This window comes from Amia ocellicauda, chromosome 5, assembly GCF_036373705.1.
Source record: "Amia ocellicauda isolate fAmiCal2 chromosome 5, fAmiCal2.hap1, whole genome shotgun sequence".
Taxonomy (NCBI): Eukaryota; Metazoa; Chordata; class Actinopteri; order Amiiformes; family Amiidae; genus Amia; species Amia ocellicauda.
In genome coordinates, this window is record NC_089854.1 from 34,485,012 (window position 1) to 34,539,087 (window position 54,076).

Below are 54,076 nucleotides of genomic sequence, written 5' to 3' on the forward strand. Positions count from 1 at the left end.
TATTATTAATTATTATTATTATGCATTTATTCTAATAATTTAAATTAATTAATTTATTTCTGTTTACTTATAAATATTATCTCTATCTCTATGTCTTTCAGTTCTTTGTGAAGAGGGTTGGGTAGAGGGTATATATAATATAAATAAGACTTTATTAAGGTCCAACTGGAGTGTAAATCAAAAGCGGAACCTTTGTTTTAAACCGTGTTGTCGTAGGGAAGGAATGGGCAGCTGACAGCACAGATGCGATTAGTGTGCACATGAAGTTTATCCCGTGGTTTCTAGTATTAGGTTATATATGGATTTTAACATTATTACATTTCTAAATCCAGATTCATTTTATTAGAAATTATGTATTATTATTATTTATTATTATTTATTATTCTGTGGACTCAGACTAGATCAACTGCATTAACGACTGCATCACCGTTGTCCATTCAAGCTGAGTCTATGTGCTGTAGCCTGTGCGAATATAAATGCATTCATTAATTTGTATCTAATGTTGGACACAAAATATATGGATTTGTTTCTTCTTCCTCGTATTAAAAAGTCAAATGTTATATGGATTAAAGTACCCATACATGTTCTGAGACAAACTATTTTAAGTGAGTCTGCATACGATAACGTGTCAGGACCTCTGTGTGAACTAATGCACTTCCGAAGTCCAAAGGTGAAGTTTTGAAACAAGATTAATGTTGGCTTTCTGTTTTGTTACGAAATTGGGAGAAAAAAAAATCCCCCCCCCCCCCCAACTTACAAAGACCTTCAGTCATTGTCTTAGTCAAAGGACGTTTTAATAGGAAGCACACAGATATAAGGTCGTGTTTTTGCGTGTCCAGCTGGACTCTGAGGACAGGATGAACACTTGCCGGAGAGGACCTGTCCTGAGGCCGTTCAAATTACTCCTGACCAGCAAGTATGGCTGCAAGTCCCATTGTTATGGCAAGTATTAAAACTATATATTTTCACTATGATCTTATGAATATTGGGGGGTACATTGTCCATTTTAAGACACATTGCCGTTAAGACAGAATGAAAGCAGTGGAAATATATATCTATATAAATGAGACTAGCACTTGTATAACACTTGGCGTATAAAAACTTAGTTTTGGTTTCACTTCTATTTAATTGTTGATATCACGTAAGCGTGACGTAAACACTGGAACTGTTTGTATGGGGCTTTTTTTATTGAATGCTTTTTGCAATATTATTGTCCTCAATATGTACAAATACCTGCTACGTGTAATAACCTACCATAATGAAACTGTACATTAAATGTTTTTATTTTATTTCTCCCACAATTTTCATCATCATCATCATCATCATCATCATAATTATAATAAAAGGCCTACTATTAGTGTTAAGAAGAGACAATGACCACTACATGTAGTCATACATTTAAAGTAATGTTATAAACACAGAAATAACACAATGATATCAAGTTCACAAGTCCATTTGACCCATCACGCTCACTAGAGAGTGATTTATCACATCCAGACTATTTTTGAATGATACTAAGGAGCCAACAGGATGGGGAAGCTTGTCACAATTCTCTTTGAGAAGAAATGTGTCCCCTTTTTATGTCCCAGGGACCCTGTATGATGTTGAACATGCTTGAACATACTTCTCATGATTTTAATTGTATGAAAAAGTCCACATGTAATGTTCTTTGTTCCCGGCTAAAAATATTAATTCCCTTAATCTGATTATGACATTCCTTCCTGATGTGGAATTTTCCTGCTTTGCTCTCCTCTGAACAGCCTAGAACAGAGATGGAATGACTGATGTAGAATCAGGAAATAATTACGAGAAAAACATTTACTGTTTGTCTGTAGTTACAAGTTTTGGATTTTTTGATTCTTTACAGTACTATGCAAAGGTTTTATGCTGGTGTGAAAAAATGCTGTTAAGTAACAATGCTTTCAAAAATAGACATGTTAATAGATTATATTTATTAATTACCAAAATGCAAAGTGAGTGAATAGAAGAAACTAAATCAAATCCATATTTGGTGTGACCACCCTTTGCCTTCAAAACAGCATCAATTCTTCTAGGTGCACTTGCACAGTTTTTGAAGGAACTCGGCAGGTAGGTTGGCCCAAACATCTTGGAGAACTAACCACAGTTGCTTCTCTCTTTTCATGTAATCACAGACAGACTCGATGATGTTGAGATCAGGGCTCTGTGGGGGCCATACCATCACTTCCAGGACTCCTTGTTCTTCTTTATGCTGAAGATAGTTCTTAATGACTGTCGCTGTATGTTTGGGGTCGTTGTCATGCTGCAGAATAATTTGGGGCCAATCAGATGCCTCCCTGTATCTGCCTGTACTTCTCAGCATTGAGGAGACTGTTCTCCGGACAGTAGATGGGTGTACCAGGGTCCCACTGTTTTCTGCCAATTCTGAGCTGATGGCACTGCTGCACATCTTCCGATTGCGAAGGGAAGTAAGCATGATGTGTCTTTCATCTGCTGCAGTTAGTTTCCTTGGCCGACCACTGTGTCTATGTTCCTCAATGTTGTCCGTTTCTTTGTGCTTCTTCAAAAGAGCTTGGACAGCACATCTGGAAACCCCTGTCTGCCTTGACATTTCTGCCTGGGAGAGACCTTGCTGATGCAGTAGAACTACCTTGTGTCTTGTTGCTGTGCTCAGTCTTGCTCAGTCAGTCTTTTGACAGTAAACTGTCTTCAGCAACCTCACCTTGTTAGCTGAGTTTGGCTGTTCTTCACCCAGTTTTATTCCTCCTGCACAGCTGTTTCTGTTTCAGTTAATGATTGTGTTTCAACCTACATTTTGAATTGATGATCATTAGCACCTGTTTGGTTGTTTAATCATACATCTGACTATATGCCTACAAAATCCTTGTCTTTGTGCAAGTGTACCTAGAAGAATTGATGCTGTTTTGAAGGCAAAGGGTGGTCACACCAAATATGGATTTGATTTAGATTCTTCTGTTCACTCACTTTGCATTTAGTTAATTAATAAATATAATCTCTTAACATGTCTGTTTTTGAAAGCATTCTTACTTTACAGCATTGTTTCACACCTACCTAAAACTTTTGCACAGCACTGTACATGTGTCGATGATGGGTGTCCTTCAGCTGGCAGGTTTTCTCTATTGGTGACCTGTCCAAAAGTTGTCTGTAATTCCATTTCACTACTATGGCTAGAACTGCACCCCCTTCTGTTCATTTAAATTTGCATAAAGTGTGTTTGCCCATTTAATTTATGTAATAATGTAATTTAATATAATTTGTCTATCAGTTTAAAATCTTTGAGAGTAAGCTAAACAACATCTCACAAACCTAAGTCTGTGATGTCCATTGTCAAAGCCGGTCTAGTTTTCTGAATTGTATTTGACCTTTTAAATTTGATTCTGGGTACTTCCTGGATAGCATGCCTCACAGAGCAGCACTAACACATGACACTCACACGACCACATCCTAGCAGTGAAATGGCCTTACCTTTGAATTCATTAACGTTTAAGACATCTAGGTTCTTTTGGTGGTTTTGTTATGTTTCCAGTTTTGTCTAATGCATTGACCGTTTAATTTACAATGCATCAGATTGTTTTGTTTTTAATTCGTTTTTTAATGTTTAGTTTCGACACTTGTTTATTCTGATTCTGATTTATAACTAGTTAAGCAATGATGATTGATTGTTTTTTTTAAAGATCCCTGCAATCAGGAAATAATATTACTGCAAGTGTCAAATTAATGTGTATTATCAGTAGCAATTGTCTATGTGTATATCACAGTCCTTTAAGTTTGTTTGTTTGTTCAAGGTAAAGCAGTGTTTATTTACATTCACATTTATTGCTCTCATTATCTCATTGCATTGTATTGGTTTTCTAATTCTTATTGTGCATGTTGTTAATGCTACTTAGAGTTGTTGTTATACACCTGAGGGTAGATAGGTTTTTTCCAGTCTGGAACAGGAATTACTTGAAAAACAAAACAAAAATGCGTTGTTAATTTTCGCCAGATTTATAGGGTTGTTTGTGAAGAAGAATAGGGCAACAATAATCTGAATATGTAGCTTACTGGTTGATATGATTAATTGGACCTATACACCTCTCTCATGTTGTAAGAGGTTGAATGGTTGAATTATCATAAATAATGGTTACATTTGCAATGGACAGGTGCGTGGAGGTTTAGCAGCTGGGCCTCACAAACTGCTAATAATGTTTATTACAGGAGTTATTGATACAGAGAAATTCTCCTTCTTTGTCTGTATCTCATTAATTGTTCACCTATTGTTCAGACAACGTTTGTATAGTGGAACAATAACTTGTAGGTTTTCTGTTTGCTTAATATCTTGGCAACTGCGTTTCTGAAACAGAGAAGAGGTGTGCAATTTAAGCAACCTAAACAGGTTTCTGAAAATCTGTTTTAGGAGCATCAACTACTGGGGCATGTCTTTAACTGCTAAATCTGATCTTGAAGGAAACAGTTTTGAAGGCTACAATACTGATTTGACAAGGAAGGTAAAAACACATAATGCTGGTGCTTGAGAGATTAGTTACATAGTATTTGTGATTATATATACCCATATAGTTCTCAGATTCTTCCATTCTTTCCACTATCGGCTTTAATTTATCTCTGACATTTTATTAGGGTAAACATAATCCAGTCATCCAGAACAGATGATAATCTCTTGGATTAAGGAAGTAAAAGTAGAAAAATACAGATGACAGTACTTTATTAAATCTCTATTTGCAGGGCATCCACAAATACAAAAATGAAAACATAGGTGATTATTAAGGAAAAGTAGGTAGTTCAAAGCTATGGATGTCCAAGATCAAGCTCCTCATAAAGATATTTAATCATGTGCACTTATCAGTAAAAAGGAACCAGGAAACCTCTGCTGAATAAATTAGATAGACTAGAGAACAACAATAATGATTGACAAATGAACCTATAACTAGGGTAAAGATCATTCAATGTGTGTCTGTGTGTGTTTCTCTCTCTCTCTCTCTCATATATCATCTTCAAACGATATTGATCCACTGCCTTCCACTTGATTAAATCTTTAGCTTCCCTTTTCCATGTCATGCCTGCAGAGTTTATTATTTAATCTTCTCAACTTTTATGTGATCGTCTTCTCTGTCTTTTTTTCATCTGTAGGTATCCTTTCAGTAGCTTCCTTTTGTTAATCTTTGATTTGTTCTAGTAATGTGTCGAGCCCATTGCCATTTTAACATTCCATCGATGTCAGATGTTTGTTCTCAGATACAGTCATATATTCTTGTTATTCCAAGCATACATCGTTCCATGCTTCTTTGTGTCACCCACAATTTCTGTAACATTTTTGCATTTAATGACCATGCTTCACAGCCATAAGTGAGCACTGGTAGTATGAATTGAATACATTTCTCTTCAGGCAAATTGGTAGATTTACATTCAACTGTTTCTTCCAAATTTACTCTATCCTATTTTCACTCTTCTTTTGATTTCTTCCATAATATCTCCCTCTGCAATGATTTATTGTAATAAAGATGGAATCTGAGAGTTCTTGAAGCTGCAGGTCTACAGGTGTTTTTTCATATTTATGTTATTTATGTTTCCTCAATATTTTGATTTCTTAGAGCCCTGATGACTGCATTCTGCATTAGAATACATTCTCATAGCCAGCAAAGCCCGGGCACAGAGGAAGCTCATGTTCTCTGCATCTTTCCAATAGTTTTCTGACAAATTGTAGGCCTACGATCCATTGTGTTAGATTCACTATTGAATACTGCTTGTTCTCTTGGTTGGGTGAAGTCCTTGTTCTCTTGAAAGCAATGTGTTCATATCTTTGTAAATACTTTATATAAGATGGGAAGTAGACGAATAGTTAATAGTTAATAGGCCTATAGTTCTTCGGATCGTCTTTGTCTCCTTTCTTGTGAAGGAGAATGACAGTTACATTGTTCTATTTATCCAGTATCACTCAAGTGTACTTTGTTTCAATAACATAACCTGTTTGTGTTCTAACTTACAAAAACCATCACTAGAATGTGGTGTACTTTACCTCTTTAGATTTACAGTTATATACATTTATAAGAAAATCACAATTGAAATGATTATGAAAAATACTGCCTAACGAATAGATTTTATAATTTAGTTTTTAGACAGAGGATTGTGCTTATATAATCTGAGCTGTTATTAAATCTGTTTTTGATCTGTGCTGCCTTATATACACCTTTAACAACCCAAAATATTTTATTTATTGTATTATAAAGAGTAGGCCTAATTCCAGAGCTGTACAGCATTGATAGATTATATATAAAAATATTTTCCAGTTCTTCAGTATAGAAATATGGTAAGCCTAAATATGAGTAAAAACAAATGTGAAATGTATAAGTAAAACAAAGGGTAAATAGTAAGAGTGATATCTTTGATGTGTAAAATCCACCTTCATGCCATCATAATCAGGGTTAGTGTTTTTTTTTTTTGTGGTGGTCATTTGATCAAGGGCATTCACATACTGCTAATGGGTACAATATCATGATTACAGAGATAAGATACATTTGCTCAATTATTCATATTGTTATTAGTGAAAGCTAAATGATTCTTGCATCTGCTCTAGAGGTTACTATACAGTGAGGGAAAAAAGTATTTGATCCCCTGCTGATTTTGTACGTTTGCCCACAGACAAAGAAATGATCAGTCTATAATTTTAATGGTAGGTGTATTTTAACAGTGAGAGACAGAATAACAACAAAAAAATCCAGAAAAACGCATTTCAAAAAAGTTATAAATTGATTTACATGTTAATGAGGGAAATAAGTATTTGACCCCTTCGACTTAGTACTCGGTGGCAAAACCCTTGTTGGCAATCACAGAGGTCAGACGTTTCATGTAGTTTGGCCACCAGGTCTGCACACATCTCAGGAGGGATTTTGTCCCACTCCGCTTTGCAGATCCTCTCCAAGTCATTAAGGTTTCGAGGCTGACGTTTGGCAACTCGAACCTTCAGCTCCCTCCACAGATTTTCTATGGGATTAAGGTCTGGAGACTGGCTAGGCCACTCCAGGACCTTAATGTGCTTCTTCTTGAGCCACTCCTTTGTTGCCTTGGCTGTGTGTTTTGGCTCATTGTCATGCTGGAATACCCATCCACGACCCATTTTCAATGCCCTGGCTGAGGAAAGGAGGTTCTCACCCAAGACTTGATGGTACATGGCCCCATCCATCGTCCCTTTGATGCGGTGCAGTTGTCCTGTCCCCTTAGCAGAAAAACACCCCCAAAGCATAATGTTTCCACCTCCATGTTTGACGGTGGGGATGGTGTTCTTGGGGTCATTCCTCCTCCTCCAAACACGGCGAGTTGAGTTGATGCCAAAGAGCTCGAATTTGGTCTCATCTGACCACAACACTTTCACCCAGTTCTCCTCTGAATCATTCAGATGTTCATTGGCAAACTTCAGACGGGCCTGTACATGTGCTTTCTTGAGCAGGGGGACCTTACGGGCGCTACAGGATTTCAGTCCTTCACGGCGTAGTGTGTTACCAATTGTTTTCTTGGTGACTATGGTCCCAGTTGCCTTGAGATCATTAACAAGATCCTCCCATGTAGTTCTGGGCTGATTCCTCACCGTTCTCATGATCATTGAAACTCCACGAGGTGAGATCTTGCATGGAGCCCCAGACCAAGGGAGATTGACAGTTATTTTGTGTTTCTTCCATTTGCGACTAATCGCACCAACTGTTGTCACATTTTCACGAAGCTGCTTGGCCGATGGTCTTGTAGCCCATTCCAGCCTTGTGTAGGTCTACAATCTTGTCCCTGACATCCTTGGACAGCTCTTTGGTCTTGGCCATGGTGGAGAGTTTGGAATCTGATTGATTGATTGCTTCTGTGGACAGGTGTCTTTTATACAGGTAACGAGCTGAGATTAGGAGCACTCCCTTTAAGAGAGTGCTCCTAATCTCAGCTCGTTACCTGTATAAAAGACACCTGGGAGACAGAAATCTTGCTTATTGATAGGGGATCAAATACTTATTTCCCTCATTAACATGCAAATCAATTTATAACTTTTTTGAAATGCGTTTTTCTGGATTGTTTTGTTGTTATTCTGTCTCTCACTGTTAAAATACACCTACCATTAAAATTATAGACTGATCATTTCTTTGTCTGTGGGCAAACGTACAAAATCAGCAGGGGATCAAATACTTTTTTCCCTCACTGTATATATAGGTATATAGGAATCCATGATGCTATTTTGTGTTTTTCTCTTTCTCTGCTACAGGTACTAGGTGTTTGGGCTCTTCTGCTGTGTCTCGGCCTCAGGTCTGTATAGTGGGCAGTGGACCTGCAGGTTTCTATACTGCACAGCACCTGCTTAAGGTCAGTGTTGGCTCTGTGATATATCCTTTGACAGGCATATCCTTTTGCCAAGAACATAATCTTAGTTGCTGTTTTATTTTGTATTATGCCTTTACAGAATGTCTCACCCAGCTGACTATTGATACAAAAATATATTGTCATATTGTCCAGGGTCAGAATCTCTTGAGGTGGGTTCTAAACTCCTGAAGGCAGCTGCAGACACAGCTTTGTATTGACAAAGAGGGCTGTTTGAGTGGAGATGCAATGCCTACACACTGAAGTCATGCACTCTTAACATTTGCATTTGGATGCTAAACAGGAACTAGCAGTCAGACATTTATGTTGATTTTTTTTTTTTTTTTTTTTTTTTTATTGGTTTATGTTTTATGCATTATATTTTTTTGCAGTATCTGGGGGGTTTAATAACATCAAACAAATACATTTCTAGCAGATTCTTCAGTTTCCTGTTTCCTTCAGTAAGATAGCTCAGGGTTTGCATGTTTTGGTTGTCCCAGCTTATCTCCCTTTAACACGAACATTTGCTTATTCTTGCACAAGTGTGAAATACCCACAAACCCACAGAACACCTATGTTTCGGTTGCATCACGGGACCTCACTCATCATAACTGCATTGTTATTTTATTCAAGTTTATTAGAATTGACATTTCCAGAACAGAAAGCCTTTGAAGCCCACTCTACACTCTGCATGAGAACTGAAGTGTATCTGCAGTTTTGATTGCAGTCATATCAGTGGATCAGAATGTGCAGAAGGATTTGAAAAGCATGTATTATTTGTAACTCTTTTCACGGTGTGTTATGATCTTGGTTACCATATTGGTCAGAAATATAAAAGGCAATTGCGAAGAATAAACATCAGATTAGGGAAGGGAAACTCAATGCTTCAGAATGTTTGCAGTAAGATTGCCCTAAAAGTCAAACATATACATACATTTTATTGGCATTACGTTGGCATTTGTTGTTGGTTTTTGTTTATTATATATGTTTTTTCCCTACATTTATTTTGTTAAATACAACCTCATTTTGAATGGCCTGTTTTTTCAAACACTGAACCTCAGAGGTCAGAGGTGTCGTTGAACAGCTCTGCAGTTTTTCTTTTGAATTGTCCCAGCTGCAGACCTGGGTTCAGTTAAAGTTGTGTAATGTATGTAATAGAACAATTACAGTCCAGTTACACTATTGTCATGCTTTAGGATTCAAAACTCAATACACATATGATCCTCTACATGCAAATCTTGCTTACTGTCAATTAAAAAAATACTTAATTACTACTACAAATAGAATTGTAATGCACAAAATTGGTATTAAACAGATGCAAAAAAAAGAAAGTGAATGTGTTACATTTTAATATGTGAATTACTATTTCAGCATAATGAATAAGTATCCTTTTGCATGAGAAAAATACCTGTGCAAACCTGTGAATACCTGAACAGACCTTGAAGAGCTGGCTAGTTAATGAACCATCGAGGCCAGCCCTAAATTAAAGTCATCGATACATACTGATAATCATTTGTTTAGTAGTTAAATAGTTTGATTTTAATGGATAATAAATTTAGCACACAGAAAATACTAACGGGGATGATGTCTCTCTTCTGAATATTGTAGAATCACCCAAGCCTTCAAGTGGATATCTACGAGAAGCTGCCTGTGCCGTTTGGTCTTGTTCGGTTTGGAGTAGCACCCGATCACCCTGAAGTGAAGGTCAGTCTGCCCGTTCCTGGTCTGAGCTGCCATTTGCGAGATCTACAGATTATACGGTACTGGCCAAGTGCTGGAAAGCAAACAGATGATGTCCAGGATCGGGGGGGGGGAGTTCTTCTTTGCTCTACTCCCTGGATATCTAATATCCTCATTTGCTTGCATAGATAACTAGCCTCTTTAAATATATGACACTGCTGAACACACTCTCCCAGAAGGCAGTTCAATGTGTCCTTCTTTTACTAGGAAAGCTGTGTAACTGGGAAGTGTGTGTTTTGCCTGATCCATTGACTTAAATTGAGTGTTTTAATTGAGTATGGATGTATGGTGTGTTTTTCTCTTAAAAACAACTAACAACAACAACAAAAATCCCCAGCTTCTTTTAAACTTGATTATTTTCTTTTTATAGAATTTTAAAGATTCCCTTTATTGAAAAAATTGAAACACTATTGGATGTAGTGTGATATCTTATTTCCTGCTTCTCAGTTTGGACTCATTCAACACTGTAACACTAAACATGTAAGAAGTTACATAGAGTCAAGATTACATATTGTGGAATGTTATAGTGGAAAACTCACTTTTTTTGCTAAAATTGTAAAACAATAATGCACTAAATTATGCATTAAGTTCTAAGATGTGGGATTTGGCAAGGTTTGACCTACGTTGTCACAAGGTAAACGTGACCCTTCACAACCACTCCATCATAGCAGACAGGACAAGGCTTTGTAAACAAGCCCACCCCAGATGCTGATGCAAGGCTACTAAAGGACCTTCTTTTGAAGGACAGTGGGGTGTGTTAAACCATGTCTGGTTCTCTATTAAGGTACAGAGATCTGATGATTAATCACACTTTATCAATTATTGTGCAGTGGTGTAATTCTTTATGTAAAAAGAAAGAATGTTGAGAGCAAGTGTTTAAAAAAAAAAACAAGTTGAATAACAAGATTTGTTGTTGTCAATTCTTTCTTTCTCTAGGAGTATTGCACACAGATTAGTTATTTTGCTGGTGCATTGCTATGTATTATATCATAAAGTTGTATATGTTTCATAAAGTGCATAGCCTTGGACTGAGTCCCCAGAATGCACATAGTAGTTAATGAATGTCTATTCACTGTGCCCTTTAGCAATGCAATTGCTATCATGATTATACTTATTATGATGATTATTATTATTATAATTATTATTATATTTCACACTGAATAAATATGTATGTAAAGATGTATACTAAAGTAATAAAAACACGATTAAAAAACATCTGCCTTGCATTTCACATCTGTTATTTTAGAAAACGGTATGTATGCAGATAACTTGCCCCCTCCAATACATTGACAAAGATTACATTTTAATAAAATGAGTTAAACAGGATAAAGCAAATATGTCTCAGAATGTTGAGTTCATTGTGAGGAAAAAAACTGATGACAAAATGTCCTTTATTGATTTATGTTCTCCCTCATCATCAATCGTTAAGGCCAGATTGTGATCAGATTTGCACGAGATCGTGTGTAACATCAATTGTGATCTTGCATTGCAGAACGTGATCAACACTTTCACACAGACTGCCCACCAGGAACGGTGCAGTTTCTATGGGAACGTCAGCGTGGGCTGTGATGTCACCGTGGAGGAGCTGCAGCGAGCCTATCACGCTGTCGTACTGGTGAATAGCCCTTGTCATATTGCTTTTTACAATCGACAATCATGAGGTCATGTTTAGGAAAAGGTTTTTAGGAATAGTCAGTGGAACAGATAGTGATGAAATGCACAACAAATATTTAAGCAAAACTGACATTTTGGGGGGCTCTGAGGTGAACAGTTCCTAAATACTGTTGAGAGAACTAGTCCATGATGTACATAACCGGAAGGTTTTTAGATGGTGCAGATTATAGGGGATAGAACCAGTCTGGATGTCTTCTGAGTTTAAGGTGCAAGGAGAATAAAGCATCTGTAGTTATGATTGTACTGCCAATTGTCTATCAAAGTCCTCCGAAACCCCCTTGAAAGTGGTAAAGATAAGCTCTTTATTGCTGTATGGATATGAATTATGGAATACATGGCTCACACTGACTGGTGAACTTTTTTGATAGTTATTAGGATAAATTAATGTGAAGAGCATTTTTTAATTATATTAACATTTAATAATCCAATAAATTGACTGGATAAAGAGCAGGGAGTGAGGTGGCATTGCCAAATGTTTGATGATCCTTGGACTGACTTGCAGGAATGAGTGGAGGAAAAACAGTTATTGAGAAAAATCTGTCAAGTCCCTTGTAGTGGGGAAGGAGCTGCAATGTAGTCGCTGGCGCAACAAGGGCCAGAAAAACTGGGCCGGAGAGAGCCAGGGCCAGAGCAGCAGTGGCCAACACACAGTACCCAGTGTCCCTAATGTGTGACAGTGTGTTTCAGGGACTTGCAGAGGAGGGGGTCAGGGGTCCTGCCCCTTTTGTCTGCAGAGCCCTAATTGGCTTCTCCGCCCCCACCCCCATACAAGTGCCATGATTCCGACTGTGCCCATTCAGGAGCCCACTGATTTGTCCACTTTTTCTGGTTTTGAGCCACCGCCCCCAGAGTATGTCTGCACGTTACTGGTGTGTTTCTCTGCAGAGCTATGGAGCAGAAGGAAATAGGAGATTGGGTATCCCTGGAGAAGACTTGAGTGGGGTGTACTCTGCTAAGGATTTTGTAGGCTGGTATAATGGGCTGCCCAGCAATAAAAAGGTGGGTTTGGTTTGGAGAGTAATTCCTTGTTAATCCCTAATGGATAGATCTAGTCAGTTTTGACCTACCTGCTAATCTTAATTTACTAAACTGAATCTGATGTGCATATTAAATAAATGAAAATCATGTAAAAAATATATATATTATGTGAAAAATGCTAATTTTCCTATATTGAAACACACTACAGTCCCATGCTACAGGTTCTATACTAAAATCTTGTCTTGGATCATTTCCATAGGATGGAGGTATTGTAAAGCTAATGGTGATTTTGCTTCTCAGAGTAAAAGAACAGCCTCTTCATTGTTTAATTGTGTAATTTGGCAACTTGGAAGGCAGTCATGAAAACCCCCATCCCACCTGTTTGTGGATCTTTGTCTTAAAAGTTGAAGCCGGACCTGAGCAGTGAGACGGCTGTTATTTTGGGACAGGGAAACGTAGCTTTGGATGTGGCCAGAATATTGCTTTCTCCCTTGGACCTCCTCAAGGTAAGTCTATTGTGTGCTTTTTGTTGTTTTATCTGTCCGTTGTTATGGAAGTTTGTTTTCCCATCCGTTTCATAGTAACTGTAATCATTCTGCATTGTATGTAAACGTTAAACTGCTGATACAATAGGTTGGATCATGTTTCTTCACTTGAAATTGCAGGGTTTGCTTGTATTAAGATACAAGGTTTGTCATATAGCCCACTGTGATTGATTCCCCAAGAGGGGCTGAGTGAGCTTAAAGTCACATGGGTTTCATTGGCTTGTCACACAACAGAAACTTCTATATGTTACTGGGCACATATGAGTTTGTAGTGTTTTCAGTAAGAGTGGTATTAGTCCTTCCCACAATGCTACAACTCTGCTGTTAAATGATCGATAGTATTTGTACCAAAGGTAAACTGTGATATCTGACCCCTGTGGAGACTATACTGCAATTAATTAATTGGTGTGTTTTTTATTGTATTTTATATCCAAATATAACATTAGTCATTTTCCCAGTAAACCTCTATCAATTTATATGCAGTAGTCAAAGTTTTACCCTTCAAGTTGGCATTGACTTTGATTTCCAAGTTTCCAGAAACTGTGATAAGAGGAGATGGACTGGATTATTAATGGACACCAAATGAGCAAGATGGGTCAAATGGCCTCCTCTCGTTTGTAAACTTTATTATGTTCTTATGTTCTTGGAACTGGGTAGCAGTAATATCCATGAAGTACAGGTGACAAAGCACTAAAAAGGAAGGGAAATAAATATGAAATAGCAGAAAAGTTTTTATTTTGTTTTGTTTTAAAATAAAGGGCTGGTTTACCTTAAGTTAGTGAGTCAAGTCAGCTTTGCTTAAAACAGTATTGTGCATTATGCTGGCACAGAGGTAAGCTGTTACTCATCTGGTTCAACCAACTAGTGAATCTGGTACATGGTTTCACACCAGCATGAATTTCAGAAAAAAATGCCCTATGTTTAAAGGCTATGCTCAATATTTCCATCAAGCACACACTTACACCAACATAGCACAAGGTCTCCTCTGTAAAACAACAAACATTTAATTTCCTCTTAGCATTATTTCCAGTCATGTTGCAAATGTATTGTTGCTTAGAATGTACAAAATTAGCAACATCTTGGTGTTGCCAGCCTTATGTTTGCACTGTAGAGCCTTGAGTTCGAAAAGAAGCAGATGTCTTGACTCCACACATTTTGGAGGGTCCAGCAAGTAAGCCAATTACATATCTAAAAATATTTGGTTTAAAAAGACAATTACTGTAAAACAGGAAAAGAAGCGGGTGCTTTACTGTGGAAAGTGATATTTCCTTGTTATTCACATTTTCCTGTGGTTGGAAACTGACTTTATAAACATAGTTCAATACGATCCTTTTATCTCAATTTTGATTTGATAAGAAAAGTGTTATTATAATATTCCTACAAGGTACATCTTGATAAGTTTGTTCATGCTGAACATACTGTAAACCCAGAGGTCAAAGTACTCACATCATCTCATAAGACTTTTTTTTCACCATTACTTTTAATTGGTCTTATAGGATAGAGTTTATAGATGATTTACTGTAATTTGTTATCCTTATTTTCTTTCTTTAGTTTTATACCTTTAGCGTATATAATAAATAACATGCATCAGATATGTTTTGTTGTTGCTCTTTGCTGGAAGAATTTATATGGGGAATGTGTTTTGTGTGGAAAGCACAGGTAAAACAAAATAAATAAAGATGTCCTTCAATAGGTTGTATTTCTGCTTCACTGGCTAATTTAGACTACAAGCGCCAAATGGAATGGAACTGTACAACAAATAAATAAAGGAATTAAGATTAATGATTTCAAGAGAACCAGGGGACCTAAATGGCAATTCAGTTTAAAATAGGAAATGCTTCTTTACACAGAGTTGTGGTAGTCTGGGTCAAAAGTTTCCAGCCATGTTGCTGAAATTGTTACTTGGGGTTCATTTGAAAATAGACTGTGATTTTAATGGCCTCTTTTGTTTGTATATTTGTATGTGTTTTCACCTTCTGAAATAAGTCCTGGTTATAGTACTGCAGGGGTTACTGAAATGAAGATTTCCCTTAAGTGGAATATTGAATAAGACGTATTAGTAACCCTTATGGAAACTAAATATATGCAGAATATATTTTTCAAAATATGTTATTGGATTTTTTTTTTTTTTTTAATATCTGTAACAATATATTCCTTGAAAATATATTACAATATCTTATACTGCAATATATTAAAAAATATGTAAATTATTGCATATTTTTCAAAATATATGAATATATTATAACAACATCAATATATATTTTAACATATATGTAACAATATATTGTCCTATCTTCCTGGAACATACAGTATATAATATACAATATATACGACTACAATATATTTAAAATGTATAAATGATTGCTGGGTTTGTATATTGACATGTGATATATGAAAATATATCAAATTTAAAATTAATGTTCAAATTAGCTTTAGCCAGAGTGCTCTTAAAAAAAAAAAAAAAACATTACATTTACAATACAAAAGAGTAATACAATAAAACATAATATCAACAGGGATGTAAAAATACAATCACAGAATTAAATAATATATATAAATATATGAGAAATATATTATCAAAACATCAAAATATAGTTTAATATATATTACAATATATTGTAATTTTTCTGGAAAATGTTACAGTAATACAGTAATATACTTTAAAATATATCAATTGCAGTTTTTGTATATTGATATATTTTGTGAAATACATTTAATACATTTTTAAAACATAAAATATTAAATTACATCATATTTTATATGTATATATTTTAAACTTATAAATGTATTGTAAACACTTTAAATATAAAACATACACACTGATTGTCTTTTTACCCACTTCAGCTCCAGATGTTCAATACAATAAACTTGGCAGACTGCGCTACAGGGTCAGCTGCGCAGCATTGTGATGGATCTGGCTGCCGCAGATGTGCCTTCATTGCCGACTGTTCAGCACTGTTTTCTGAAACTTTCCCTGTCACAACACTGTATAGCTTTGGCTAAAAACTATATAAACCAGGTTTAAACGTAGTTAAAGATACAACAAGCAATAATAATATAAACCTATGTATAGACATGTAAAAGGTGAATGGATTGCCACAATAGAAGACTTCTAGACACGCACAGTCCTGTGGAAACTCTAATTGACATGTGATTGTATAAAAACGGCACATGATCGCTCTCTGCCCCGAGGCCATTAACACTGACATCACACAGTGTCCAGATGAAGGGCTGTGTCCTCCGTTTCCATCAGCGGGTAACAAAGCTCGTTGATTTTTCCGTTTAGTCTTCTTGATGTCCCTTGTTTAGTGCCCAGACATTTCTTTGGTTGCTTCTATGAAAATAAAATAGTAAAGAGAGAATTAAATTATGAACAGAGACTAAGCTCATAGGGTTCACAGTGACCAATAAAAATAATGTATGTGATATTTACACAAATTAAGTATTGACATTTGCACCAGTCAAATCAAAACGTTGCTTTTTACCTGGATTTGTTTCACAGAAGAATCACTAGGGAGGAAAAAAATAAAAGGCTAATGTTTGATAGACATGGTTACTTTATCAGAAGATATGTGTTATTGACCGATATTTGATCACCTCTACGTGAATAACTGTAAGCGCAAAACAGTCCCGAGTTGCATACACATGGAAAGTGCTGGATTGCATTTCTCACACCTGTTTGACGTCTTGCTCTGGTTTCAGTGGAAGCTCTAGTCCCAATCGCCATTGGTTTAAACTCAACAAAGCAAACACTTGCGCTGGCGTCTCAATCCCAAAAACACACGTCAGCAACAAGTCTTTTAATCCTTTTTACATTTTACATCACAACTGACATCAAGCAAAAAGGAAAAAATCCTGTTATTTGTTGTCCTACTCTCCATCTTCTAAGCGTGACTCATTTAATCCTTCTCTACGCCTCCGTCTTCAAGTGACATGCCCCGCCCCCTCTCTCTCCTCCAATCATCTCAATCAGTATCAAGTGTTTCAAAGTTGACTGGAAGCAGAGCAAATCACGTCAACTCGGAGCCTGTACAGCTCAAACTCATTATAGATAGATAGAGAGATGTATAGATGGGTAGATAGACAGGGGTCATATATTAGGAATATGTAATATTTTAATAATGTAAAAATGTGATTAGATTAAAAATATATACTGTTATATATACAGGTGAGACTGAAGTTTTGGCATCCTTAATTTAAGCAATATTCACTAATTTAGTTTTAAATGTATTGCATTATTTCAAATGGATTGAGGCTAGACAGTAGAGCAGTAGTGGAGATTCCAGTTGACTGGACTGAGTTAAGACAGATACAGGTCTGTAGAGTTGCAGAAATTGGCCACCTCTGTCTAAAGCCCAAGCCCAGCTGAGCCCAGTCTAACCAGCTACCATCCACTTGGGACCCATCTGGGTGTGCTGGCTGGGTAGTTACATATGAAATATTTTGAGTTATGATACTTGTCCAGACAATTGCTAGTAGACAATACATACCTGCAACACCTGAGTTTGAGACTCAGGCATTTCACTACAATGCAATGTTAAATATGTATTATTGAAATTGGAAATAATATATTTGGTGAAATATATTTTGTAAAAATTACAAATACATTTGGTGAAATATATGAATGTAAATATATTCTTACATGTATTTTAGATATGATTTAGGAAAATGTATTTTGAACTGAATATATTTTACATAATATCGAATTATATTTCCACATATTTTTATAATATATTGCAATATATTTCCTTTCCGTATGGGAAACCATTTTGTAAACCTGTTTTAGGTTATTTTGTTGTTTTGGACAAGGAATTAGTATTTTCTTTCTCATGACAGTGTTATGGAATTTGATTGTGAAACCTGCTCCTGGGTGTTCTTTAAGTGTTCTTTAAGTGTGTGAATGAGCATAAATTGGCAGTTGACAGTTAACCAATGACATGCATTAAAACTAATTTCACTGGAATGTTATATACCCGAAATTACTCAATCAAAGTGGGCCAAGAACAGTATAGTGTTCCCAGACCTTCTTGGAAAGCCTGGAAAATAACTGCATTTACAGCCTTGGAAAGAAAATAATATATATTTTAGACAGACAACTCCATGTAAGTGGATTTCTATGCTCTAGCTGCATCTGGTTGAATTTGTTGTGAGCTGATAGGTGTTTCTAAATACGTTTTTTGGTTTGCATGTGATTCGTAATATGTTGTGTCTGCAACATAATTATGAAAAAAAATTCCTTTGAGAGATTTTTTTATTTTTTATGATGACTGTACAGCTGGTGCTGAGATTTAATCTGTACCTCAATAGCTTCCATGTGGAGCAACTAGCATAGGATGTTGTTTATTGGACACATTGTGCAATACTAGTTTCTACAATGCTGTACTCTGCAAGTATAAACAAGCTGTAACTGCGCACATGAGAAACGCACTTGGGATTAATTTCAAGTTTTATATAAGCCTTCTGGTTCAGCTACATTTATAGACTGATAGCTCAATGCCAATATGGAGATGATGTATTTTGTGGGGGATTCCTGTGCAGATTCCTAGACAAATTGTGGAGGCGTATTGAAAGCATTCCTTCCTGCTTAGACTCCTGCCCTCGGTCCCTGCTGTGGATTCTCTTTTATAAAAAGGATTTTAGCAGTACTTAAATTGTATGTCCCTGTACTGTGTAGCATGAAAATGAAATAAGTTGGGAACCAAAATAAAATGCAAAAATCTGTAATAATATACATATAATATACAGGGTGCTTATTAAGTTAGATGGCCTATTAAATCTGAACTGCACTTTGGAACAATTCAGTTTGGAACAAACAAGAATTGGGACATAGGGCACATGCTATTATAATCATATTGTTATCTTGAACACTGATTAGATCCATGCAGCTGTGTAGCATGCCCTTCCTCACACACAAGCCATCATCAGTATTAGTCACACTGCGTTGGTGTGTATTGTCGATATGTTCCCCATTCTCCCATTTACATGTGATATGAAGGTAGTGCTTCACAGTGCAGTCTTAATGCTAGACATCTGAATAGGCCACAGTTTTGGACATTACCTTGCACATATTAGTAGGTGCTAAAAGAAAAAAAAGAAATGTAGTAATTACCCTGAGAGGAAGACTGTAAATCTTTTGCTGATTGTTTTTGTGCTCGGCTTAACCAGTACAATACTTTGACCTCTTGACCCAGAGAGCTGACAGCAAGCTAAGGTTATTGTGCCCATTTTTCTATCCAATTTGCTGTTATCACTCTGTGATTCCCTTATGATGTCAGATCTTCAGATTTGGATTTACAACAAACATTGACTTGAGTTTTACAGCTTGTCCTTTCTGTTTCATATGTTAATTAAGCAGCACCCTTGCCTTCTGTCAAGGATTATGACTTAAGTTATGTCGTGCAGTCTTTCTCAAAGTTTTCATGTATAATATAATATGAAGGAGCTTTGCATAGTTGTCAGCATCCCCAAATTATTTACAAATATTTCATTGTTCTCCAAAAAATGGCATTCTGGACAGCAGTTTGAAATGTAAACATGCACCTGTCATTTCAGGGGATATGAAAACTTGATCTCCCTAAAAGAATTAGGACCTGCATGACTTTGTGCCTATTAACAGTGATTTGGATGGTGAAAATTAGAATTAATATTTTTTCCACATTTCCTTCATATTGAGTAATAGTAATATATTTCCTGAAGTGCTGTACTATTAGAATATAGACTTAATATTCCTGTGGTATTTCAAGATTGCAGGCATTTTCAATGTTTAGGGACAATACTCCATTAACTGCCCCTGTGATTTGTGTGCAGAAAACGGACATTACAGAGGAGTCCCTGGAAGCCATTGCAGCCAGCCAGGTCCGCAGAGTGCTGATTGTGGGTAGAAGAGGACCCCTGCAAGTAGCCTGCACCATCAAGGTGAGTAATATATAGAATCTGTAACTATGGGTAACTTTTCACCTTTAACAGTTTCTGAGGAACAAACCCTTTTCTACATTCAGGTGTGCTAATTTGCAGAATTTACTGGTGATGTCATAATAACAGATTTTAAATTCTAGATGCACAGGTAACGGTTATATTAGTAAAATTTCAATGATTCGTTTTTTAAATTATTATTATTATTATTTTTATTTCTTGGCAGACGCCCTTATCCAGGGCGACTTACAACATAAGTGCAAAAATACAGTAAGTACAAGGCATCAATCATTACAAATTCAGTTTAACTAAAACATTGCAATTAAAAATAATACATTTTACAAATTTCAATTTTACAAGTACAGTAAGTGAGGTCCTACATCCTGGACGGTAAAAGCTAAGTGCTGTCAAGATGTAGGTCACAGTCAAGGGCTGCGGGAAAGGGAGCAAGGAGGAAAACAATCAATAACGCAAGAAGCATAATAAAACTGTGAAGTGCTACCTAGCAGGGATAAAAGGACTAATATTACAAGTACTGTTGGAAAAGCGCCAGAATGAGGTCAAGGACTCTGCTGTTTTGACTTCGGTTGGCAGGTCGTTCCACCACTTAGGGGCCAGGGATGAGAAGGAGCGGCTCTGGAGGAAGGAGAGTGGAGAGGAGGCAGAGTTAGCCTTCTGGCACTGGAGGAGCGCAGTGGTCTGGAGGGGATGTATGGAGAGACGAGTGACTGAAGGTAGCTTGGTGCAGTGTGGTCGAGACAGTGGTAGGTGAGGGTCAGTGTCTTGAACTGAATGCGTGCTGCTATCGGGAGCCAGTGGAGGGAGCGGAGCAGTGGAGTAGCGTGTGCGAATCATGGCAGAGAGAATACCAGACGAGCCGTGTAGTTCTGGATGAGCTGGAGCGGCGGGTAGTAATTGCAGGCAGGCCAGCCAGGAGGGAGTTGCAGTAGTCCAGGCAGGAGAGGACCAGTGACTGGACGAGCAGCTGAGTCGAGTAGTCGGTGAGGAAGGGATGGATCCGGCGTATGTTGCTCAGGAAGAATCTACAGGTGCGTGACAGTGTGGTGATGTGCTGGGTGTAGGAGAGTGCAGGATCGAGGATCCTAGATTTTTAGCGGAAGAAGAAGGACAGAGTGTGGTGGATTCCAAGGGGATCGAAATGGAGAGGTCAGCAGAAGGTGAGGAAGAGTGGGGGAAAAACAGGAGATCTGATTAGGAGAGGTTGAGCTTGAGGTGGTGCGAGTGCATCCAGGTGGAAATAGCAGACAAGCAGGAAGAGATGCGAGAAGGGATGAGAGTGTCAGAAGATGGAAAAGACAGGAAGATCTGGGCATCATCAGCGTAGAAGTGGTAGGAGAAGCCATGGGAAGCGATGAGGGGGCCCAGGGAGCGAGTGTAGAGAAAGAACAGGAGCGGGGCAAGGACGGAGCCTTGGGGAACGCCTGTGAGGAGAGGTTGGGGGGTGGATGAGGAGCCTCGCCATGTCACTTGGTAGGTTCGGTCACTGAGGTAGGAAGAGAACCAGGTGAGAGCAGTCCCAGAGATTCCAAGGTCAGCGAGGCAGGAGAGGAGGATGGAGTGATCGACGGTGTCAAATGCTCCGGAGAGGTCAAGGAGGATGAGGACTGAGGAGAGGGAGGCTGCCCGAGCACAGCTGAGGGAGTCAGTGACTGCCAGGAGAGCCATCTTATAGCGCTTTTCCACCGACAAAGAGCCGGTGCTGGAGCCGGAGACGCTGCTCAGCCTGGGAACCAGCTGATCTTTTTGGGAACCGGCCCGCTTTTCCCCCGGTTTTGGAACCGAACGCTGACGTCACTGGATGTGGGCGTTCCCAAGCGCGGAGTAGAAGAGAAACACAGCAGTAATAATCAGCACCGAGGCGACTGCGTCTTTACACCCTATTATACATCACAATCAAACTCCTTGTAAAAAGCAAAACAAAAAACGCGAGATCACATGTAGACAAGCAGAAAAGAAAATACAACTATACAAATATGCTAAGATAATGTAGCCTTTTATTTGTATTGATTTTTATTGATGCATTAAGGGATTTACACCGATTTGCTATTTCAAACACTTTTACTGTATTGAATAAAATAAATGCATTCGTCACCGCTCACACAGTTCATTATGAATATACTTTGTATGAGTGGATACATTTTCATTCATTTTGTGGCGTATTTTTACTTTTATTCTTGTTTAAAACACAATGACTATAGGCTAGCCTATTGATTATGGATGCAGCTGATTTGGGGGTATTTGCGGCTCAGTCGTGGGCAGATCAGTAACCTGTCGGATGATCTCAGGTGATGTTAATGGTTTGATGGGAAATTCTTGATGAAGTCTGGGATGATGGCCCCAAATCACTGTTGCATTGTCCCTGTTGCCAGACACGCAGCAATGCTCTTATGTTTGGAAAGTCGCCCTGGATAAGGGCGTCTGCTAACAAATACACAATAATAATAATAATAATAATAATAATAATAATAATAATAATAATAATAATCCATTGTCAGCACTGATGGTGTGTGAGCACAAAGTGCATCACTGTAACAGATCTTACTGTGTATTTGATCTCTTACTGTAGAATATGTATGTTTTGTGGTATTCGCCCTGTGCTAAGAAAATTAATTTATTCATGAAGTATTAATCATGCGCAAACCAACCCGGGACACATGAGGGGCACTGGATTCGGCGTCACACCGGACCAGATAATGACCAGTTCATTACCAAACAACATTTCTGTTCAATCAATATCGTCGCATTAACTCTCATCATCATAATATCGCTGTAACACGTCTTTCCTGTCACGGAAGCTGCGCTCAGTCGTCTCTCATTGCTGCCATTTGCCAACAACTAACTAGTTATTGACCTGGTGAGACCATATTGTTACTGTAGTGTCTCTGTCTGACAGACCGCTGTTCGCTGCTGATTTCGCTAATTTCTAATAAAAACTCTCCTCACTGCTCGCGTCTCTGCTGGCATTTTAAACATGGCGGCTGAACTCCGGCAAATCACTTTTTGTGGAGATGACTTTACCCTGCCCTGCCTTAGGTTCCAGACCAGCAAGCTTTTGGTGCCAGAAAAAGCGTTGTACATGTTGTAGGTTTGTGACGTAGGAGGAGAGCAGAAACATCAGCATCTGAGAGAGGCGAGAATGAAGAAAAGGAAGCTTGATCGGTGGGAGGTTTGGGTGTGATGGGAGATGAGGGTGGAGTATTGAAGAGCCTGCGGATGTCTGCAATCTTGGAGGAGAAGGAGGTGAAATCATCAGCAGTGAGAGATGAGGGAGGGAGGAGAAGGTGGAGAAGAGTTTGCGGGGGTTGTTGACAGTGGATTCAAAAAGAGCTTGGAAGTAAGACTTCTTGGCTGAGGTGAGAGAGGAGGAGAATGTGGACAGTAGGGAGCGGCAGACTTCGAGGGCAGCTGGGAGTTTTTGGTCCTTTTCCACTTCTGTTTGGCGGCACTCAGACTAGTTCAGGTTGCGCGGAGAACAGCAGAGAACTTATCTGGGGCGACTTTTCAGTTGGCTTGCCCGAGAGTCCAGTGGCAACGACACAAACACACCGGCTAATTTAAGCTGTATTAGACAATAAACTCACAAGGCTGGTCAGGATGGCCCTCCCTCCCACGCAGGACTGCTAATAGCACAATTACTGGCCACTTAATATCTGAATACAGACAAAGACAGTGCCAGATACATGCAGTTACTTTGAACAATAGCTCGTAGTAATGTTAAACAAATGCTAAATAATCACAGCCTACAGTGTAACGCTTCTGATTGCAGACAGGGCGTGTCGAGTGCGCTGGGTTACTGGCTAAATTCACTAACAAACTAACAAACAGTCGCTGCTTTTCCGACAATACAGGTGCAAGATATACAATTCATAGCTAAACAACAAACCACGTACACAAATCAATGTAACCTAACTAAACGAGGAAACGCGAGAGAAAGCGATACTTAGCTGCGGCGACTGATTGACTTCTCATCTGGCTTGCCCGAGAGTCCAGTGGCATATTTAACCAGGTTTTATGAAAAAGATAAACAGTTTATATCCACATTTGATGCTCTATTTTGCAAACACAGAAATGTAGATCAAAGGCCCCTCATTAATGTGCTCAAATAACAACTCCATGACCAAATCTAAACGTTTACCCACTAGCTATTGAATATGATAATATGCCATAAATAATCAGAACAAAGTAAAACATTAACAATTTTACTGTATTCATCCTAATAGACACACAATGTGCTCAGACAACCCTTTGAATGTGCTTCTATTAAGTATGAAATCCCCCAAAAATTCCCCTCATCATTTTGGCACAATTATGTATATTTTGTCGTTTTAACATTGTCACAATATTCGTCCGTTCTCGGAAACCTTCCGAGTTATACCGATCATGAAAAGACAACACGTGCGTGTTCATTCATCTTTGACCTTTGAATATCTATCAATGGCAACCACATTTCAGTTTATTTTGAGGATATCACGTTTACAAAAACAGCCTGGGAAAACCTTTTTTCCTAGTCCATGTAGTGTGCTGATATATGTAGTTCATGCATGGATAGTCCTGATACAGTGGGTGACATAGTCAGTGATATAAGTATTCCTGTTTATTTCATGTATTACTTTAAATACAAGTTTAATTAAAACTTAATTCAGCAGATAGGCTACATTGTGTTTATTCAGTACTTGAATCTGTTCACATTACACATTACATGAGCAACAATAAACTTTGGTCATGCACTCAGAAAATAGAAAATCACAAAGAAAAATTCAAACAAAATTGGATATTGCGGGGAGAAAAAAATGAAAATATCTGAAATAGGGGGTGCGCTTCTATTGGGGGCCCGACTATAATTTTTGCCCTCAACCCTACCCCTGGGGCAGCATTGTAGTCCCGCCTCCGAGCTCTAGATACTGACAAGTCATTGGTCCCTCACTCTGCATTTGTCATTGGTCTGTCTGCCTTGTTTGAAAGCTGTTTTCCCGGTCATTCCCAGGCTCTGTTATTTAACAGAGTTTCCCTTTGTATCACTTTCTATTGTCATTCTGTTTTTTTTATTTTATTATTATTATTATTATTATTATTATTATTATTATTATTATTACTGATAAAGCACATTTTACTTTTGTTTGTGATTTGAATTCATGTTGAAATGCATCTCAAATACTGCCATTATCAGACAAATAATAATGGTGCCTGATAACTTTACTGGTAATAAATTTGTGTTGATTGTGATTTATAAACATTTATAAACCATTTACCTCTTTGGAAAATCAAGTCCCTGGATTGCATATGTTCTTCTTCAATTTGTTTAGAAGACATGGGAATGGTCCAATATTAAGATAACTAAACTTAAATATGATGCATGTAAGATGGGAGTAGGAGAAGTTCCCATTTCATCTGACTGGTGTATGAAGGGGACATGGTGTGGCTCATAAACTACTGTGTAACAAATTGCAGGAATGACTGGCATTTGAGTGTGTTTGTTTATGTGAAATTGAAGATTAAGTTGGCATCTCCTTTGTGCAGGAACTCCGAGAGATGATTAACCTTCCAGACACCAAACTTCTGCTCGATCCCACTGACTTCAAAGGACTAAAAGATGTGTTGAAAGGTGAGAAAAAGGTGGACCTGTGAAAGGACTGGATAGAGAGATGGGACAGTGTAGTGTGGGAGACAACAGTGTAAGGCAGTTGTGGACAGTTTTCAACAAAGTGAAATGTAATAACTTCTATAAAACACCTAAAAAAGGTTTTCACGCTTTATTATTTATATACTTCGTTGATGCATTTTAAATCTGTTATGACACAGAAAACACCACAACTGCAGGGACAAAAGTCTCTGCCTTTGTTATACATGCCTTTTTATTGAATAGACACCACTCACCAGAATCAGTTTTTCTTTTTCTCATAATTCAGAGCTTAATTTCTTTATAACCGTACACCTGTTGGATAACAAATTAATTAACTTAACGTATTATTTATATTCAATGCCCTAAAATAGGGCATACATAATGCATATTAAAGGAGAGTGGAATTACAGCTGTAGGCCAGTGCTGGGACTTTTCCATTTTCCATTTCCATTACCTCAGCTTTGTTTTGAACCTGAATTCAACCTTATTTAAGGGATAATTGTGATGATGAAAGAAAAACAAAATTGGTTTCTATTGGGACTTGTTTAAGTATTGTCCTGTGACAGCTGTCTTGAAAAACCGGCCAACCTTTACCTTCTGCATTCCTAGAGAAGTATGTTCTTTTTTCCAATACTCTTCTATCATTTTGCTTCCGGTACTCCCCATCAACGAAAGCATATTGCTGGGTTGATTTTTTAGATACATTTTACTTATTCAGAGTGCATACCTGCAAATTAAACAGACCCTTGGGTGCAGTTATGATCCATTTGTGACTTAAACAAGTAATCAGACGTACTTAGTCTGAGGGTAGAAAGATCAGCAGTAACACTTTATTTTACAGTACACAAACAGAGAGTTATAAATGTATAAATTATGCATACATTTACATAGCCCATATATATGAGAACAACAGACAATAGAGGCCATTAACTATTAGATTATTGACCGTTTTGATACTGTAAATAGCTTGGAGAATTCAGAGTATTTATAAATACAATTTGTGTAGCTTATGTAAAGTGTTACCAAGGTATTACAGAATACTTCTCTCAAACAGCCAATACATGTATAATACTTAAGGCTAGTATTAACATTTTAGTGTAATGGATTTGAAGTGTAAAACCATTCCCTTACATTCCCATTCAGCCATAATAGTACTTTTCAAAAAGTTCTTATCACTACTCGGTTCTTTGGTGTGAAATAGCATTAAGTTGTATAAAAAAAATTGTGTGGGGCTATTGAAACTAATCTCTCATGCCCAGACAATTCCACATATTTTTTGCAAGTTTGATTTGTTTTTACAGCAGTTGGTGCCAAAATCACTTAGCATGGCAGAGTTGGGGCAAGAACAATAAACACTTCAATTTTAAAATAGTACTACATGAAGTGTTTGAATACATAATCTTAATAATAGTTTATCTTCTCCTTGATGGAGCAAAGATACAAATATCAACCTTTTTTCTACAATTCTGTCTCTGAAGACATTCCAAGTGATTTCATGCATATGTATTACAATATGTGCTAGATATTTTTCATTTTGCTAGGGATTTTGGGCGGCTTTTATCTGTCCTCTTACACAACTTCTTCTGCACCACATTGCAAGTAATTCAACTCTTTGTCTAAAGCTACTTGTCTTCCCCCTGGATGTAATACATAAGGAAGAAGGAAGTACAGACTTACTTTACTTTCACTGAAAATAAAAGTATACATAAAATGAAAGTAAACCTTTGGGAACATGTTGTAAGCTTCACATACACAGATACCTCAGGGAGAAAGGAAGAAGGCTGATAAAACAAAATATTTCCTATTTTCACATGATTAAATATTGAAGCACATCAAATACCATAACAGATTGAAAGTGAAAATTCAAGCCCAGAAAATATAACCAGAAATGAATCATCGGAACATCCTGATCTAGAATGGTTTTTGCTTTATGTTGTTTTTTAATATGTACAGTGAGGGAAAAAAGTATTTGATCCCCTGCTGATTTTGTATGTTTGCCTACAGACAAAGAAATGATCAGTCTATAATTTTAATGGTAGGTGTATTTTAACAGTGAGAGACAGAATAACAACAAAAAAATCCAGAAAAACGCATTTCAAAAAAGTTATAAATTGATTTGCATGTTAATGAGTGAAATAAGTATTTGATCCCCTATCAATAAGCAAGATTTCTGGCTCCCAGGTGTCTTTTATACAGGTAACGAGCTGAGATTAGGGGCACTCTCTTAATGGGAGTGCTCCTAATCTCAGCTCGTTACCTGTATAAAAGACACCTGTCCACAGAAGCAATCAATCAATCAGATTCCAAACTCTCCACCATGGCCAAGACCAAAGAGCTGTCCAAGGATGTCAGGGACAAGATTGTAGACCTACACAAGGCTGGAATGGGCTACAAGACCATCGCCAAGCAGCTTGGTGAGAAGGTGACAACAGCTGGTGCGATTATTCGCAAATGGAAGAAACACAAAATAACTGTCAGTCTCCCTTGGTCTGGGGCTCCATGCAAGATCTCACCTCGTGGAGTTTCAATGATCATGAGAACGGTGAGGAATCAGCCCAGAACTACACAGGAGGATCTTGTTAATGATCTCAAGGCAGCTGGGACCATAGTCACCAAGAAAACAATTGGTAACACACTACGCCGTGAAGGACTGAAATCCTGTAGCGCCCGTAAGGTCCCCCTGCTCAAGAAAGCACATGTACAGGCCCGTCTGAAGTTTGCCAATGAACATCTGAATGATTCAGAGGAGAACTGGGTGAAAGTGATGTGGTCAGATGAGACCAAATTCGAGCTCTTTGGCATCAACTCAACTCGCCGTGTTTGGAGGAGGAGGAATGACCCCAAGAACACCATCCCCACCGTCAAACATGGAGGTGGAAACATTATGCTTTGGGGGTGTTTTTCTGCTAAGGGGACAGGACAACTGCACCACATCAAAGGGACGATGGAAGGGGCCATGTACCGTCAAATCTTGGGTGAGAACCTCCTTTCCTCAGCCAGGGCATTGAAAATGGGTCGTGGATGGCTATTCCAGCATGACAATGACCCAAAACACACAGCCAAGGCAACAAAGGAGTGGCTCAAGAAGAAGCACATTAAGGTCCTGGAGTGGCCTAGCCAGTCTCCAGACCTTAATCCCATAGAAAATCTGTGGAGGGAGCTGAAGGTTCGAGTTGCCAAACGTCAGCCTACCAACCTTAATGACTTGGAGAGGATCTGCAAAGAGGAGTGGGACAAAATCCCTCCTGAGATGTGTGCAAACCTGGTGGCCAACTACAAGAAACGTCTGACCTCTGTGATTGCCAGCAAGGGTTTTGCCACCGAGTACTAAGTCGAAGGGGTCAAATACTTTTTTCCCTCACTGTATATAGAAAGACTTGCTAATGAATGCTTGGTATTGTTGGCTGGTTGGATAAAGGGGAACAATTGTAAGTTATTTTTTGGTTTTTGCTTGCTTTCCAAAATACTATGCAGATATCTCTATCAGAACTATCACCAAAAAGTCCCAAGGTATTTTTTTGAGATTGCTATAAGTAAATATCAGGCATCCTGTGTTTAATTCTGCTATGTATATCTTTCTGATTTGCTGTTTTGTAGTTTTTCTGATTTTCTCTTATTTTAATATGGTCAATGTTGGATCTAGTTTTAACTAAATTAGATAGGGAATGCATAAACAGTATGAAGTGAAACAAATATATAGGAGAGCATTCTTAGGGAATATAAAAAGATGAGGCATAGTTTCTGATTTCATCTTCCCATCTTCTATGTGGTCTTCTTGGACTTTTTCCTTTCTATAGCTTCTTTAGTCCGTCTGTGATCTGTTCTTTTGTAATGTGTCCAGCCCATTGCCATGCTACTATATTTAGTCTTTCAATGGTGTCAACTTTGTTTGTTCTATAATCCATTAATACAAAATTCTTTTATTGTTATTCCAAGGATGTTTTTTGTGTTGTTTGGGGTTTGTGTCACTTTTGACACCGCAAATGTGAGCACCGGTAGTCTGCATTTATCAGATACTTTTTCTCTTCAGACAAATGTGAAGATTTCCTTTTAATTGTTTGCTGTTTCTTCCAAGTGCATCCCATCCCATTTCTACTCTTGTTTTGATTTAATAAATAAAATATGTCTTAGGAAATTAATTTAACGGAGAGCAGTTGTATCATTGTTTATAGAATGGCCTAGAATAGTACCAAACATTTATTGCCAAAGGTTTTATAATTTTTAATTTTTATTATGAAAACAAATAATAAAACTGCAACTCCAATAAATTATGGAAATCTGTTTATTTTTAATCTTTCATAAAAAAGAAAACTCTCCTGTTATTATGGCTATTATTGTCTGAGGGGGTGTGCGTGTTTGTTGCATGCTGGGGGGTAGGGGTGAGTGCACAAAATATATTTGTCCAAATGCGTTAGACTTTAGCAACAATGTGTGAGATGGAGCCTCAATGCATGAGACTTGAGAGCTAACCTTAATTGCTTGTCAGAAGCAATATAGAATGAAGTAATACGAATCTAAAAGTATGTCATGGAAAAGTCATAAGGAAGCTCTGTGTGAAAACCAAATGTATTTGAGAGCAGGGTTTCATTGAGTAATTTTCGTAGGGCAGAAAATTCCTTTCTGTACCGTAATAACCAAAACTGCATATGAGTGTAAATGAGGTCTTACTAGTCTTACTTGTGTCACCCCCTCCTTCAAGTTAATTACTTACAATTTCACTATATCCCTAACCATTCAATTTGCAGCTTTTAATGACCACCATATTGAATTTGACAGAGCATTACCAAGAACATCTGCCAACTCTTTGCAAACAACGAACAGGTTTTTGAAAGTTTTCAGATTGTTCACAATTTGTTTGCAGATCTCCCCCGTCCCAGGAAGAGACTCACTGAGCTGATGTTGAAGGCCCTGGAGAAGCCTGTAGGGAAAGACATGGAGGGGGCTGCCCTTCGCTGTTGGGGGTTAAAATTCCTACGCAGCCCCCTGGAGATCCTACCCAGCCCTGATGGCACAAAAGCATCTGGCATCCGGCTGGCACTCAACAGGCTAGAGGTGAAGGCACTGATTTACACTAGACAATTGTGTAGTTAACACCGTATCAGAGACACTCAAATGTCAAATTTGTTCAATCATCTTTCAAACCCGTGGAAGGACATGGAATATAGACAAGACACAGAAGGTAGTAGGATTGAATTGACAGAACTATTAATAAAGTGAATTTGATATCTGCCCTGTCCTGAAAATTTCTCTAAGCAACATTCAAGCAAAACAAAAAGGAAATAATTTATTCAAAGCTTTTAATAATACAAAATAATTAATAGACAGATACAAGTTTGAGCATAAATAGTACATTTTGAATTACCCTTGCCTCATATTGGTAGTGTTCTGAGGGGAAAAATGTGGTGAGATTAGCAGGGTTAGATTTGTCACTGCTTGTCTGAGCATATGCAGATGCCGTGTTGCTCTTTAAGTTAGTTTCTAAAGTAACTGTGACTTTTGCTCTGTTGAACTTCTCATGGTATTTTTTTTTTTCCTCCATCGCCTATTTGGTATATGTATCTGGTGTCGTCATCCTCTTTAGATCAAGTGAATCCTGACCATTAGGTTAATGAAAGGTTGTGCGAGTTTGTTATATAGAGAAGAATTCTGAATAAAAAAATACATTTTACTGGAAGTTTAAAAACTTTACTTATTTCTGCAAAGAAGCAATTATACTGTATTGTCTTATTTGAAAGTGTATTGGCATGTGTTTTACATTATGTACTTATATTCTGTTTCTGCAAGTTGCCTTCCGGCATAGTATCACATCAATCTAAAATGTTTTGCTACTTTATGAAGTTAATCATTGGCTTGTTTGGGCATGTTTTTCTAAAATATCATTCTACCTTTACCTGTTTTTTGTTTCCATACTCGTGCCTGCACATTATTACTTTTTAACACGTAAAGCTGTGTTGTCGTTTTTTCTTTTTCTTTTTTGGGTAAAATGGGCACAAACCATTGTATGAACATGTGTGAGATAGTTTAGGGAATCCAGTTATAGACCAGGATTCCCAGAGGGGCAGTGCACAATTGGAAATCCATGTGAAGCTGGATTGAAAAACTGGAAAAAATGCCACATTTTGCTCATGTTAAACCTTTCATAAATGTGAATTCCACAATCTTATCGTGTTCTCTGTAATAGTGGCATTAGTGCCCCCAGGTCTGGAGCTTGAAAAATATACAGTCATACACTAGTAAGTCTGGAAAAAGTATGAAAACATGTCAAACTGGATTTAAAAAAATCTCCACATTGCATGTAGAACATTAACATCATTTTTACATTTTTTTTGTGTGGTTAATAGAATGTAGGCTACTGATCATTTTATTTGAAATGTATTTGCGTGCTTGCTCACTTACAGTACTGAGAGCTGCAACAGTCTCTTGTCTAAACCATCAGCTGGGTGTGGAGATGTTATTAAAACTACATCCTCACTGTATGGGCTGCATAATACAATCAAATATAGATTACAAAATATTATTATTATTATTATTATTATTATTATTATTATTATTATTATTATTATTAACTGCTGTTGGTGTTGGCTTTACAGCTCAGAGACATTAATGTGTTTTTTTTGCTTGTTTGACTTTTTAAAATAAGGAACTAAGACTTAAAAAAACATTTGTAATTGAAATAAAACTGAAACTTTGCTGTACTTGTAAATAGGACAGATCAGAGTTATGATGAAAACTGCACATTTTAGGACAACTTTGTAAATGGGTAGATCCAAAATTCTCTACTTTTTCTCCATTATAATACAGCCTAGCTAAAACACCAACATAAATGTTTAAATCTAAAATATATTATTTATTTTCTATACAGAAATAGATTCTCTTTCTAGATATCCTAGATTATATTTCTACATCTTTAGATTCTGAAATGTTTTAAAAGAAACAGGTGCAACTTCTACCTGCCGTTTCTGTCTATGTGGATAGCTATCGAAAAACTAGTAAAACTAAAAATTAAGTTAGTCTTGAAAAAGTATGGAATTTAGAATATATTATTTCCTTTTGAAGCTAATTGTCTTACCCACCTCTGCCTGTGCTTGTCATTCCTAGATATCTGGGGAGGAAGCCAGGGCTGTACCTACTGGGGAGCACGAGGATGTGGACTGTGGTCTGATTGTCAGCAGCATCGGATACCAGAGTCTGCCCATTGACCCTGCCGTGCCCTTTGACCTTAAACAGGCAGTAATACCCAACACCCTTGGCAGAGTGGAACAGGTGTCTGGTGAGAGAGAGCACAGGGATGGGGTTTGTCCTGATTTAGCCACATTAGTCAGAACCCTGATGTTTCATAAGATACCGTTTAAGATGTATTTAGCGTTGGATCAAAGATAGTTAGGTGGTAGTGTGTGTTTGCTGTTTGAGGAATGTGGCGTGACTGGGGGAGAGGACTGTTCAATTCATTAAATACATTTATAAGTTTCTAAGTGAGTTTGTAGAAAGCCAATAGGTGGGGCAGAATGTTGTTACAAGGTCTTTTGAACTTTCCTGAGTAAATGGAAAAAAAAAAAAAAAACTGTTCGGTTTCTGTTTTAATGGAAGAGCAGTAGGGCCACAGAGAGAAAAAAAAAAGTCAAAAGGTATGAGTCAAAATTAACTTTTGAAGTGAACAATAACCCGCTGTTTGAAGAACAAGAAGAACCTGCTGTTTATACCTGTGCTGCACAGCCCTCTTCTTGGTGAATGTGTGTGAGAATGATTAATTATGTGAATCTTAATTATGGATATATTAATCTTGGTGCATTAATGATTGCCGGTGCCAGAGGGGCTGTCGTACAGCAAGCCCTAGTATACATCTAAATATAAAACATGGTTTCTTAATCTCACAATTCATACTTTTTCACAAACTAGGATAGTTTTAGCTAACATTATCAAATCCCTTACATACTTTAGCTGAAAACGACATCTCAGTCGGTTGGGACGTTGCCCTAAACTCCTTCTTCTAGCTAGCTACAGTTTTTAGTGAAACTAGCATAACATAATAGAGAATCAATAGTAAATCACCAGTTATTTGCAGCTTCACCACCTGTAATGTTAATGTTAATTTGAGATGTGAAGTGTTGGCTAATATTGGGGTACATTAGCTAACGTTAACTAACGAAGCAAACTGTAAATTAAAGTTAGCTAGGTGTAATTTACTGCATGATTGCATGCTAGTAATTTCTGCTGTACTCATTGACATTGTTTTGGACTAAAAGAGTAGCCTTAGTAATGACAGTTGGGTTTTTTAATCACCCAGAAAGAGAATGAAGGACTTCAGCAACTAAAGTCAAACTGATAACTGCTACACTAGCTTAATAAGGTTATCCACCTCAGGCATGTTGATGAAAGCAGACATGCACTATATACTTTTCCACAATTCATTTTAAGTCTCAAAAGTTTCCACTTTATATTTATTCCTCTCTCTCTTTAAGTGGCACTAATGCACTTCTGTAGTTTTTACTGTTGTAAAAGGTGAATGATGGTGACGGTTTAGTTTTTTGTTGTTTGAAGTGTAATGGAGAAGCCTTTAAGTTCTAAAGATTGTCCCTACTAAAGATTGTGATCTGCTTTACACATTGTGTTAATTGGATACAAAAATAGAATTCTTAGTAAATGTCTTCAAAACACCATATGAATTCTTCATGAAAAAGACCTATTGTATTTTTCATGGAACTCTGTGGGACATGGGTCATAAAAATCCCACAGCATGAATTCTGGGGGTAAATGACTGTATTATATATTTCACATTTACTCAAGTAGTTACAGATGTTCATATTGTTAATTTCTAATGCAGAGAAAACATTGCATCCATCCCACCTTGCTCGTATGATTGCTAGCAGCATTCCAAAGCCATTGCCAAATCATATGCTTCTTTTCTCCCTACTGCACAAACAGCAGAGTTGTAACATTGTGGTGAGGGTTGCAGCAGGCCTCACGACTAACACTGCAGAAATCACAATTGCCTGGTAAACTGCATCAGTTGGTGCTGTGCAACAACCCTGGCAGACACCAGCTCACCCTCGTAATACACAGGCAGTTACTCCACACCGCTTACCGACTAAACCAACCAATTGCAGCTCTGTATCTATTTAAAGCCACACAGAGGAAATGAAATAATTTGCTACTATAATTATGGAAATAATTATCGGCTACATATCTGCCCCACTTGGACCGATGCTGATGTGTCTGAAAAGGGCATATATGAGCCAATAATACTGTTCAACATCCAGTCTAGGTTATAAGGCTGAATCTAAAGTTCAGTTTCACCAGGTCTACCACATGGACTATAGTATTTGCATTGTCTCCTCTGGGTCTAGTGTCCTTGCAAAGTGTGATTTATTGGCTAAGGAAGCATCTTCATTTCTGCAGCCACAGTCTGTGTCCCTCTGAGCTGTGACTACCCCCTCACCTCTCATATTCCCACCCCGCCCCCCCAGGTCTGTACTGTAGTGGCTGGGTGAAGAGAGGTCCCACAGGCGTGATTGCCACCACAATGAATGACAGCTTCGACACGGCTCGCTCTGTGCTGCAGGATGTGGAGTCTGGGCACCTGGACTTCAGCAGCCCCAAGCTAGGCTCTGAAGCCACGAGAGCTCTGATGGAAAAACGAGGTACTGTGGCTCATCTGGCTTTTATATCAACAGAAACATTTCCACCTTCAAAGGGTAAAGTTTATCAGATTTCAATTGGGAGTGTTTAAAATATATCAAGCCTTACAAACAGGGAACATACTTTGAAGAATAATTCCCAACCATTGTCCTGGAGAGCTTCAATCCAGTATGTATATGTCACTCTAATCTTGATATCTCTTGGTCATTAGATAAAGATTATGAAATCCTGAAATCCTTGTAATCTTTGATCTGTGAACAAAGGCACCTTACTATAGGCAAATCGATTTTGCTTGATTCTTGTTGAAGAAATTTGCAAAAAGTATTAGCTTAACCCTGTGTGTTAATTTTAGGAGTGGTTCCAGTGTCGTTCTCTGACTGGGAGAAGATAGACAGTGCAGAGGTACGGAAGGGACAGGAGGTCGGCAAGCCCAGAGAGAAACTGCTGGATATTGGGGAGATGCTGACCTTGGCCAGGGCCTGAAGGAGCTCCAACCTTACTGCTAATAGCATAGTCGGAACTGGGCTGAGGGACTTTGCCTCCACTTGAAAGCACTCATGTTATCAAGACTACAAAGCACATTCCTCTGAGGAATCTGGATGGTTATTCCTCATGTTTTCCATTCCCTTAAACCAATAACGCTTATGTCCTGAGGTATCTTCTCAGCCAACACTCTTCACAAAACCACCGCATTATTTTGAATGCAGAATTTCTCATGGTGTTGAAGGTAGTCTGTTTCCCTCTCATACCAGGGTTATGATCTGCCCTTACTTTTAGTTAATTAAAAACAATTCAAAGGTGTTCATTGAAGATGAAAATGACATTGTGAGTGTCTGAAACATTGTGATGATGCTTTCTGAGTCTATAAAGAGAAACTGTTTTAGTTTGTAAGACTTGTCAAATTTTCTTTTGATTTGTCACCAAGCAATGGAAAATACTGAGTAAATTGACTGAAATTAGCCAACTCTAGTAAACACAAACTGTAAACTTTCCAAAATAAGGTCAATTTCAGGTTCTGGGGTTCAATGTCCCACTTTTATGCAATTGTGCTTAATTGGTAATTATCTTAATTTCACGTCCAAACACAAGTTCAGACCATACGTAAAAATTGGTTGGTTGTTTTTATACAAATAGGGCTACATTTTCACAACAATGGAAATACAGCTTGCATCAGTGTTATTATATTTGTTAAGGAAGATTTCAGAAGGAGATGCAGCTATGTAAACAATTATAGGAAACATTTGTCATGGAACCAAAGATTAGTTTATATATAGATTATTGTCAACCTACATTTGCCAATCAGGATTAGAGAATGCAATCCACTCAATCTACATTCCAGTTTTAAACTATTGTGATAATCCAAGGGGCAGGGTGCTCAATGGGAGGTATGTGAGGGCAGAGGTGTTAATGGGAATGTGTCCTGTGGAAAGGTGACTGCTTAAAAACAAGGGGACTACAGAAAAAAAAATGGAAACCCACAGAAAGAATACATGTCCCAGAACCCTCAGCCAGCCATTTCCCCCCTTAATGAGTCCACCTGGTGATAATCTACCACCAGGTATAAAAAGGGAAGAATCTGGGGGAAGAGGGCAGAGTTAAAAAAAAAGCCAGCAGAGAGTGAATATCTGACTTCAGCTGTAGAGTTATTTCCATGAGGTTTACTTAAGTTTGGGAGTTTTGTGGTTTGTTTTGGCCCTTGAGCCATGTTTCTTTGTTTGTTTGGATAGTTATTAAAAGTATTTTTTTTGAAGACTGGTCTCCTGCACAGTCTTAAAGAACTGCTTTGCCACACTATATTTTCTTTGATTTCTTGCCATCAAGCAACTCTATGTGACTATCAATTATGTTAGACTGACATGCACACAGTATAATGAGTCCCAATCAGAGTCCCACCAAGTAGAAGAATAACAAATAAAAGAGTTTATGGCTTATTGGAAGTAATTACCCAAATCATATACATACGTCTATAAATGCAAAATTTGACAATCCCATGTCTAAGCTCGCCGCCATCCACCGCAGCTCCACTCCCAGTCCAGTCAAGCAGCAGGCTAATCAATTTTCTATCGCAGTCCATTTCCCTCTCCACTTCAACTGTAAAATCCAAATGGAAGAAAAATACAAAAATCACCACAGAAGAAGAAACAAAAAAGGAATAAGGTCACAGCACAGTTACCCATATACTTGTAATCATAATACATATTACCAAAGCAAGAAAAACAAAAACACTGCCAGTAGTTTTCTGGTTCACATGGCTCTATGTCACTTCATACAAACAGGGATTTAGAATTGAGCCAAGTTCACTGATTGGCAATTCCTAATTGCGGTGAAAATGGGGAAAAAATAAGTCTCGGACCAAGTAAAATGTAGAATAAAATAAAACTTTCCAACTATTAATGTGTATACTAGGGTTGGCTGTGCACTGGCTCCCTTTTAATTGTAATTCTATTACACCTTCACTTTCTCGCTCAGTTCAAGAACTGATTCTGTAATCTCAGGGCACATCTCTCGTGAACCACTTGCAAAAAAAGGAAAGTCCATTTTAACTCCATTTTACCCTTTTAAGTATCTCCAAATTCTTCATCTGCCTAAATTCACCTAATTTTACAGCATCTGTTATCTGAAATGATTAGTAGAGGACCCTGCAGCACTGTTGGTTATGTGTAGGGAACGCAGGAAAAGCTCAGAGAAAAGAGTACAAATCAAATGTATTGCTCATTGGAAAATCACCTGGAACAGTGATTGTTAGTGAATGACATTAACAAATTAGAAATTAACAATTAGAAAGATAAGATGAACAACAAACCTAATAAACTAGGACTGAAGACTGTAACGTGCTATAGTTACAAATAGACAAAATAATCTAAACAATATAATACAGGACAATCTCGGACCTTAAGCCTCCCTAGCAGAGCTCCTATTCCTTTGCCAGACTAATATCAACTCCCCCTGTGGCCCCTCCAGTCAGCTTAATATAGCACAACACCCGGCCCCTGCCTTCTTAGAAGGCTCCATAATATTTCCCCATTAGATCAATAATCAATAAAAAACATTAAAATCCAGTAGACATTCATATTCAGATGAGGTCTCTGTACGCCGCATTAGTCCCTTTTTGCTCATATTACATTACAATCAGTAAAACAAAAAAATCACGTTGTTTTTCTGTTATTTTTTAAAAATCAATTACTAACCCTTTACTTTATTTGAACTTATCAGGAAGTCCGTATTTCATTCAGGGAATTCTCAGTACATCACAGAAATGTCCTGACTTTAGATTGTCCAAAAAGTTGGTTGGCAGGAAGTTAAGGCCACATGACCCCTGCACCCGGATTTGCACTAGGGTTCCCACTTTTGGGAACTGAAAATACCGGACACCTGGGGGGGAGGTGCTGGCGAAACGTGAACTGAGGTGGGTTCTGGTGATTTGACACCTGTGGGGGGGACGTGGATGACATATCAGATAGATTAGAGTGCTTAAAATAACCAGATCTTCCAAAAATTACATACAAATACCAGACAGTGTTTGTTAAACAGTTATTTACACAGTCACTGTCGAGTTCCAGACTGCCTCTGGAAGCAATGTCAGCACAAGAACTGTTCATCGGGAGCTTCTTGAAACGCGTTTCCATGGCCGAGCAGCCGCACACAAGTCTCCATGCGCAATGCCAAGCGTCGGCTGGAGTGGGGTAGATCACACCGCCATTGGACTCTGGAGCAGTGGAAACGAGTTCTCTAGTGATGAATCTCGCTTCACCATCTGGCAGGCGGCCGGATGAATCAGGGAATGGCGGATGCCAGGAGAACGCTACCTGACAACTGTAAAGTTTGGTGGAGGAAGAATAATGGTCTGGGACTGTTTCTCATGGTTCGGGCTGGGCCCCTTAGGTCCTATAATTACATTCTAGACAATTTTGGGCCTCCATCTTTGTGGCAAAAGTTTGGGGAAGGCCTTTTCTTGTTTCAGCATGACAATGCCCCCTTGCAGAAGTGAGGTCCATACAGAAATGGTTTGTTGAGATCGGAACTTGACTGGCCTGCACAGAGCCGACCTCAACCCCATCGAACGCATTTGGGATGAATTGGAACTTCCATTGTGAGCCTCACTATGGAAGCAAATCTCTGCAGCAATGTTCCAACATCTAGTGGAAAGCCTTCCCAGAAGAGTGGAGGCTGTTATAGCAGCAAAGGGGGAACAAACGTTTGACGAGCAGGTGTCCACATACTTTTGGCTATGTAATGTATATTCTTATCTCTTTTATCATCTTAGAAAATAGGTAGCAAAGCAACACAACTTAAAAAAAACCTTAATGATCCAATCCTAGTTTGAGTTTTTTGCGGCTCCGGAGCTGGAGCTGGAGCTGAACCTCTGGAGCCAGCAAACCCGGAGCACTGCTAACCCTAGTGTATACACACAGCAATAAAATGTTTATTAATCTGTTCCCAACTTTTGATTAATTGTTAGTATTCAAGTATTTGTACTACACAACAAAAAAGCATTTCACAAACACATTTGAAGTGTGAGAATTCCATGTAACATATACAAACCATGCAGATTAAACATCTTGGTTTGCATAACTATTCTGTTCTGAACCCCGATCCCCAGATGCCCTGTGTGTCAGGCACCCGTTGGACCTACGTCTCATGCCGAGCCATACAAGGTCTCTACAGCTCCATCCTGTCCACACCCCCTCCCAGCCTGGAACATTACAGGGGATACAGTAAGGGACATGTACAATTTGGGGAATTTTCCCTCTCTAAATGTTTGTGCCAGCTCAGCTGCTGCTGAAACGAGTGGGCTGTTTTAATGAGCATTGAGAATTGCTTTTCTCACTGATTGGTTGCCTTACTGAAGATCTCAGACTGAAGGAATGTTTCCTCATACTTTGCACAGATGTTTTTCATTGTCATATTGCCAGTGCTAAGAAAGATGATTTCCCTCCAAGGGCTGGGATTTATTATAATTGCTGTTAACTTTAGAGGGTAGTTGTGCATGATTATATTGTTTACCTTAATGCTTTTGTCTTTTTGAGTTTATCTCAAAGGAAGCTAATTCTGTTCCAGATTGAGAATTGTTTTTGAAAGTAGCCATGTAGCTGTGGATCCTATCTTCCTCTGAAGAAATTCCGCATTGTAGCATGAGTTCTGTGTTGCATATTAAAACTGTTCTGCTACTGTACATAGTTTTCAATCGTTTTCAACCTTCCCCCTCGTTAATTTGTTGGGGTTGTTAGATGTTGAAATGTTTGGTATTCCTGTCAAAACTGCAGGCAGGTCATGACTATTAAAAATATGTATTCTCTTTTCTGTCATTAATTGTTAAAGGTTTAGTGACTATGTCTTCTGGTGACTGATGTTTTGGAATAGGCTGTAAATACAATTTCATCCCAGACAATGCCAAATCACTTTCCGTTATGTTGGAGAAGGAAGCCACGTAAACTAGGGGCATGTTCAAATAGGCCAGAACTTAATGTAATCAGGGTCATAAAATGGTTCTACCATCTTTTCATGAGATCATACAAAAGTAAAATTAGAGTTCCCTCAGGATGATTACAAAAGTGTAAAAAAAAAAAAAAACATCTTGGAAAAGTGAAAGTAAAATAATTGGTATATAATTGTACAATATAGAGCCTTGTGAAATATTTTTTTCCATTTCAGTTTTTTCTTTTATTGTATCTGTGCATTCCCAAGTTTACTGGTCATTAGTAGGGCTTGCAACTTGGATTGTAATTGTTATACTCTAGGTGTCACTGTAGGGGAAACTAATTTAAAAGAATAATTATGGTCATCACAGAAGATGAGAAATTGAAATCTCAAAGAAACCTAAAAATGGATGTACAGACTACTTCACAAAGTATTTAATTGACTGAACCAATGCACCAGTACCCACCTCGTGTACTGTACACCATGGATATAACTTATTTTTGCACAATCTGCAATTTATCTATGGACCGTGATCGAAAGAAGGTTTAAAGACCATCTGTAACATACAATCGAACATCATCATAATAATGATGATGATAATAATATTGGGGAGGGGGGGATCTGCAGGGAAAATAATATTATCCCATTCATTTAATTCCTTGTACAGCACTTTGAGCTGCTTTTAATACAAAAGTTTTAGTCACTAACAACAGCCCCTTTCCAGATTCATGCAAATAATCGCATCGCACTAATCATGATGAACAAAAAAGGAAATTTAAATGAACATTCACAAATGATGGTTCAGAAAAGGGAGAGTGAGCAGGGTGGGTGGATAGTCATCAATCTAAACTTGTCATTACAGATCTGTTATCAGCGTCAGTGACTTAAGGCATTGTTCATGTTTGTGCCCATTCAAGCATTTGCATATGAGTTAAGGGTGCTGATTCAGAGATTCAGATTCAGAGGCCCAGAAACCTGTTGTTTTGTTTTGTACTTTTTTTAAGAGTATGTAGTCTTCAGTGCTAATCATTAAATCTGAAATGCAGAGTAAAACTGGTTCTACTGTTAAGGGTTGGAATTGTGCCTATACAAATGCTATTATAGGGCAAGAACTGTTCACAAATACCTGGAATGAAGACAACACAGATAATTAGTTTGTGTCAGGTTACCTTGTGGACTTTTACAACTAAAATTTCAACTGAACCTAATCAATTAAATATGGCACTAAAATACATACTTGAAGCATATACAGCTCTGGAAAAAATTAATTAACATTGATTTCTGAACTTGGAGTGGTCTCTTAATTTTTTTCAGAGCTGTATATACAAAATAATGTTACCATAATTGTGACTAGGAGTGTGTATGTGCATATGAATACATGTGTTTATATAAACACCTTATATATATATATATATATATATATATATATATATATATATATATATGTGTGTGTGTGTGTGTGTGTGTGTTAGTTTACATGAACTCCAAGGTTAAATTATATATCAATATACATCCTCTCTAATCCATTTATTTTAACTCGAACTATTAACAGATTTGCTCAGTAAAATTGTACATCTTTTCCAAACACTTCTGCTTCAACTACTTTGGTTTGTTTCATTAGCTGAACATGCCTCCATTAAAAATAATAATAACAATCCAGATATCATGTTTTACAATATGTGTTGGCCCTGTAGAAAGCAGGTATATACCACCCCCTGCTGGCTAGTATAGCAATTGCTGAATCGTAATCTACTGGCAGTTCAGTTATCAGTCAGACCTGTTTTGCTCTTATAAAAGGAGTTCATATTTAGGTTTTCAATATATTTTCAAGAATTTAACATTCAAGGAAATATAGTGCTCTTTACAATTTCTTGTTTTGAAAAGAATCCCTTAATACGTTTTCTAGTTTTTCTGTAGCTGTTTGAAGACACAGGAGGCACTGGTGGATTGTTAAGGATCCTTTATAATTATGTTCTGTTAGAAAGTCCTGATTCCTTATAGGTGTGTTACACTACAGTTGTAATATACATTTCAAAATACAATTTTGTATGATTATCATAAACTAACAGGTTATATATGTTAGCTAACTACTTATGGTCTAACAAATTGATTACATGTATTTTGGATGCAGTTTGATCACTGATCACACATATATATGTAATATATAAATGGTACAAAGATAAGCGTCAAAGTGCCAGAGGTTAAAAAAAAGTGTAGGTTACCAAAAACTGTGTTACTACACCCTCTTAAGCATTATTTGGCAATGTTACGCGGAGCTCTTGTTCATAGAAGTTACACTGTATTCCTACAATCCACACATCGTTTGAAAGCTGCTCCGGGGGGGGGGGTGGTTGTCTCATTCAGAAGATCACAGATCACTCAGTTTCGATTGGATTTCTTTGCAAATAGGCTTGTTTTGTTCTGAACAGCCGAACGATTAATCCAGTATACACCGATCAGCCATAACATTATGACCACTGACAGGTCAAGTGAATAACACTGATAATCTTGTTATCATGGCACCTGTCAGTGGGTGGGATATATTAGGCAGCAAGTGAACAGTTTGTCCTCAAAGTTGATGTGTTACAAGCAGGAAAAATGGGCAAGCGTAAGGATCTGAGCGACTTTGACAAGGGCCAAATTGTGATGGCTAGACCACTGGGTCAGAGCATCTCCAAAACTGCAGCTCTTGTGGGGTGTTCCCGGTCTGCAGTGGGCAGTACCTATCAAAAGTGGTCCCAGGAAGAAAAAGCGGTGAACCAGCGACAGGGTCATTGGCGGCCAAGGCTCATTGATGCACATGGGGAGCGAAGGTGGGCCCGTGTGGTCCGATCCAACAGACGAGCTACTCTAGCTCAAAATGCTGAAAAAGTGAATGCTGGTTCTGATAGAAAGGTGTCAGAACACACAGTGCATCGCAGTTTGTTGCGTATGGGGCTGCGTAGCCACAGACCAGTCAGGGTGTCAATGCTGACCCCTGTCCACTGCCGAAAGCCCCTACAATGGGCACGTGAGCATCAGAACTGGACCACGGAGCAATGGAAGAAGGTGGCCTGGTCTGATGAATCACGAGTTCAAGGTGTTGACTTGGCCTCCAAATTCCCCAGATCTCAATCCAATCGAGCATCTGTGGCATGTGCTGGACAAACATGTCTGATCCATGGAGGCCCCACCTCGCACTTACAGGACTTAAAGGATCTGCTGCTAACGTCTTGGTGCCAGATACCACAGCACACCTTCAAAGGTCTAGTGGAATCCATGCCTCGACGGGTCAGGGCTGTTTTGGCGGCAAAAGGGGGACCTACACAATATTAGGCAGGTGGTCATAATGTTATGGCTGATCGGTGTATATTATTTGATGATCTATCAAACACAGAGAAGTTCAGATCCAATTATGTAAAATCGTTGTGTATTAGTACACTGTAAACAGTTTTCCATCTCGACATTTTGAGCTCTCTATGGGTGTGTTGCTTCTACCAAAACATAGATGGTCTTGTTTCAATCAGTAGACTGGTTCCAGTATTTGTCATAATTTTAAATATTTTCTGAGATGTTGTATTCCTACTCAGACCAAGTATCCCACCACCCCCCATTTCAGAACGCAAAGAGGGAAGGGGTGGAGGGGTATAAAAAACAATTATTTCACATCATTAGAATGTTGAGAGTCTCAGTTTTCACTGGATACCAATCACTTGGCAAACAACATAACAGTGAAGAGTACACATGGGATTAAAGAGAAGCACATGGATTTGGTGCCCTTTTAAGGGTTTGTCAGCTTAAGGGGTTAAATTTTGTTAAACAAAACGATTCCATAATTTATTTTTATCTCCAATTGTTTATTTGATCTATGCTTTAATTTCAGAGTACATTGAGACATTAAACTGTGTAAATTTCAATAAAAACTGGAAAAATGTAGCTGTTCTAAAACTTGACTGGTAGTGTGTGTGTGTGTGTTTATATATATATATATATAACACACACACACACACACATTTATGTATTAAGTATTATAGACCGTTCAAAGAGCTTTTGTTTCATAGCTTCAAATGTTTCAGAGAGCTTTATTTACTGCAGAGATGTCTTTAAATATTCCCAAGGTCAGTTTTCTTTTGTCAAATGGATTAAACTCTCACTACAGAAGTCTCTAAGCTACACTGTTTTGTTTGCCAGAACAGGCAAGTCATCATTCACAATACATTGAGAACTGCTCCTTCTAGTGGTCAGCAATAGCTATAGAAATGTCAACCTCACATTTTAGCAGCCTGTGCTCGTTTAAGATCCTTCTTCAAAAGCCATACTTATGTGAAGCCTAGACTTATCTAATTGCAGAAGAAACAGCAATCTCTATTTTAGCACTTCAGTAATAGGGTTGTACAACTAACCAATGCCCTAGTGTGCATACAAGTGTGATTGTAATGTAGAAGAGGTCATTAGATAGAATACTAATTTGTTAGCAAAAACCCTGTTGCTGAAATTGTATTAAAGTTTATTTTGGTAAAGTTAAGTGTGCAATTGATGGAATAGGATGGAAATCCAAGTTTGTTCCAGATGTGATTTTATTACAAAAAACAAAAAACGAAAAGTAATGATAATTAGGGGAGTTTAATACTGTACAACTGCAATGCAGGTCCTAACCATTCACTCTGGACTGTCAGTAGATGCCATAGGTGGGCTTGTGGTTTTCTCTATATCTTTCCAGGTATCTGAGAGGCTGAGCATGAGGGTATTTCTTCTGGGGCGGGTGGTAAACAGGCGGTCTGTCGAATTCAAAAATGGGCTCTTTCATATCTGAAAAGAAAAGGCATGTTTTTTTTTTATTGAAACTGATAGAATATACACTGAAGCAGAATGTTCCACTAACATTTACTACAATCATTAAATGTGCATCTTTATGAAGCTGATTCACTGCAGATTTGAATAGATTCACAGTATATTGCACATCCTTTTCTTACAGCAATGTAACATACTCTATTTTATTTTTTATTTTTTGCCAACTTGTCCAAAAATGACATGATTGCTAATGACCTTGCTTGATTCTTTTTCAAATCAGGGATGTTGTTAGGTCACTTTGTTTGTTGCTCAATAGCCATTAACAATACCCCTGTGGCTGGTCATGCTCCTAGGACCTGCCTCAGTCCTTAACACTTATTGCACGTTCTGGCTTGCGACTTCAATAACACATAGCTGGCTTCACAACAAACGGATTAGGAGGATGCATGCCTTTTGTTTCCTGTGCTGGTACATGGATCGTAGCAGTAAATTCAATTACTTAATTTTATAATTATCAGTTTAAAATTGTGGAGGATAAAAAGCAAATATGCAATTCCAAATAAATAATAATTTAAAAACTGCCTACAAGCTCTTTCTCCCAACTACTAAGTTGTTAGTTGTCTGGACTGGATTGTATGAGCTATGCGTAAATTGTAACATAGTTAGAGCACAAGTCTTTATTAAATTTGAATTTACACATTACTATTACTATTTACACAGGTTGCACCAGGCAAGATCATTATTATGTAAGACTTAAGTAGTTAGCCTAATTAAAATGTATACATTCCTTTGGGTAGGTATATGCTTTTAGTAGAAAAGCACAGCTGGTGCCACCCAGCTGACAGACCACATCTAGGTTCGATGGATCGGATTAACATTGAACAAGAACGATTATGACTGACACTACGCTGTATTGAACTCACTCAGTAGCTCGTGGAACGTGTGAGTGACAGACATGTCCCACTGGGCCTGGAAGAAGGCGAGTCCAGCAGGGGTAATTGCATCCTGGTGTGTCCTGTAGAAATCCACAGTCCTGAACGTCCTCATTGTGAGACTGTGACTGGAAAGGAAATATCACCTGATTAGGGAAAAGTCACCCTTCTCACCCGAGACATCCAACTCATCTGTTTGAGGTATGACTGTAGGAGCTCCTTTATTGTCAGCTGACTTTAAGGTTCTATTAAAAAATGCTGTCCATTGTGCTTACCACGGAGAGGGCCTGTAATCGTCCTTGAAATTGACTGGGCCGTCCTGCTTGAACAAAACGAATATGAACCTGTGGAATCCTGTGCCTTTGGCAGGGAAGGGGGGGAGATAGTGGCAGACCTCCTCGCCAGATTGCACAGCATTACCTGGAATGTTTCCACTGAAACAAGAGGAGCAGATATTACTATGACAAGGTTTTTTTTGCAGAAATTGTCATTGGATCCAAACACTCCATGCTTTGCTTGATGTACTCTTTGAGTGTTAAATACCCTAAAATCAGAATCATTTTAATTCCAGTAAACACCCAGTTATTGTCATTCCAGTTATTGGCAAATAAAGTGGAAAGCTTAGTTGGTTAAAAATTCCTCCTCTAAACACCCTTTAACAAGGGAAGAAGCAAAACAACTGATCCCAGCATTGTTTTTTTAAATTTGTTATTCAGTCTGCCGAGACTTTACATTTAACCTCATAATAGCTCGAAATTCATAGCACACTACATACTCACACTAGCCAATGAACATATTCTGACTCGTTGTCTCTGAGATGTTCATCTGTTAAAAGCATAAGACAAAAATGACAAAAATAAATTTGTTTTCTTTTGATATCAGTAGATTGTTATTGATCTCAGCAGTGATGTTTCCAGTCAACCAATCAAATGATTTCTCAAGAAAGTGACGTTCAGCAAGCTAAATATGCACTAATTATGTCTGGCAATGATGACCACTTTAAGTACATTTAATTAATAAAACAGCATCTGCATTGGAAATATGACATATCTACATACAAAACCATTTTTATAATGTATAACTGGGCATATGCAGTATAAGTAAGGGTTCTGATTATCAGGTGATTTGTTTTTTTACAAATTCGGGTGAATTATTTTTTTAATTTAATTTTAAATAAAAATCAAATGGATTTTCAAAATTGATTTGATTAAAAAATAAAATGTGTGTAGAAATCTGGTTTTATTCAGATTTTGTCAGGGGCACAACAAAAGTAAAAAAAACTGCTACACTAGGTTACAAATACCTATTAACTGGTAATTAATTAATCATAACCTCTATGATGTTTCACAAAGCATGAACATTGAATAGCAAACTCCATCTTTCTGATGACGTTAAATCAAAATCAAAAGTTGTATGACAGATTGTCAATAGCATATCTGTCAAAAAGTACATTACTGGACATTACTGGCATCATAACATATTTAATCATTAACTTTACATTTTATGTCATTTTTCTGGGATTTATGATGGCTAACAAATTCTTAACTAGATAAACAGGTATAACTGCAGGTAGAATACAAATAAAACAACAACCATGCTCTCTTATATAAATAGAGAAAATATTAAGTAGGCTGCATCTAAACCTTTTGTCTTAAACATTCTCCAAATCAACAGAAATTGAAGGCTTACAATGTTCTAATACCCAAAATGTAACATTTGTTTACCATCAGCATTGCCATAAACAATTTCAGGGGTATAAATCAGGTTCAATCAGCTAAAACATGTAGTTATATTACTGTAACACTGAAGGGGGAAAGGAGTAATAATTATAACCCACATTTTTAATATCTAGCATAATTCAGTTTATATACTGGTGTCACGTCTCCTCTGTTAACCACTGATTCAAGGGGTTTTCAGGTCAAATTCTGAAAATAGATGTGTGCGGATAAAAGCAGGTGACATTGTGTGAAACCAGAGAAACAGAACCCTGAAGTTATAGCATTACCTACACAAAGCGAAGATAATATTAAAATATGGACACTCCCAGTCCATGTGTGTATATCTGACAGAGAAAGCCTGCAACACACAAAATCAGTCGATTATCTTTAAAATAAAAGGTTTATTTATTACTAAACACATCCATTTCTTAAAACCTAACATATAATGAAACTCCTTTTAGATGAATTCTCTGATGCAGAGCTCTGCAGAGGGGTGGACAGAAGGGAACCCTACCTGGACTCGTGAGCAGCAGGGTCCACAGAGAGCCCTCCTCTGCACTGAACTTCACCTCCGGGGGGCTGCCGGCCTAAAACCACAATCACGAAAGTTATTTATTATAATAAATATAACAGTAATAATAATAATAATACAATTATTTAAGAGAGGTCTTTATCAACCACTAATATAGAATGTACTACATAAAAATAATAAAAATGCTCCCCATGGAACTTGACAGAGTTTGAACAGTTTTGAATAAAACAGTGATCAAATATTTGTAAGTCTAGGTGTGCAAAGTTGGTAGAGACTTATCCCAACAGACTCACAGCTGTAATTTCTAAAAAAAAAAAGGTGCTTCCACCAAGTATTAACTCAGGGTTGTGGAGGCTTATCCAGTTATGATATTTCAATTTGGTATTTTTCATATATCATTGATTTTCACAATAAAAACTTGGATTCCCTTAACAGTGTGGAGTATGGTGTGTATATAAGTGCAACCAATCTTAATTGAAATACATGAAACTTAAATGCATAAATGCATGAGACACTGACAAGAGAATAGCTTTGTTTACTTTCAATGTAACACTATATATGTTAACATTTATTTTAACAGGTGCATGTTTACAGTTAGAAATACCATTTTCCTCCAATATGCAATAAAACAATCAAATCAAATAATTTAAATAAAAAGACCTAGAGAGTGACATACCTCAGTGGGGGTCAGCTCATTCCCACAGTGCACCTGGGCACTGCTCTTCCCATCTGGGCTGTACAACACACGCAGCACCACCCTCGGCACAAAGGTGGCTCCTGGAAAGAGGTCCCTGTAGATGCCATAGTGCTCGGCCACCCTCTGACAGTGATAGGGCCCATTTATCCTCTCCCAGTCTGCCTTCACCTCATCCAGCGGGATCCGCACTTTAAAATGACAACCACCAGTCATTGTCACACACGCTACCATCAGGACATGTATGCACTGTTAAACACTATTACGACCACTACTAACACCCTACTTGTGTGTGTGTGTTTGGACAACAATCTGACATTGTGTGTGTGGCTACACCAACTTGTGACCAGCATCTTAATTTAACCTCTCAGTAGAGTGTTTTTATTAAGATTTCCAAACTAATATCACAATATCCTGATAAGTTTTCAGATCACAAAAAATATTTAGTCTAATTATTTTGTCTAATAATGAATAAAAATTGAACACATTTGAGACTATGCACACTTTGAGATCAATCAACTGCACCAGTATATGTTTTTCAGCTATTCTGTGACATTTAAATGTGCCATTCTGAAATGGCGAAAATATACTGGGCATTTCCTTTTATAACATTTCCACAAAATATTTACATATAATCACAGCCTCAGTTATCGTAACATCACAAAGCACCCTACAATAACTACAAAGCTATGAGTCTGTATCATAAAATAGTAAGTCACCTCAGCATCTCTTACAGAATCTGAGCCAGAACTCTACGTACAGCGGTACAGGCGTGATTCTCTTTCCAGTTCACTGTCCCTGTGGTTCTCTCTGAGCACTCGCTTCCTCTTCCTCAGCTGCTGGCTTCGGGGAAGTTGAAATTGAGGAAGGCCGATGTCAATCTTCTCCGCACCTTTTGGGACAGAAAAACTTGCGTGTTCCACAATACCTCCAAACATGACCTGACAGTCTTTTCATCTGTCGAAGTTTGGGTTCACACTCAAGTCGGTAGGTATATGCAAGCTTGTTGTTATTGGAAGTAAATCTACTTCACAAAGCTCAGGCCAATTGTAAAGACTGAATCTGAAGCATGTCATGCAGACTAAAATACCCTCTCATTTGGTATCTATATCAGTCCATCAATCCCCCAACTCACGTCTTGTTGAATAATACAGCCAAAACAGTGTGGTGATGTGGAGAAACCTAGCATTAGTCACCCACACTCATGTGTCAGGATGTCAACGTGAACCCAAGCCTCCAGCAGAATGAGAGGGAACGACAGGCAGTCTAGCCACTGACGCTAATCTCCATTCTGACACTCAGTGTCCTCACCATCGTCCTGGATGACATGCTGTCTGTACGTTTTCCACCACTGTGGCTTCCCGCTGGCCTCTTCTGCAAACTTCATGTAGCGTGTCCAGCTGCGGTACTTCTTCAAGGAGTCCAGGTCTGTGACATCAATATCCTCATTGGGCATCGGTCCCAGTGGGGCTGCCCGTCGGCACACAGCAGCTGAGATGGCAGTCGAGAGGTTTGAGTCAGATTCATCACAAATGACAGACTTTTTACTGACCTTTCACAAATCAATTAAAGACAGCTGCTTATCCTTGGCCTTGCACAGGAACCATGCTGAAATCAACTTATAATGAATTTTGTAACTCACACACCCATATAAATACTTGTAGTTAGCAGAGTGTAGCACTTACCAAGGTTATGACAGATTAATCGAACGAAAACACATCAAATATAGATATAAGATACCTTGACTTAGTTACGGACTATTAATAGTTTTTAATAGTTCTAGTTTATGTAGCGCTCGTTGTGTACACAGGCGTGAGTGACAGCAAAATCTTGCTTTACCTGAGGTTCCGAGTGCCCGACTGAGCCTCAAATCCACACCTGTCCTTACAACAGCACCCCACACCATGCGCGCCGCCATCTTCTCTCTGACGTAGTACACACTCAGCCTCACTTTTCCCATCAACTACGTAGAGCGCTAGTAACCGCCCCCAAAACACAGCGGTCGCGTCATGTAGTGCACAAATCCGCAGTTCTGCGCGGGTCTGCGCAGCTCCACCAATGGGATCGGGGAGAGTATGCAGTACTGCGCAGAACTGCGGAAATCTGCGCTACAAGAACGCGATCACCGGTTTGCCACAAGCAACCTAGTCCCGGAAGACAAATATGCGACATTGCCTTAATGGGATGTTAGGGGTAAGCGTAACATGTATAATTGACTTTTTTTTCCCAGTTTAATCGAAATGTCGATTAAATGTTCATTTTAACGGTTCACTGATGTTAATAATTTGTATAACCTGGAGCACACGTAAAATTACATTGTGCTAACGTGGGTGTCAAACCAGTCATATGTGTGCATACAACTTCGATAACAATAAGTAAAAGCATGTCATTTCGTGGGATTTTTGTAACGTAATCTAGGTTATATTTTCAATTTAATGGCAGATTTTTAAGTAAGGGATAAACAACTATACATGTTGAATAGGTTAAATAATTAAATGTTTAGATTACACACGTTATAATTTCAGTGTAGCTTTTTCATGCATTTTATTACTTTAATGGCTGTTATTACCTCACACTGAAGATTAATCGTTTATTTACATTTTGGCAAAAGTCTATGCATAAAACAATTATACTATTTACATATACAGTAATTTAGGTATGCTGCAATTGTAGAATGAACCCCATTGACAGCACAAGCAGAGACGTTAGGAAAGAAGGTATTTCTGCTGTGCAACCTTAGCCCACTGGCCAAATATGAGTAGATTGTGGCAGATATAGATACCATGTACTTTAATCCTATGACACATAAAATGAACATTCATATATCATCAGAAATACCAAAGACTTTCCTAAAAGATGGGTTTAAATGAGTGGGATTACAGACCGTTATTTTTTGCATCTGGCTATCAAGGCTTTTTCCATACATATTTTACCCACAGTGGTTCTAAATGTCCTTGTTTTGCATCCTGACTTTTTCTATCTTCAAAGGTTTAGGTGTGAAGCATTGGGTGACGAAGATGGATAAAACGCATCTGTGTTGCATCATCTGCCTCGACCAATTCAAAGTCCCAGTTACCATACCATGCGGGCACAATTTCTGTCAGAAATGCATCAATTTGCACTGGGACACAGAAGAGGCAGCTGGGAAGGGTTTCTACTGTCCTACATGCCGGATGAGTTTCGACCAGAGGCCCCCACTCAATAAAAATGTTACTCTTTCCTTTCTGCTGGAGTCCTCCAACAGTTCCGACTGGGCCCCTGCTTCTGTGCAAAGCAAAGGTGATGCTGGGACATGTCGCCAACACAGCAAACCTCTGGACGTCTACTGTAGGACAGAGAGAGTGTGCGTATGCTCTGAGTGTATGATCCAGAATTGCAAAGAGCATGACTGTGTGACTGTGGAGAATGAGAGGAAAGACCGAAAGGTAAACACAAGTAATTTCTCTTAACTTGCTGATCCATTTCCTATTGGGTTGTGGACAGAGGAGCTGCCACAAAGAGAGGGTCAGACTGTCAGACAGGGAGCAGACCTATCACACAGATGTTGTTCTTTGTACGTGATGTGTGGCGACATATGTAAATAATTGTTTAACCCCTTGTAATTGTGTGCATGTGTAGGAAATGATATGTTACTTCTTGAAAATAATTTAATAAATAATAATCGTAGCTTGTTCAGTTAAAGCCCTTCCTTGAAACACTTCCTTAAGAAGAATGTCAAATTAAACAGTGGTAATTAAAATACCACAAAATATGGGTATTAATATCTCCATTAATCTTTTACAGGTAGAACTCAATGAAAAGAACAAACAACTAATCAAGCAAATCAATGATACGTCAAGGAGCATTGTGGAACTAAGGGACAATATTGCCAACACCAAGGTAAAAGTGCTTTTTCACAGGGGACACATTTAAATCCATTGGGTAATTCAGCACATTAAGATTGGGGGGATAGGCCTATACAGTCTGTGTAGGTATTGCAACTGTCTGGGGAACGTTTTAAGATTTGTGGGCATCCATATCCATTTGGGAGTGTTTATTTTTTCACTTTTGAAGACCTGCAATGTCTTCTTTCTTTTCTCTTGTTAAGGTCTCACTGGATCAGTCCTCAGAATGGGTGAAAACAAAGTTCACCCAGTTGCTGAAAAGTATGATGGAGATGCAGGAGGCGGTGCAGCTGTCCATAGACAAGGAGAGGCAGTCCGTGGTGACAGAGGCAGAGGAGAGGCTGGCATTACTAGAGGAGAGAGCTGAGCAACTTCGGAATAAACAGGAGCAGATAGAGACTCTTCAGACTTTGCCAGATGTTAACTTTCTTCAGGTAAGTTAAGAATCTATTGAGCTTCCACCTTTTAATCTGTAACTTTGATGATGTTCAGTTCTGACCTGATCTTCTGCAGGAGACCCAGGTCATTCAAGTGCCACGGATGAAGAAAGTGCCGCTAAATGTCTCCTCCGATCTCCAAAACAAACTCCATAAGGTGACTGGTGTCCTATCCAACATCTCCAAGCTGGTTTCAGAGGACTTGCAGAAGGTCGTTAGTGTAGTTGGTGCACAGGACAG

At 38.1% G+C, this 54,076-nt stretch overlaps 3 protein-coding genes across 5 annotated transcripts in view; 2 read left to right on the plus strand and 1 right to left on the minus strand.

The window, feature by feature from the left end:
• The first annotated feature begins 240 nt into the window (after positions 1–240).
• On the plus strand, positions 241–36,342 carry fdxr (ferredoxin reductase). Of its 2 annotated transcripts, XM_066704884.1 has the most exons (13): positions 241–670; positions 840–942; positions 8,234–8,331; positions 9,934–10,029; positions 11,558–11,680; positions 12,625–12,738; positions 13,122–13,223; positions 20,070–20,177; positions 25,713–25,797; positions 30,677–30,867; positions 32,914–33,085; positions 35,280–35,453; positions 35,804–36,342. In XM_066704884.1, the coding sequence occupies exons 1-13, from the start codon at positions 500–502 to the stop codon at positions 35,932–35,934; spliced, it is 1,668 nt and encodes a 555-aa protein (XP_066560981.1). In that variant the 5' UTR covers positions 241–499; the 3' UTR covers positions 35,935–36,342. The 2 variants fall into 2 exon arrangements, with proteins under 2 accessions (XP_066560981.1, XP_066560983.1); XM_066704886.1 differs by having other exon boundaries at positions 242–942.
• Positions 36,343–45,452: 9,110 nt separating this feature from the next.
• Positions 45,453–51,466, minus strand: mrpl38 (mitochondrial ribosomal protein L38). Its single transcript, XM_066704887.1, has 9 exons — positions 51,355–51,466; positions 50,827–51,006; positions 50,276–50,407; positions 49,498–49,706; positions 48,804–48,876; positions 47,351–47,396; positions 46,847–47,005; positions 46,563–46,699; positions 45,453–45,657 (listed from the first exon to the last, which is right to left on the minus strand). The coding sequence occupies exons 1-9, from the start codon at positions 51,431–51,433 to the stop codon at positions 45,521–45,523; spliced, it is 1,152 nt and encodes a 383-aa protein (XP_066560984.1). The 5' UTR covers positions 51,434–51,466; the 3' UTR covers positions 45,453–45,520.
• Positions 51,467–51,640: 174 nt separating this feature from the next.
• trim65 (tripartite motif containing 65) overlaps positions 51,641–54,076 on the plus strand; it is a 6,516-nt gene continuing 4,080 nt past the window's right edge. Inside the window, exons 1-5 of one of the 2 annotated variants that reach the window (XM_066704888.1) lie at positions 51,641–51,708; positions 52,504–52,940; positions 53,299–53,394; positions 53,603–53,833; positions 53,913–54,076. The exon at positions 53,913–54,076 is cut by the window's right edge and continues 5 nt beyond it. In XM_066704888.1, the coding sequence (XP_066560985.1) occupies positions 52,533–52,940; positions 53,299–53,394; positions 53,603–53,833; positions 53,913–54,076 (899 nt within the window). In that variant the 5' untranslated portion in view covers positions 51,641–51,708; positions 52,504–52,532. Of the gene's footprint in view, positions 51,709–52,503; positions 52,941–53,298; positions 53,395–53,602; positions 53,834–53,912 lie in introns of those variants that run through there. The other variant, XM_066704889.1, reaches the window with a different exon arrangement.

What these genes read in the sequence shown, in the direction of transcription:
- fdxr (XM_066704884.1), top strand. Translation starts at nt 500, where the DNA reads ATGTTGGACACAAAATATATGGATTTGTTTCTTCTTCCTCGTATTAAA. An exon ending in CCTATCACGCTGTCGTACTG is followed by an intron (nt 11,681 to 12,624) that starts GTGAATAGCCCT and finishes GTTTCTCTGCAG; the next exon opens with AGCTATGGAGCAGAAGGAAA. An exon ending in AGCTCTGATGGAAAAACGAG is followed by an intron (nt 35,454 to 35,803) that starts GTACTGTGGCTC and finishes TGTTAATTTTAG; the next exon opens with GAGTGGTTCCAGTGTCGTTC.
- mrpl38 (XM_066704887.1), bottom strand. Translation starts at nt 51,433, where the DNA reads ATGGCGGCGCGCATGGTGTGGGGTGCTGTTGTAAGGACAGGTGTGGAT. An exon ending in TCGGGCACTCGGAACCTCAG is followed by an intron (nt 51,007 to 51,354) that starts GTAAAGCAAGAT and finishes CTGCCATCTCAG; the next exon opens with CTGCTGTGTGCCGACGGGCA. An exon ending in CCTGCTGCTCACGAGTCCAG is followed by an intron (nt 47,397 to 48,803) that starts GTAGGGTTCCCT and finishes TGCTTTTAACAG; the next exon opens with ATGAACATCTCAGAGACAAC.